This window comes from Salvelinus namaycush, chromosome 25 (assembly GCF_016432855.1).
Source record: "Salvelinus namaycush isolate Seneca chromosome 25, SaNama_1.0, whole genome shotgun sequence".
NCBI lineage: Eukaryota > Metazoa > Chordata > Actinopteri > Salmoniformes > Salmonidae > Salvelinus > Salvelinus namaycush.
The window spans coordinates 5,111,354-5,183,442 of record NC_052331.1 but is presented as its reverse complement, the minus strand read 5'-3'; the positions used below and the strand labels follow the sequence as shown (position 1 = coordinate 5,183,442).

At 44.1% G+C, this 72,089-nt stretch overlaps 2 protein-coding genes across 2 annotated transcripts in view; one reads left to right on the top strand and one right to left on the bottom strand.

Annotated features, from left to right (window-relative positions):
* LOC120020144 (spermatogenesis-associated protein 2-like) overlaps positions 1-3,861 on the top strand; it is a 6,685-nt gene extending 2,824 nt beyond the window's left edge. The window contains exons 2-3 of the mRNA XM_038963616.1: positions 42-885; positions 1,064-3,861. Coding sequence (XP_038819544.1) covers positions 550-885; positions 1,064-2,425 — 1,698 coding nt within the window. The 5' untranslated portion in view covers positions 42-549 and the 3' untranslated portion in view covers positions 2,426-3,861. The remainder of the gene's footprint in view (positions 1-41; positions 886-1,063) is intronic.
* A 28,566-nt stretch (positions 3,862-32,427) lies between these two features.
* On the bottom strand, positions 32,428-66,184 carry LOC120020556 (EMILIN-3-like). The gene is made up of 6 exons (XM_038964263.1): positions 65,985-66,184; positions 36,552-36,674; positions 34,840-35,150; positions 34,396-34,727; positions 33,847-34,197; positions 32,428-33,558 (listed from the first exon to the last, which is right to left on the bottom strand). The coding sequence occupies exons 1-6, from the start codon at positions 66,182-66,184 to the stop codon at positions 32,428-32,430; spliced, it is 2,448 nt and encodes an 815-aa protein (XP_038820191.1).
* Between the last annotated feature and the right edge of the window lie 5,905 nt (positions 66,185-72,089).

The following is a 72,089-nucleotide window of genomic DNA, read 5'->3' as shown; positions in this document are numbered from 1 at the left end:
TGTTCAATATCCTACCGCATATCCCTCTTTTGTCGTTGCAGCTTGGAGTTTGTTCAAAAAAAATGCACAGCATCATGATCGTGACCTTCTCTGCCTGGTGACCTTGAATTCACTACTTTTGACAGGGCAGAGGCTAGAGCTCCGGATGCAACTCAGGACCCCCAAACTGTGAACCACCAGCCCCCTCTGGCCTTATTTTATTTCCCACATTTGCCCTGCAGAGCACACATAGACTGCCAGCTAATAAAATATCCAGAGATGCCCAAAAGCAGAGGGTGGTCTTAACAGGCAAAAGCCTAACCACCCCAATTACCCTAAACCAGGAAGCAGTTAAGTTCAATACTACTACCGATCCCCTTTCGTCTTTAGAATGGTGACGGCTTCCTGATTGAGGCCAGAGGCGTGTTCTTGTGCATTTCTCAAATCCTCAGCGGAGTCTATTTGTGTGCGTGTCCTGGGATGGCGGCAGAGAGGGGCTGCTGAGTTTCGTCCCGGTCCTTGGCATGAGAGAGGAGTGTCACGGCTGAGCAGTTCACTGCTGCGCCGCCAATGGATGCTAAACTGCAAGAGGACCTGTTCCGGAGGTACGTGGCATGCCTGGAGAGGCGGCTGGAGGACGGAGGGGGGAATGCGGGCCCTGGGAGAGGCACCTCACAGAGGGGCAGCGAGGCCCTACTCTCCACGGCCACGGCCCTGCTGGGGGCCTACCAGCCAGACCCTGGCCAGAGGTTCCGCATGGTGCGCTTCTATGAGGTGGTGGAGAATGCCATGCGCTGCCTGAGAGGCTGCAGTCTGCGTGGCCTGGAGAGAGCCTTCCTCACCCTGGAGACGGTCTGCACCAACCTGCTGCTCTTCCCCTGGAAGAAAGAGTTCCGCTGCATCAAGGTACCATCATCTAAAGCTTCTGGAATGGACGTGTTTCTCTCATCTGACTGTTCTGATGGCAGGATTGTTGTAGTATATTCATTTGATGCCTGAGGTTAAACATTGTATTGTATGCATTTCAATGAATTTGCTGGAACAGTCCTTAATAATTGTGTCCTCCTTTGTCTTTCCCTTCTAGACCTTCACGGGCCCGTATGTCTACCACCTTCAGGCTGTCATGTGCGACGCCGATCTCCATTCCCTCCTGCGTTCCATGGGCTACTCCCATGACCACGAGCTCCAGTTCCACGTCCGGGACCACCCTGGTGGCCCGGCCCACCTCCGGCAGCTAGCCTTTGAGCTCTTCCTGGCCCAGGCAGAGTGTCGTCTCCTTGGGGAGGTGGTGGCTCTGGCCCGGGGCTCAGCCTCTGAGCTGGAGGCCCTGGAGCAACGGAGGGGCTGCCGGGACGACGCAGCCGGCTGTGCCGAGGTCCTTCGGCGGCGGGACAGCCTCGGGGCTGACATGGCCCGGCTCTCTGTGCGACCAGTGGACATAGGTCACCCTCACCATCTGAGGAGAGGGGGAAGGCCGTCCAAGTCAGTGGATGTGACGGATGGAGCTGGGCATTGGCACGCAGCCAGTAAGCCTATCCTGAAAGCCTCTCTGAGCCTGAGGAAGGAACCTCTGTTTGTGGATGCAGAGGAGGACATGAAGGATGAGATCATCAGGCCCAGCACCTCCACATCCATGTTTTCTGTGGCTGCCCCGCCTTCTTACAGCCCCTTGGCTGACTTCTTCCCTATTCAATCACCGCCCTCGGTTGATGCCTACTCCTCCTACCACCTCTCCTCATTGGATGAGATTGATCTGTACACAGAGAGAGGTGGGCCTGGGGTTGGAGGTCGACAGACACCTTCCAGACCTTCATCCAGGGAGCCCTGGGATGCCAGGGATGGCTGGGCGCTCAAAGCCCACGGCGGGTTCTCTTCTCTGGGGGTGAAGTGTCAGGGTTGTGGCCTGGGCTGCTCCAGCCTGGCCTCCTGCCCTAGGTGTGAAATGATCCTGTGCCCGGCCTGTCGCGACATCGACCCCTCCCCCTGTTGTGGCCTGCAGGAGTACCCAACCCCCAAATCACCCCGCCCCATGGATGGCTACCTCCCCGTCAAGGAGAAGCTGTCAGTATACTCCAACACCCACTCTCCTCACCCCCACATGCACCCTCATCCCCTCACCCTCACCCACCAGCACACCCACCCCCACCCCCAGATGGTGGAGAAACCCCTCATGGCCACCAAGCTGTTTCCCAGCAAGTCGGTTACCATGGCGTCAGCCATGGTAGCCAATGCTGACCGAGCAAGTCTGGGGGGGTCGCGGTGCGGGTTCTGTAACAAGCCGGGCGCATCTCACACCTGTGTGAACTGCTCCAAGGTATCGTGTGACTCGTGCATAAGCCTGTACGGCAAAGACTTGTGCACACGTAAAAACCCCCAGCACAGCTTTGTCCCCAACCATCAGCTCAACTTTAAGTCTGGAACCATATCACACCTGGTGTACCGATGAGCCAGGAACAGGGAGTGAACTCTCTCACTTTCCTCTCACCCTTCCCTTGTACTCTTGCACTCTCCCCTGCCCTTTCTTTCCTCCCTTCCCTCGTCTCTATCAGATGTATGGATAACATACATTACACATGTTCATAGGGAGTCCTATCTCTCTCTGCCTTGTAGAAGATCATGCTTTTTTTAACTGGTTCCTCTTCTTCCTTACTGCTCCACCCACTCTAGCTTAGTCATGTGACGTCGTAGGGCTTCCCAATCCCTTAAATCTATTCCTTCTTCAAACGAAACTCGCCGGACGGCTCGAAGGAAACCCGTCCAAACAAAACACAAACTCTGACATAACTTGTCAGCCGAGGAGACTCCGGTAGATGTGTGTCGTACAGAACACTTCTGAAACTGGATTGTGTGCGCTGATTAACTTTTTAACCTTGAAAACCAATAGGAAAGAACACTGAACTTACACTGGAATTAAATAGTATATATTTTCAATGGTTCATTCCGTAGATCAATGTGAGCCTGTTAGTTGGGTGGTGAAAGAGGCGGGAGTGAACATTTGGTGTGGGGTTTGATGCTTTAAAGGGATATTTTGAGACCGACTATTATGGCAACTGACCACTATTTAAAGAACAATCACTTGTACATTTACCCATAAATATTTAAAGTGTATGGCTGAGGTTTACATGCTGCTGTGGAAATTGGAGATAACCTGTTTTGTTGTATCAGTTTCTCTATCATATCACTCACATATTCACAACACACCTAAATCCTCAATCTCTTTGCTCTCATGCTGATATGTCACGCAGCTTCTTGGAGGTGGCTGTTGTTTTGAGTAATCCAATAAACTGGAGGACCCTAAGAAATTAAGTCTAAAGCCAGTGACCGTCCTAAAAGTATATAAGAACTTCACTCTTTGCTACACTGGCATTTAAACACTACAGGTAGACGTTTCTGTTCTATGACAGGTAGACGTTTCTGTTCTATGACAGGTAGACGTTTCTGTTCTATGACAGGTAGACGTTTCTGTTCTATGACAGGTAGACGTTTCTGTTCTATGACAGGTAGACGTTTCTGTTCTATGACAGGTAGACGTTTCTGTTCTATGACAGGTAGACGTTTCTGTTCTATGACAGGTAGACGTTTCTGTTCTATGACAGGTAGACGTTTCTGTTCTATGACAGGTAGACGTTTCTGTTCTATGACAGGTAGACGTTTCTGTTCTATGACAGGTAGACGTTTCTGTTCTATGACAGGTAGACGTTTCTGTTCTATGACAGCTTACCCAGATGGTAATTTTCCCAACTGATCTTCGGTTAGTGTTTGACAACTTGTTCCTTCTCCTATTTACAGTGGGGTTTGAAATTATTGACACCCTTGATAAAGAAAAGCAAAAAAATATATAAAATAAATCAAATACTGAGCTATATTGTATGCTGAAAAGAATGTGCATACCTATTTTCATGTCAATGAGCTAATGTAAACACTTGGAGTTTACTAAATGACATTGGCATTTGGATTGTACCTGCTGCTTTGGTCAGAGGTGAAAATAAATATCTTTGGCCACGCACACCAGTGGTGGGTTTGGCATTGGAATGCAGAAAATAACCCCATACCTACTGTAAAATATGGTGGGGGATCTTTGATGTTATGGGGCTATTTTGCTTCCACTGGTCCTGGGGCCCTTAAGGTGGGGGCGGCAGGTAGCCTAGTGGTTAGAGCGTTGGACTAGTAGCCAGAAGCATTTCGCTACACTCGCATTAACATCTGCTAACCATGTGTATGTGACCAATAAAATTTGATTCGGAAGGTTGCAAGATCGAATCCCCGAGCTGACAAGGTAAAAATCTGTCGTTCTGCCCCTGACCAAGGCAGTTAACCCACTGTTCCTAGGCCGTCATTGTAAATAAGAAATTGTTCTGAACTGACTTGCCTAGTTAAATAAAAAGGTCAACAGCATCATGAACTCAGGACATTTTAGCCCCAAAATTTTCTGAACGTGAATCTTTCAGCAAGACAATAATCCCAAGTACACATCAAAATTCACAAAGAAATTGCCAATGCAAAATGTTGATTTTTGTCAATTAACAATCTGTCTCAGGACTTGAATCCCAATGAAAACCTGTGGTTTGAATTGAAGAGGACAGTCCATAAGCAGAGACAAACGATTTCAAGGATCTCGAAGGGTTCTGTATAGAGGAATGGTCTATCATCCCTTTGAACGTGTTCTCCGACTCATGAAACATTTTTGGGATTTTTATTTCTCTAAACAGTTATTAGTATAATATAATTTCCCAAATTTTTTTGTACATACAATATAGCTCAGTATTTCAATTTATTTAATACAGTCATTTTTGCTAATATTTATAAAGGGTGTACATTTTTTTTACCCCACTGTATAACCTGACCCACAGTTCAGTCCATTTACTTAATATGGGCAAGCAGGAGCTGCAGGGGTGATTTAGACTCTGCTAAAGATAGATCTACCTCTGGGCAATGGCACTTCACACTTACAAAGTTAAACGTTCTGGCCATGCTGAAATCCTTATGTGGCGAGTGATGAAGTCACAAAGTCTTTGCAAGGAACACAGGACTGTAAAATTCACAGTTTAATAAAGAGACTTGTGGATAAGGTTATGGGTTAGAAAAATACACAACACAGCACGAAAAGGGAAGTGTTTTGTTTCTGACTGATGAACCCAATTGGCCACTGCTGCCTTACATTAATCTTTCAACAACAGCTCTAGCTAGAGAAGGGTGATTTTTGTCCGTCTATGCACTATTGGGGCGGCAGGTAGCCTAGTGGTTAGAGCGTTGGGCCAGTAACCCGAAAGGTTGCTAGATTGAATCCCAGAGCTGACAAGGTAAAAGTCTGTAGTTCTGCCCCTGAACAAGGCAGTTAACCCACTGTTCCCAGGCCGTCATCGTAAATAAGGATTAGTTAAATAAAGGTGAAATTCCAAGTCAACCTCTAGGTGCTTAGCCTTGTCTCAGCTCTCTGCTTTAGGGATGTCCAATGAATATCATTGCCATGCCATACGCAAAACGAAAGTCAGAGAAGTTGGAAATAAGACATTGGCTGTGTTTAGAAAATCTGGCTTGTCTACTACTTACTTAAACTGCATACTGTGCACTAATTGTACTACATACTATTAATAATGTACTGTGTTGTAAAAACAAATGCAGTAAGCAACATATCAGGATACTAGGCTCATCCTACTGTGAATGCGTCATCTAATGTGCAATTGTGTTATTTGCCGCCATCCGTTCATTTTGGTGAAGTGATGATTATCAGATGATTATCAGCTTCCGTAAGACACGTGGATCTCAAAAGACGATTCTCTTCCTCGCGCGCAGCGAATTCTACAAGATAAAAAGAAATGAGTATGACATCCTGTATACAAAAAATTTCAGCTTTACGGATCCCCAATGGAGTCCGTTTTAAAAAGGCCAACTGAAATCCTTTCCTCATTGTTGTACTGTAATTGCTTGTTCTATTACTTGGTGAAAGCTATATAGAGGAATGCATTACATTCGTCATTACCTCAAGGAAGGGTGCTACATCATGTTTTAAAACTTGGTTTGAAATGTCTTTCCAGAGTGGCCTTAAGGAGCAGTGCAATTCACTTTTGACCTCTTCTCCTCGTTCATCTAGTGATGTTTCCGAAAGGGCCAAAGAGATGGCCTAATGGATATGTTCCAATACTTATAAATGTTCTTCTTTCCAGGAGCACTTTCACCAGTGCTCTGAGAAGGCCAGGTGAGGTGATGTTCATTTGGCTCTCACCTCCCGCTGAGTGTGTTTCTGTCAGACACAGCTTCTGTGCAGAGTATCATATCTTTACAATGTCTGGCTAGAAACATGTTAACATCTCAGGAACCAATAGGACACAATTAAAATCTCTGCAGAATCTGTACTGAATATGCATGAAAGAAACACCCATTGTCTTCACAGACCGAAAGGAACATAGAGAGAAGAGGCCATTGGGCATAACCTACTCTATATTCTAGCCAGTAGAGAAATAGAAACAAATGACGAACTAGTAGTCACAGTGAGCCCATGACAAAATGTCATTGAGCTGCTTTGATGCCGCCAATTTGATTCGCTGCCATTTGTATATATTCTTTCACACATGAAACTTCCTATGTAACAGAGAAACTTCCTATGTAACAGAGAAATCAATCATCCCTCTTCTGTCTTTGTGGTTATCTTACCAGTATGAAAAGTGGTGTTGCCCCGACCCACAAACCCTCTCCTCACCTGGCATGCTATGTAGATCCAGCCCGGAACCTTATCTTTACCCCCTCTCCCCCTCCACCCGTTGACACTGAGGAGCATCGCAGAATGTCTGTGTAGAGGGGTTCAACTCCCACTATCACTACACGGCCATACAGGGGGAGAGGGGGAAAATAGCCAACATTGTAAATTGGTGAAAAGTATGTACAGTTGAAGTCGGAAGTTTACATACACCTTAGCCCAATACATTTAAACTCAGTTTTTCACAATTCCTGACATTTAATCGGAGTAAAAAATTCCCTGTCTTAGGTCAGTTAGGATCACAACTTTATTTTAAGAATGTGAAATGTCAGAATAATAGTAGAGTGATTTTTATTTCAGCTTTTATTTCTTTCATCACATTCTCAGTGGGTCAGAAGTTTACATACACTCAATTACTATTTGGTAGCATTGCCTTTTAAATTGTTTATTTTGGGTCAAATGTTTCGGATAGCCTTCCACAAGCTTCCCACAATAAGTTGGGTAACTTTTGTCCCATTCCTCCTGACACAGCTGGTGTAACTGAGTCAGGTTTGTAGGCCTCCTTGCTCGCACATGCTTTTTCAGTTCTGCCCACAAATTTTCTATAGGATTGAGGTCAGGGCTTTGATGGCCACTCCAATACCTTGACTTTGTGGTCCTTAAGCCATTTTGCCACAACTTTGGAAGTATGCTTGGGGTCATTGTCCATTTGGAAGACCCATTTGCAACCAAGCTTTAACTTCTTGACTGACGTCTTGAGATGTTGCTTCAATATATCCACATAATTGTCCTTCCTTGTGATGCCATCTATTTTGTGAAGTGCACCAGTCCCTCCTGCAGCAAAGCACCGCCACAACATGAGGCTGCCACCCCCGTGCTTCACGGTTTGGATGGTCTTTTTTGGCTTGCAAGCCTCCCCCTTTTTCCTCCAAACAGAACGATGGTCATTATGGCCAAACAGTTCTATCTTTGTTTCATCAGACCAGAGGACATTTATCCAAAAAGTACGATCTTTGTCCCCATGTGCAGTTGCAAACCGTAGTCTGGCGTTTTTGATGACAGTTTTGGAGCAGTGGCTTCTTCCTTGCTGAGCGGCCTTTCAGGTTATGTCGATATAGGACTCGTTTTACTGTGGATATAGATACTTTTGTACTTGTTTCCTCCAACATCTTCACAAGGTCCCTTGCTGCTGTTCTGGGATTGATTTGCACTTTTCGCATCGAATTATGTTAATCTCTAGGAGACAGAACGTGTCTCCTTCCTGAGCGGTTTGATGGCTGCGTGGTCCCATGGTGTTTATACTTGCGTACTATTGATTGTACAGATGAACGTGATACCTTCAGGCGTTTGGTAATTGCTCCCAAGGATGAACCAGACTTTTGGAGGTCTACAATCTGTTTTTCTGAGGTCTTGGCTGATTTTCTTTTGATTTTCCCATGATGTCAAGCAAAGAGACACTGAGTTTGAAGGTAGGCCTTGAAATACATCCACAATACACCTCCAAATGACTCAAATAATGTCAATTAGCCTATCAGAAACTTCTGAAGTCATTTTCTGGAATTTTCCTATTTTTTTAAAGGCACAGTCAACTTACTGTATGTAAACTTCTGCCCCACTGATACAGTGAAAAAATCTGTCTGTAAACAATTGTTGGAAAAATTACTTGTGTCATGAACAAAGTAGATCTCCTAACCGACTTGCCAAAACTATAGTTTGTTAACAAGAAAGTTGTGGAGTGGTTGAAAAACAAGTTTTAATGGCTCCAACCTAAGTGTATGTAAACTTCCGACTTCAACTTGATTTTGTGTGTGAACTCAGCAAAAAAAGAAACGTCCCTTTTTCAGGCCCGTCTCTTTCAAAGATAATTAGTAAAAATCCAAATAACTTCACAGATCTTCATTGTAAAGGGTTTGAACACTGTTTCCCATGCTTGTTCAATGAACCATAAACAATTAATGAACATGCACCTGTGGAACGGTCGTTAAGACATTAACAGCTTACAGACGGTAGGAAATTAAGGTCACAGTTATGAAAGCTCAGGACACAAAAGAGGCCTTTCTATTGACTCTGTAAAGCACCAAAAGAAAGATGCCCAGGGTCCCTGCTCATATGCGTGAACTTGCCTTAGGCATGCTGCAAGGAGGCATGAGGACTGCAGATGTGGCCAGGGCAATAAATTGCAATGTCTGTACTGTGAGACTTCTAAGACGGCGCTACAGGGAAACAGGAAGGACAGCTGATCGTCCTCTCAGTGGCAGACCACGTGTAACAACACCACCACAGGATCGGTACATCCGAACATCACACCTGCGGGACAGGTACAGGATGGCAACAACTGCCCTAGTTAGACCAGGAACGCACAATCCCTCCATCAGTGCTCAGACTGTTCGCAATAGGCTGAGAGAGGCTGGACTGAGGGCTTGTAGGCCTGTTGTGAGGCAGGTCCTCACCAGACATCACCGGCAACAACGTCGCCAATGGGCACAAATCCACCATCGCTGGACCAGACAGGACTGGCAAAAACTGCTCTTCTCTGACGAGTCGCGGTTGTGTCTCACCAGGGGTGATGGCCGGATTCGGGTTTATCGTTGAAGGAATGAGTGTTAGACCGAGGCCTGTACTCTGGAGCGGGATCGATTTGGAAGTGGAGGGTCCATCATGGTCTGGGGCGGTGTGTCACAGCATCATTGGACTAAGCTTGTTGTCATTGCAGGTAATCTCAACGCTGTACATTACAGGGAAGACATCCTCCTCCCTCATGTGGTACCCTTCCTGCAGGCTCATCCTGACATGACCCTCCAGCATGACAATGACACCAGCCATGGCTGTGCGTGATTTCCTGCAAGACAGGAATGTCAGTGTTCTGCCATGGCCAGCGACGAGCACGGATCTCAATCCCTTTGAGCACATCTGGGACCTGTTGGATCGGAGGGTGAGGGCTAGGGCCATTCCCACTAGAAATGTCCAGGACCTTGCAGGTGCCTTGGTGGAAGAGTGGGGTAACATCGCACAGCAAGAACTGGCAAATCTGGTGCAGTCCACGAGGTGGAGATGCACTTAATGCAGCTGGTGGCCACACCAGATACTTACTGTTACTTTTGATTTTGACCCCCCCTTTGTTCAGGGACACATTATTCCATTTCTGTTAGTCACATGTCTGTGGAACTTGTTCAGTTTGTCGCTGTTGTTGAATCTTGTTATGTTCATACAAATATTTACACATGTTAATTTGCAGAAAATAAACACAGTTGACAGTGAGAGGACGTTTCTTTTTTGCTGAGTTTATTTATATATATATATATATATATATATATATATATATATATATACTCCCGTTCAAAAGTTTGGGGTCACTTAGAAATGTCCTTGTTTTTGAAAGAAAAACACATTTTTGGTCAATTAAAATAACATCAAATTTATCATAAATACAGTGTAGACTTTTTTAATTTTGTAAATTACCTTTGTAGCTGGACACGGCAGATTTTTTATGGAATATCTACATAGGCGTACAGAGGCCCATTTTCAGCAACCATCACTCCTGTCTTCCAATGGCATGTTGTGTTAGCCAATTCAAGCTTATCATTTTAAAAGGCTAGTTGATCATTCGAAAACCCTTTTGCAATATGTTAGCACAGCTGAAAACAGTTGCGCTGATGTAAAGAAGCAATAAAGCTGGCCTTTAGACTAGTTGAGTATCTGCATCATCAGCATTTGTTGGTTCGATTACAGGCTCAAAATGGCCAGAAACAAATATCTTTCTTCTGAAACTCGTCAGTCTATTTTTGTTCTGAGAAATGAAGGCAATTCCATGCGAGAAATTGCCAAGAAACTGAAGATCTCGTACAACGCTGTGTACTACTCCCTTCACAGAACAGCGCAAACTGCCTCTAAACAGAATAGAAAGAGGAGTGGGAGGCCCCGGTGCACAAATGAGCAAGAAGACAAGTACATTAGAGTGTCTAGTATGAGAAACAGACGCCTCACAAGTCCTCATTCATTAAATAGTACCCGCAAAACACCAGTCTCAACATCAACAGTGAAGAGGCGACTCCGGGATGCTGGCCTTCTAGACAGTTTCAAAGCCATATCTCAGACTGGCTAATAAAAAGAAAAGATCAAGATGGGCAAAAGAACGCAGACACTGGACAGAGGAAGATTGGAAAAAAGTGTTATGGACAGACGAATCTAAGTTTGAGGTGTTCGGATAACAAAGAAAAACATTTGTGAGAATCGGAAAAAATGGAAAGATGCTGGAGGAGTGCTTGACGCCATCTGTCAAGCATGGTGGAGGCAATGTGATGGTCTGGGGGTGCTTTGGTAGTGGTAAAGAGGGAGATTTGTACAGGGTAAAAGGGATCTTGAAGAAGGAAGGCTGTCACTCCATTTTGCAACGCCATGCCATACCCTGTGGACGGCGCTTCATTGGAGCCAATTTCCTCCTACAACAGAACAATGACCCAAGCACAGCTCCAAACTATGCAATAACTATTTAGGGAAGAAGCAGTCAGCTGGTATTCTGTCTCTAATGGAGTGACCAGCACAGTATTAGGATCTCAATGCTATTGAGCTGTTGTGGGGGCAGTTTGACCGTATGGTGCATACGATGTGCCCATCAAGCCAATCAAACTTCTGGGAGGTGCTTCAGGAAGCATGGGGTGAAATCTCTTCAGATTACCTCAACAAATTGACAACTAGAATGCCAAAGGTCTGCAAGGGTGTAATTGCTGCAAATGGAAGATTATTTGATGAAAGCAAAGTTTGAAGGACACAATTATTTAAATAAAAAATCATTATTTATAACCTTGTCAACGTCTTGACTATATTTGCTATTCATTTTGCAACTCATTTCATGTACAGTTGAAGTCGGAAGTTTACATACCCCTTAGCCAAATACATTTAAACTCAGTTTTTCACCATTCCTAACATTTAATCCTCGTAAAAATTCCTTGTCTTAGGTCAGTTAGGATCCCCACTTTATTTTAAGAATGTGAAATGTCAGAATAATAGTACAGTCGTGGCCAAGAGTTTTGAGAATGACAGAAATATTAATTTTCAAAGTCTGCTGCCTCAGTTTGTTTGATGGCAATTTGCAGAATGTTATGAAGAGTGATCAGATGAATTGCAATTCATTGCAAAGTCCCTCTTTGCCATGCAAATGATCAAAAAACATTTCCACTGCATTTCAGCCCTGCCACAAAAGGACTAGCTGACATCATGTTAGTGATTCTTTCGTTAACACAGGTGTGAGTGTTGACGAGGACAAGGCTGGAAATCACTCTGACATGCTGATTGAGTTCGAATAACAGACTAGAAGCTTCAAAAGGAGGGTGGTGCTTGAAATCATTGTTCTTCCTCTGTCAATCATGGTTATCTGCAAGGAAACAAATGCCGTCATCATTGCTTTGCACAAAAAGGGCTTCACAGGCAAGGATATTGCTGCCAGTAAGATTGCACCTAAATCAACCATTTATCGGATCATCAAGAACTTCAAGGAGAGCGTTTCAATTGTTGTGAAGAAGGCTTCAGGACGCCCAAGAAAGTCCAGCAAGCGCCAGGACCGTCTCCTAAAATTGATTTGGCTGCGGGATCGGGGCACCACCAGTACAGAGCTTGCTCAGGAATGGCAGCAGGCAGGTGTGAGTGCATCTGTACGCACAGTGAGGCAAAGACTTTTGGAGGATGGTCTGGTGTCAAGAAGAGCAGCAAAACATCAGGGACAGACTGATATTCTGCAAAAGGTACAGAGATCGGACTGCTGAGGACTGGGGTAAAGTCATTTTCTCTGATGAATCCCCTTTCCGATTGTTTGGGGTATCCGGAAAAAAGCTTGTCCGGAGAAGACAAGGTGAGCGCTACCATCAGTCCTGTGTCATGCCAACAGTAAAGCATCCTGAAACCATTAATGTGTGGGGTTGCTTCTCAGCCAAGGGAGTGGGCTCACTCACAATTTTGCCTAAGAACACAGCCATGAATAAAGAATGGTACCAACACATCCTCCGAGAGCAACTACTCACAACCATCCAGGAACAGTTTGGTGATGAACAATGCCTTTTCCAGCATGATGGAGCACCTTGCCTTAAGGCAAAAGTGATAAATAAGTGGCTTAGGGAACAAAACTTCAATATTTTGGGTCCATGGCCAGGAAACTCCCCAGAATTTAATCCCATTGAGAACTTGTGGTCAATCCTCAAGAGGCGGGTGGACAAAAAAAAACACATTCTGACAAACTCCAAGCATTGATTATGCAAGAATGGGCAGCCATCAGTCAGGATGTGGCCCAGAAGTTAATTGACAGCATGCCAGGGCGGATTGCAGAGGTCTTGAAAAAGAAGGGTCAACACTGCAAATAGTGACTCTTTGCACCATCTTCATGTAATTGTCAATAAAAGCCTTTGACACTTATGAAATGCTTATAATTATACTTCAGTATTCCATAGTAACATCTGACAAAAATATCTAAAGAAACTGAAGCAGCAAACTTTGTGAAAATGTATATTTGTCATTCTCAACTTTTGGCCACGACTGTAGAGAGAGTGATTTATTTGAGCTTTTATTTCTTTCAACACATTCCCAGTGGGTCAGAAGTTTACATACACTCAATTAGTATTTGGTTGCATTGCCTTTAAATTGTTTTACGTGGGTCAAACATTTTCGGTAGCCTTCCACAACCTTCCCAGAATATGTTGGGTGAATTTTGGCCCAATCCTCCTGACAGAGCTAGTGTAACTGAGTCAGGTTTGTAGGCCTCCTTGCTCGCACACACTTTCAGTTCTGCCCAGAACTTTTCTATGGGATTGAGGTCAGGGCTTTGTGATGGCCACTCCAATACCTTGACTTTGTTGTCCTTAAGCCATTTTTCCGCAACTTTGGAAGTATGCTTGGGGTCATTGTCCATTTGGAAGACCCATTTGCGACCAAGCTTTAACTTCCTGACTGATGTTGCTTCAATATATCCACATAATTGTCCTTCCTCGTGATGCCATCTATTTTGTGAAGTGCACCAGTCCCTCCTGCAGCAAAGCACCGCCACAACATGACGCTGCCACCCCCGTGCTTCACGGTTTGGATGGTGTTTTTCGGCTTGCAAGCCTCCCCCTTTTTCCTCTAAACATAACTATGGTCATTATGGCCAAGCAGTTCTATCTTTGTTTCATCAGACCAGAGAACATTTATCCAAAAAGTACGATCTTTGTCCCCATGTGCAATTGCAAACCGTAGTCTGGTTTTTTGATGGCGGTTTTGAAGCAGTGGCTTCTTCCTTCCCGATTGGCCTTTCAGGTTATGTCGATATAGGACTCGTTTTACTGTGGATATAGATACTTTTGTACCTGTTTCCTCCAGCATCTTCAAAAGGCCATTTGCTGTTGTTCTGGGACTGATTTGCACTTTTCGCACCAAATTACGTTCATCTCTAGGAGACAGAATGCGTCTCCTTCCTGAGCAGTATGACGGCTGCGTGGTCCCATGGTGTTTATAGTTGCGTACTATTGTTTGTACAGATGAATGTGGTACCTTCAGGCGTTTGGAAATTGCTCCCAAGAATGAACCAGACTTGTATACAATTTTTTTTCTGAGGTCTTGGCTAATTTCTTTTGATTTTCCCATGATGCTAAGCAAAAAGGCACTGAGATTTGAAGGTAGGCCTTGAAATACATCCACAGGTACACCTCCAATTGACTCAAATAATGTCAATTAGCCTATCAGAAGCTTCTAAAGCCATGACATCATTTTCTGGAATTTAAAAGCTGTTCAAAGGCACAGTCAACTTAGTGCATGTAAACTTCTGACCCACTGGAGTTGTGATACAGTGAAAAATAAGTGAAATAATCTGTCTGTAAATAATTGTTGATAAAATTACGTGTCATGCACAAAGTAGATGTCCTGACCGACTTGCCAAAACTTTAGTTTGTTAACAAGAAATTTGTGGAGTGTTTGAAAAATGAGTTTTAATGACACCAACCTAAGTGTATGTAAACTTCCGACTTCAACTGTATGTTTTTATGGAAAAGTACATTTCTAAGTGGCTCCAAACTTTTGAACGGTAGTGTGTGTGTGTGTGTGTGGTGTGTGTGGTGTGTGTGGTGTGTGTGTGTGTGTATGTATGTATGTATGTATGTATGTATATATATATATATATATATATATATATATATACGCGCACACAGTACCAGTAAAAATGTTGGACACACCTACTCATTCAAGGGTTTTTCTTTATTTGTACTATTTTCTACATTGTAGAGTAATAGTGAAGACAACAAAACTATGAAATTACACATAGAATCATGAAGTAACGAAAATCGTTTTAAACAAATCAAAATATATCTTATTCAGAGTAGCCACCCTTTGCCTTTGACATCTTTGCACACTTGGCATTCTCTCAACCAGCTTCATGAGGTCACCTGGAATGCATTTCAATGAACAGGTGTGCCTTGTTAAAAGTTAATTTGTGGAATTTCTTTCCTTCTTAATGTGTTTGAGGCAATCAGTTGTGTTGTGTTGTGACAAGGTAGGGTGGTTTACAGAAGATAATATGGACTTGGTATTTTACCAAATATGGCTATGTCAAAAAACGCTCAAATAAGCAAAATGAAACGACAGTCCATTACTTTAAGACATGAAGTTCAGTCAATCCGGAGAATTTCAAGAACTTTTAAAGTTTCTTCAAGTGCAGTCGCAAATACCATGAAGCGCTATGATGAAACTGGCCTCTCATGAGGACCGTCACAGGAAAGGAGGACCCAGAGTTACCTCTGGTGCAGAGGATAAGTTCATTAGAGTTACCAGCCTCAGAAATTGCAGCCCATTTTAAATGCTCACAGAGTTCAAGTAACAGACACATCTCAACATCAACTGTTCAGAGGAGACTGTGAATCAGGCCTTCATGGTCGAATTGCTGCAAAGAAACCACTACTAAAGGACACCAATTAGAAGAAGAGACTTGCTTGGGCCAAGAAACATGAGCAATGGACATTAGACTGGTGGAAATCTGTCCTTTGGTCTGATGAGGTAAATTTTTTGATTTTTGGTTCCAACCGCTGTGTCTTTGTGAGACGCAAAATAGGTGAACAGATGATCTCTGCATGTGTTGTTCCCACCGTGAAGCATGGAGGAGGTGTGATGGTGTGGGGTGCTTTGCTGGTGACACTGTCTGTAATTTATTTAGAATTGAAGGCACACTTAACCAGCATGGCTACCACAGCATTCTGCAGCGATACGCAAACCTATCTTGTTTGTGCTTAGTGGTACTATCATTTTTTTTTCAACAGGACAATGACCCAAAACACACCTCCAGGCTGTGTAAGGGCTATTTGACCAAGAAGAAGAGTGATGGAGTGCTGCATCAGATGACCTGGCCTCCACAATCCCCTGACCTCAACCCAATTGAGATGGTAAAACTTGTAAGAATAATGAAAAATACAACACTAATATATCTTGATTACATAAGTATTCAACCCACTGAGTCAATACATGTTAGAATGACATTTGGAAATGATTACAGCTGTGAGTTTTTATGGGTAAATCCTGCAAGAGCGTTCCAGACCTGGAATGTGCAACGTTTGCCCATTTAATTATTTTCAAAAATCTTCAAACTCTTGTCAATTTGGTTGTTGATTATTGCTAGGCAACCATTTTATGGGCTTGCCATATATTTTCAAGCAGATTTAAGTTAAAACTGTAACTCAGCCACTCAGGGACATTAGCTTTCTTCTCGTTAAGAAACTCCAGTGTAGATTTGGACTTGTGTTTTAGGTTATTGTCCTGCTGAAAGGTGAATTAATCTCCCAGTGTCTGGTGGAAAGCAGACAGATTTTCCTTTAGGATTTTGCCTGTGCTTAGCTCCATTCTATTTATTTTCCATGCTTAAACTCCCCAGTCCTTAAGAATTACAAGCATACCCACAACATGATGCAGCCACCACTATGCTTGAAAATACACAGAATTGTTAAAAATCACTGAGAATAAAAAAAAAATGGATTTGCCCCAAACATTACTTTGTGTTCAGGTCAACAAAACAAAAAAATTCTCGCAGTATTACTTTAGTGCCTTGTTGCAAACAGGATGCATGTTTTGGATTATTTTTTATTCTGTACAGTCTTCCTTCTTTTAACTCTGTCAGCTAGGTCAGTATTGTGGAGTTAACTGCAATGTTGTTGACCCATCCTCAGTTGTCTCCTATCACAGCCATTAAACTCAAACTGCTTTAAATTCACAGTTGGCCTCATGGTGAAATCCCTTAGTGGTTGCCTTCCAACTAATGAGTTAGGAAGGACGCCTGTGTCTTTGTAGTGACTGGGTGTATTGATGCATCCTCCAAAGTGTAATTAATAACTTCACCATGCTCAAAGGGATATTCTGTCTGCTTTTCTAATTTGTACCCATCCACCAATAGGTGCCCTTCTTTGTGAGGCATTGGGAAAACCTCCCTGGTCTTTGTGGTTGAATCTGTGTTTGAAATTCACTGCTCAACTGAGGGACCTTACATGTATGTGTGGGGTACAGAGATGATCATGTTAAACACAATTATTGCACACAGGGTGAATATATCCAACATGTTAAGTGACTTGTTATGCAAATGTTTACTCCTGAATTTATTTAGTTTTGCCATAACAACGGGGTTGAATACTTACTGAAGACATTTCAGCTTTACATTTTTTATACATTTGTAGAAATTGCATGTAGGCCTGTGACAAAGAAAAATCTAAATGTAATACATCTTAAATTCAGGCTGTAGCACAAAATGTGGACAAAGTCAAGGGGTCTGAATATTTTCTGAAGGCACTGTGTGTATATATATGAAAACGTAAAAGAAATTGGATTTTATAAAATAACTTAATAAAAATAAATAACACTTGTGTCCCAATGTTGTGTACATTTTGTTCATACTGCACTGTGAAGTAACGTGTCTCACAGCCTTCATTGCTAAAAGTTTTGTGGTGCATAACATTTTGCTACAGTTTGCACTAATACATACAGTGCCTTGCAAAAGTATTCATCCCCCTTGGCATTTTTCCTATTATGTTGCATTACTACCTCCTAATTTAAATAGATTTTTGGGGGGGATTTCATGTAATGGACATACACAAAGTAGTCCAAATTGGTGAAATGAAATGAAAAAAATGACTTTAAAAAGATATATATATATATGGAAAAGTTGTATTCAGTTGCATATGTATTCAACCCCTTTGCTATGAATCCCCTAAATAAGATCTGGTGCAACCAATTACCTTCAGAAGTCACATAATTAGTTAGATTGCACACAGACAACGCTATGTCTGACGCATACCCAACCCCTCTCCTCTTCCCGAGAACACCATCCCCACAGTGAAGTATGGTGGTGGCAGCATCATGCTGTGGGGATGTTTTTCATCGGCAGAGACTTGGAAACTGGTCAGAATTGAAGGAATGGTGGATGGCGCTAAATACAGGGAAATTCTTGAGGGAAACCTGTTTCAGTCTTCCAGAGATTTGAGACTGGGACGGAGGTTCATCTTCCAGCAGGACAATGACCCTAAGCATACTGCTAAAGCAACACTGCAGTGGTTTAAGGGGAAACATGTAAATGTCTTGGAATGGCCTAGTCAAAGCTCAGAGCTCAATCCAATTGAGAATCTGTTGTATAACTTAAAGATTGCTGTACACCAGCGGAACCCATCCCACTTGAAGGAGCTGGAGCAGTTTTGCCTTGAAGAATGGGAAAAAATCCCAGTGGCTAGATGTGCCAAGCTTATGGAGACATACCCCAAGAGACTTGCAGCTGTAATTGCTGAAAAAGGTGGCTCTACAAAGTATTGACTTTGGGGGGGTGAATAGTTATGCAAGCTCAAGTTTTCTGTTTTTTTGTCGTATTTCTTGTTTGTTTCACAATAAAAAATATTTTGCATCTTCAAAGTGGTAGGCATGTTGTGTAAATCAAATGATACAAATGCCCCAAAAATGTATTTTAATTCCAGGTTGTAAGGCAACAAATTAGGAAAAATGCCAAGGGGGATGAATACCCCTTTTGGTAACTCTCCTACCTGGATTGGGTCATACAAGCTCAATTAGCCAGAAAGGCGACATTATCTCTCTAAACTAAATCACAGTAGTTGCTTGCATAATAAATGGAATCATATTCCTAAATTAATTAGAATAGAGGAAATTACCCATTATAATTCATCACCTCAAAATAATTTCACTCACGTTTATATTATTAAATAACAAACAGGGAGAGACTACACCTCCACAGGAAGCGGCCGAAGTGCACGTGACGTCAGAAGCGCAGAAAGTTTGAAACTATGAGCTGCCGATTTCTAAAGTAAGTAATAAATTACAGCAAAAATGTTACCGGACCTTACAAATTAAATACTGAATAAAGTTGAATCAACGAAATGCTTGTTTAAATGGGAATTGCCGGTGAAATCAACAAACAGTAGCAAGGTAAACGAAGCAAATATCTCAAAACACCATAAAGACTGATATTTGTTCTGAAATGATGATAGTAATGTTAAAAATACTAGTATAATCCTACAGCATAATAGGTAGGCTAGGTTTGGGCATACATTTGGCAGCAGGTAGGGTAACGTGGTGTAACTAGACCCCCTAAGAAATATGTACAAATGATGATGCAAAAAAGCTAAGTTTGGTAAAAATGTGATATGTGGATGATGGTTATCCTTAAGGAAAACAAACTATGAAGGCAAATAAGTGGCTAGTTTTAAACAAGGACATTTCTAAGTGACCCAAAACTTTTGAACGGTAGTGTATGTATATATATATATATATATATATATATATATATATATATATATATATAACACAATGTGTGGACACCCCTTCAAATTAGTGGATTAGGCTATTTCAGCCACACCCGTTGCGGACAGGTGTATAAAATTGAGCACACAGCCATGCAATCTCCATAGGTAACATTGGCAGTGCAATGGCCTTACTGAAGAGCTCAGTGACATAGAATTCCACCTTTCCAACAGTTTGTCAAATGTTTGCCCTGCTAGTGCTGCCCCGGTCAACTGTAAGTGCTGTTATTGTGAAGTGGAAATGTCTAGGAGCAACAATGGCTCAGCTGTGAAGTGGTAGGCCACACAAGCTCACAGAATGGGACCGTGGAGTGCTGAAGCGTGTAAAACTCAGCACAGTAACTGTTCATCGGGAGTTTCATGAAATGTGTTTCCATGGCCGAGTGCGCAATGCCAAGCGTCGGCTGGAGTGGTGTAAAGTTTACCATAAGGGTAGGATAGTTACCCCATCAAATGAATGTTTTGGTGGGAGAAAAAGGGGGATTGTGAATTAAGTTAATTAAATGTTTTCACAATTCTGTGCTGGCGCAACACTTAATCATCACATTGTAGTTTTTCCTTAATTTATGGCAAGTAGGAATACATTTACTTTTTAGTTTTTCTAATTTCAGACGAGTAGGCCATAGTGCTACGGCTATGTAGCCTACCTGTGATATCTACGCTCACCTTGAATGGAACTGCAATCTGTCCTTGTGACCAGCAGAGGGTGGTAGGTACCTACAGACCACAGCTTGTTGGACTTAACCTCTGACAAAATAAGTACTAAATATAAGGCATCCTATTTGTCTTTAAATAATATTGCATTTTAAATTATAGTAGCGTATGGGTGATTAATACATAATATACATACAGTATTGTCAGCATGGCAACCAAATATTTGATAAATCAAATAATTTGTCATAATATGATCGGATTTAGTCTGAACAATAAAGTACAGCAGTCTGGTTGGTTATTGAGACATGGATGATACAGGGTTGCCATAACAATACACAGGCATACAATACAGCAGTCTGGTTGGTTATTGACACATGGATGTGCATTGATACAGGGTTGCCATAACAATACACAGGCATACAATACAGCAGTTGAGTATAAATTGATGTAACCTTTAGGGGTAGATTTGGGATGGAACATTACTCTACCATAGGGCTAGGTGGAGCTTTCATCCTATTAATTACACCAATTAATTATTTTGTAATCTAAGAAGTGCAGCTAGGTGACTGCTCTGTGTGCAGAGTGTTTTGTGTGCAGCAAATGGGTGTGCGTGTGCAATGGGTGTGTGCCTTTGCAGCGTGTGTATGCATTTGTGGTGTGTGTATGTGTGCCTTTGCAGCAGTGTGTGCCTTTGCAGCATGTGTGTGTGCCTGTGCAGTGTGTGTGTCCGTGCAGTATGTGTATGTGCCGGTGATGCGTGCTGCACCTTGTGCCGTTGGTTTCCCTCAGAGACAGTGGACTCACAGCACCCCTCATCACCCAGCATCACCAGGACATTCTGGGCTATATTTAGACTGGGATAACAGCTAGACCCAAATTTGGACCTGGTTCAAAGTGAACACCATAGCAGCCTAAATTAAACACCATATGTGACCGACTGCCTCGATTCGGTCTTATGTTGCAACATTTGAATATATATATATTTTTTTACATTGGATAAAAGTAAAGACTCAGAGCTAGAAATGGTATATAATACCCTGCAATTGAGGAACAATGTCAAAGTAATTTTGCTTTGAAAGTTGATCAACTTGTAAACCCCACTTTTGAGAAAATGGCCTGTGAATATTTTGGTACACCTGTTGGAGAGCTCTTCCTTCTCTACACCCATTTAGCATCGTTAACACCCTCTTAAGCTTTAGCCCCACCAGCTTTAGCCCTAAACTGTTTCACCGAGTCGTGGCTGAACGATGACATGAATAACATAGAGCTGGCGGGTTTTATGCTTTTTTGGCAGGATAGAACTGCCTCTGGAAAGACAAGGGGTGGCGGTCTGTGTATATTTGTAAACAACAGCTGGTGCACGAAATCTAAGGAAGTCTTGAGGTTTTAATCACCTGAGGTAGAGTATCTCATGATAAGCTGTAGACCACACTATTTACCAAGAGAGTTTTCATCTATATTCTTCTTAGCTGTCTATTTACCACCACAAACCGACGCTGGCAGTAGGGCCACATTCAATGAGCTGTATACGGCCATAAGGAAACAGGAAAACGCTCATCCAGAGGCGGCGCTCCTAGTGGCTGGGGACTTTAATGCAGGGAAACTGAAAAACGTTTTACCGCATTTCTATCAGCATGTTAAATGTGCAACCAGAGGGAAAAAAAACTCTGGACCACCTTTACTCCACACACAGAGACGTGTACAAAGCTCTCCCTCCATTTGACAAATCTGACCATAATTATATCCTCCTGATTCCTGCTTACAAGCAAAAATACAGCAGGAAGCACCAGTGACTCGGTTAATAAAAAAAAGTGGCCAGATGAAGCAGATGCTAAACTACAGGACTGTTTTGCTAGCACAGACTAAAATATGTTCCGGGATTCTTCCGATGTACACCACATCAGTCACTGGCTTCATCAATAAGTGCATCAATGACGTCGTCCCCACAGTGATACCCCACAGACATACCCCAACCAGAAGCCATGGATTACAGGCAACATCCGCACTGAGATAAGGGGTAGAGCTGCCGCTTTCAAGGAGCGGGACTCTAACCCGGAAGCTTAAAATATGCCCTCTGACGAACCATCAAACAGGCAAAGCATCAATACAGGACTAAGATTGAATCGTACTACACCGGCTCTGATGCTTGTCGGATGTGGCAGGGCTTGCAAACTATTACAGACTACAAAGGGAAGCACAGCCACGAGCTGCTCAGTGACAATAGTCTACCAGACGAGCTAATTTACTTCTATGCTCACTTCGAGGCAAGTAACACTGGCAAGTGACTTCACTGACATTTTCAACCTCTCCCTGACTGAGTCTGTAATACCAACATGTTTCAAGCAGACCACCACAGTCCCTGTGCCCAAGACCACTAAGGTAACCTGCCAAAATGACAACCGACCCATAGCACACACATATGTAGCCATGATGTGCTTTGAAAGGCTGGTCATGGCTCACATCAACACCATTATCCCAGAAACCCAAGACCCACTCCAATTTGCATACCGCCCCAACAGATCCATAAATGATGCAATCTCTATTTTACTCCACACTGCCCTTTCCCACCTGGACAAAATGAAGCCCTATGTTAGAATGCTATTCATTGGCTACAGCGAGGGCGTTCAACAACACAGTGCCCTCAAAGCTCATCACTAAGCTAAGAACCCCGGGACAAAACACCTCCCTCTGCAACTGTATTCTGGACTTCCTTGAAGGGCCACCCCCAGGTGGTAAGGGTAGGTAACAACACATCCGCCACACTGATCCTCAACACGGGGGCCCCTCTGGGGTGAGTGCTCAGTCCCCTCCTGTACTCCCTGTTCACTCATGACTGCATGGTCAGGCACAACTCCAACACCATCATTAAGTTTGCCAATGACACAACAATGGTAGGCATGATCACCGACAACGATGAGACAGCCTATAGGGAGGAGGTCAGAGATCTGGCCGTGTGGTGCCAGGACAACAACCTCTCCCTTTCAGGAAAAGGAGGACTGAGCACACCCCCATTCTCATTGACGGGGCTGTAGTGACAGCTTAAGTTCCTTGGTGTCCACATCTCCAAAAAACTATCATGGTCCAAACACACCAAGACAGTCATGAAGAGAGCACGGGAAAGCCTATTCCCCCTCAAGAGACTGAAAAGATTTGGCATGGGTATCCAGATCTCAAAAGGTTCTACAGCTGCACCATCGAGAGCATTCTGACTGGTTGCATCACTGCCTGGTATGGCTACTGCTCGGCCTCAGACCGCGAGGGTAGTGCGAACGGCCCAGTACATCACTGGGGCCAAGCTTCCTGCCATCCAGGACTTCTATACCAGGCGGTGTCAGAGGAAGGCCCTAAAAATTGCAAAGACCGCAGCCACCCTAGTCATAGGGTCACTTATGTGGAGGACTTAATTCTTCCGGCTGCCACAGATATGGCTGGGACAATGCTGGGGGAAAAGGTCAAAAAAACTATACAAACAATGTCTTCATCAAACAACACGGTTTCACAACGCATCAGTGGCATGGCAGGAGATGTTTTGAAACAATTACTACTTTGCATACAAGCCAGTGAATTATATGCGTTACAGCTGGATGAGTCAACAGACGTGGCGGGCCTGGCACAGCTCCTGGTATAAGTCTGTTACGTTTATGGGGGGTCAATTAAGGAAGACATCTGACAAACCACTGGAAACCAGGACATGAGAGGATATTTTAAAGTACTGGACAGCTTTGTGACATCAAATGGATTTTGGTGGTCAAGACGGGGCGGCAGCGTAGCCTAGTGGTTAGAGCGTTGGACTAGTAACCGAAAGGTTGCAAGATCGAATCCCTGAGCTGACAAGGTACAAATCTGCCGTTCTGCCCCTGAACAAGGCAGTTAACCACTGTTCCTAGGCCGTCATTGAAAATAAGAATTTGTTCTTAACTGACTTGCCTAGTAAAATAAAAATTTGTTGGTATTTGTACTGATGGCGCAAAAGCCATGACAGGGAGACATAGTGGAGTGGTAACTCGCGTGAAAGCCGTTGCTCCCGACGCCACTTGGGTACACTGCAGCATCCACGGAGAGGCTCTTGCTGCCAAGGGAATGCCTGACAGCTTGAAAGACGTTTTGGACACTACAGTGAAAATGGCTAACTTTGTTAAAGCAAGGCCCCTGAACTCTTGTGTATTTTCTGCAATATGCAGTGATATGGGCAGCGACCATGTAACGCTTTTACAACATACAGAAGTGTGCTGGTTATCAAGGGACAAAGTATTGACACATTTTAAAGTTAAAGTTTTCTTTACTGACCATCATTTTCACTTGTCTGACCACTTGCATGATGACGAGTTTCTCACACAACTGGCCTATCTGGGTGATGTTTTTTCTAGCCTGAATGATCTGAATCTAGGATTACATTGACTCTCCGCAACTATTTTCAATGTGCGGGACAAGCTGAGGCTAAGACCAAGAAGATGTATCTCTTTTCTGTCTGCATTAAGAAGGACAACACACAGGTGTTTCCATCATTGTATGATTGTTTGTGTGCAAATGAACTCAAGTTTACAGACAATGTCAAATGTGATTTAGCGAAGCAGCTGAGTGAGCTGGGTGCTCAATTACACAGGTACTTTCACGAAACGGACGACACAAACAACTGGATTCGTTATCCCTTTCATGCCCTGCCTCCAGTCCACTTACCGATATCTGAACAGAGAGCCTCATCGAAATAAGCGGTTCTGTGAAAATTGTATTTAATCAGAAGCCACTGCCAGATTTTTGGATAGTGCTGCACTCAGAGTTTCTAGCCTTGGCAAATCGCGCTGTTAAGACACTGATGCTATTGGCAACCATGTACCTATGTGAGAGTGGATTCTCGGCCCTCACTAGCATGAAATTTAAATACAGGCACGGTGTGTGTGGAAAATGATTTAAGACTGAGACTCTCTCCAATACAACCCAACAATGCAGAGTTATGTGCATCCTTTCAAGCACACCCTTCTCATTAACCTGTGGTGAGCTATTCATAATGTTTGATGAACAAATAATGTTTTATATGTAAGATGGCTAAATAAAGAGCAAAATGATTGATGATTATTATTTGTGCCCTGGTCCTATAAGAGCTCTTTGTCACTTCCCACGAGCCGGTTTCTGACAAAATCTCACACTCATTCTTATGTTTAATAAATGTATCATATAGTGTGTGTGGCAGGCTTACAATGATGGCAACAACAAAAAACATTTGAGAGTGCGCTGACCCTGGTGCTAGAGGGGGTATGCAGCTGGAGGTTGAATGTTTGAAGGGGTACGGGACTATAAAAAGTTTGGGAACCACTGGTTTAGCTGGTAGTGGTAAATATAAGGATTGCGGCCACAGATTAAGTCATTAGCGAGTGGCACATTTTTAGCCTTTGTGTGTATGTCTGTGTGTGGGAACAGTCTGAATACTGGCTTTTGTTTTTGGGTGGTATGCTGCTACATAATACCTCACACACTAACATAAGCTGAAAGTGCATTCACCGCACAAAATATCTTGAGCAATTCAAGCTCCTCGTCGTCTTCTCAGATGCGTGTGTGCTCGTGCACATTTGTTTTTGTGCCTGTGTGTGTTTGGCAGTGTTTATTTGAGTGATTTGTTCTGTAACACAGTACTGTAGTAATATCATATGTAGTCTTATTGTTGTCTCTTAAAAGCCCTATATTCCAACCCACCATGTCTCTGTGTTCCCTTAGCCTCCATATACAGCTACCTCATTTCACACACATCACCATGTCTCTCTGTGTTCCCTTAGCCTCCATATACAGCTACTTCATGTCACACATATCACCATGTCTCTCTGTGTTCCCTTAGCCTCCATATACAGCTACTACATTTCACACACATCACCATGTCTCTCTGTGTTCCCTTAGCCTCCATATACAGCTACTACATTTCACACACATCACCATGTCTCTCTGTGTTCCCTTAGCCTCCATATACAGCTACTTCATGTCACACATCACCATGTCTCTGTGTTCCCTTAGCCTCCATATACAGCTACCTCATTTCACACACATCACCATGTCTCTGTGTTCCCTTAGCCTCCATATACAGCTACTACATTTCACACACATCACCATGTCTCTCTGTGTTCCCTTAGCCTCCATATACAGCTACTTCATGTCACACATCACCATGTCTCTGTGTTCCCTTAGCCTCCATATACAGCTACTACATTTCACACACATCACCATGTCTCTCTGTGTTCCCTTAGCCTCCATATACAGCTACTTCATGTCACACATCACCATGTCTCTGTGTTCCCTTAGCCTCCATATACAGCTACCTCATTTCACACACATCACCATGTATCTCTGTGTTCCCTTAGCCTCCATATACAGCTACTACATTTCACACACATCACCATGTGGAAACATTGACTTTCTTCAGATGTATCGTTTGGGAAAAAGACAACAGTTGAAATAACTGTTCATTTTCAGTTCCCATGGTAATATGACTGAGGCGGGACCTCCTTTTATTTATTTACTATTTTATGGATTACTTCCTGTGATGGATTTTGTTGTGGTTGATATTGTGATGAGGAGGAGAGTTGCTGTGAGACAGGCTGTGTTAGAAGCACTGAAACGTAGTGTTAGTGTGAGACTATGAGAGTCCAGACTGTATGGAAGGATGTTCCAAATCCCAAATCAACTGCTAGCACCTAAACTCTATACACTTAGATCTGAAAGAATTGTATAAGTATAACCAAAATGGTTATATAAATTTGCTAGTTGGATTGTCTGCCATATTGCTTAAACCTTTCCAATCCTGTCAGATCTACGGACGTCCATAGAGATTAGGGTCTATGGGTTGATTTGGGATTTGACAGGTTTATTAATCTGCTGAACAGACATTGTGGAAGGAGATGCCTAATCAGAAAGTGCTTGATGTCACTTCCTCCCACTAAGCACCTTCAATTTCCTGATCTGTAATCAGTGGTGCTGATCTGCTAGACCTCTGATTGGGGGAGTCACTAATTACGTGCGACATGGAAACCAATCTGCACTTAGATAGCTACAGGAAGTACCCCTCTTATTGGTTCATCAAACCTTCCTCTTTTTAACATCACCCAACCTGAAGCACGTGTTTACCTATTGTAGCCAATTTGGAGGTGCTAGTTTCTAAAGTCTTCCTCTCTGAGTGTGTTTGATTGAAATGGCGGAGCCTGTCAATGCCAGGGGCCATCCACAAGAGACTGTTGTTTTTGCATGAAAAGATGGTTTGTTTTCAAGCACTGATATGAGACCTGCTCAGAATGGCTTAGGCTGAGTTTGTAGGCCAGAATGTTCCAATACAAGTCGAAAGGTTTACAAGCCTGATGGAAGAGGTGGAATAAAACGCAGCAGTGGTACTGACCTGAAGGCCTGGGTTTGAATCCCCCTGGTGTCAGCTCTAGGTAAACCCCACCCCAGCTCTTGAGGTCTGTAGCCACTGGTTCTCTTCCTTTGCCTTGAACCAGAGAGTGACTTAGACCTGGGAAACAAAGTGAACATGCAGTATTCTCTGGCCTGTCAGTGACATTGGTTGGTCTTTACAGTGCTGCAGCCCTCGAGGACGAGGACTGGGGACACCTGGGTTTAGGTTGTTGTTCTTACTGATCTTGTGTTAGTATTATGTAAACCCAGAGCTTAGCCAGGTGAGTAGCTGTGCTCCAAGGCCCCTGTCTTGTCAGGCTCCACTCTGTCCTAGCAGAGCCATGATCTGACTCATCTGACCCATTCGTATCCATTCTGTGCCAGTCCAAATGAAGGGCCCAGTGCTGCTCAGCCTTGTTATAGCTAACCTCTGTTATTACACATGTGCTATATTGGATAATCTGGTAGGTGACCTGTTGCAGAGGTCAGCACTGACTAACTGGCAAGCCTTAAAAACCTCTTTCATTTATTTCTGTGTTTTCAAACAAGTTTAAATGGTTCATAAAGCGAATCTATTTAAATGAAATACAAAAATGTGCATATCATATAAATGTCTATATTGTATTGTCCAATATTATTGTGTCTTGTGTTTTAGAAAAGATAAACAAAAAGGTCTTAAATCACTAAAGATGCTACCTTAACAAACAAGAGTTTAGAATGGTTTCGCTGAGGATTATCTGGTGTCATGGAACTACTAAACCTCATCCAGCTACCTACTGTAGGCACTTTCACATGATTAGTTCCTCACTCATTTTAAATAAGGACTAATGTGAAGGGTTAGTCCATCAGCTTTAGAGCCTATCAGAATTCTTGAATAGTTTGGTATTACAAATGCTTTCCCCTTGTCATGCAGTAGAAGATATTGCATGGAATCTAAATAAGTGGGTCAACTCAGCAGGCTAAAGGGTTAAGGTGTAGCTTAAAGTCGGTACTACATCAGCTTAAAACACGACCAACTCCAGATCCCACATCCCCAATAGGTGTTTCTATTAAAGCAAATTAAAAGATGAATACAACTACATTATAAAGATGTCTTTCTCTGACAATTGGATCAGCGTGGTCCGGGTTAGGGGATAACTTAGTTAAATAAGTTAAAGTTAAATAAAGTTAAATAGTTAAATAAAGTTTTTTTTAAATAATAGAAGAAAAAATAAATCATTGTATGGCGTTTATTTCTCCTTGAATTGAAGCCAACTTCATGTCAGCCTCACTAATGCAGATACACAAACAGATTAACGTATCTTTTGATTATAGTCCATTTCTGATGGAGATGTATTTTTTACCATCGTTGTTATTGTCAAAGTAAGCTAATAAAATTCATCCATGTTGCCCTGAAATTATTGTACACACGTAGAAAAAAAGGTTCGCTAGGCTGTTCCCATAGCATAATCCTTTTGGTTTCGGGTAGAACCCTTTTTGGTTCCTTGTAGAACTCTCTGTGGACAGGGTTCTACATGGAACCCAAAAGGGTTCTTCAAAGGGTTCTTCTATGGGAACAGCTGAAGAACTCTTTTAGGTTCTAGATTATACACTAGGACATTTTTTTCTAAGAGTGTAGTTTGGGGGGGGGGGGGGCATTGGTTCAGAAAAGGGCTAGAAAGAGGGGAGGAGGAAGGAGAAGAGGAAGAGAGAGTGTTCAGAGCTGTAGCCTGCCCATCCTTTCTCTGACTGCATCCTTAAATAAAGGTCACATAAAAAAATGTAAATTCTCTCACCCCACCAAAATAAGGACTCACAGTTAATCTTTGGTTCTCATTGTAATATCTTGGCAACTTCCAACCATTCTTTAAAACAAGGATTGACAGTTCATCTTTGGCGACTTCTAACCAGTGGTCTGTGATACGTGCTGATGCAGTAAACCTGCTGACAGTGCAGCTCTCGTGCGCTGAGTCAAATCCTATCCCTCTGTTTACTCTCTAGTCCACCCGACATGTTAAAATGGTCTTCTTCTGTGAAGTGGGGGAGATTAGTCCCTGACTGTCCCTTTGTGTTGGAAATACCACTGAAATACTAAAGAACAAACCATAAAATCTCTGTTATCAGAGGATTTGATGCCTCCTGCTGGTTAATCAGAACATGAGAAATGAGAAATATATTTCTTTCTTTCTTTCTTTTACAAGTGCCAGTCTGTTTTTGCTATTATGTCAACTCCCTGGAAAGAGCACAAACAGATCCGGACCAGGCTACTAACAAAACACTTCAGCATACTAATATTATGTCTTAGACATCAGAATGACCAGACAATAAACCACAACACTTTAAAAGTAAAAATAGCCTTTGAACGACCAAAACATCACCCAGAATATTTTCACGCTATTAAAATCTCAGAATTGAAGAAATGACATCCATTTTCTCTCATCTCTAACTATCAGGAAGCCTGAAAGAACAGTCTGAGTGGGCAGAGAGATTCTATATACTCATATGACCTCTCCTTGATTGACAGCTCTTTGAAATGCCCTTGTGGTCACTGCCAGGTAACAAGGTAAACAATGGGACAAGTCATTCCAAGCCTAAATAGTATGCCTCAACCCATAGACATAAGGGAATGTACATGAGAACAGCATACAATAAGTGGACTGGACAATTTATTGGTGCCTCTGCATTAGCATTATAAATGACAATATGGTCAGGATTGTATGTAATGATCAGACATTTATTTTATATTCTATGATAGGCCAGCATAGCAAAAAGATCAACAAGAACACTCATGAGAAATAATGGTGAGACATAATTTGACATAAGATACATCATTAGATAAGTGCCTGATATAGGCACCCGGCCACCCTACAGTGTGCATGACCCATTGATTTGTGTAATTTGTAACACTCATCTCTTGTCCGAATGCTTTTTGTTGTTGTTTTTATACCAAATGTGATATCATATCATGTGAAAGTTAATTACTTATGATTCAGGAAATACAACTACAGAGATTGATGGGGAGGCGAGAGGAACCCATATACCCCACTTCAATCAAGCAGGCTTCAGTCACCCACTTGTCTTCAGTCACCCTAAAGATTGAAGCGGGAGACAACAGCTGACACTGGGCAGACAGGTGTCCTGCGATGGACAGCTCGCATAGCTTCCTCACCTATGGAGCTGGATCAAAGGCGATCTCATTGAAGAGGAGACCCAGGAGCCCGTCTACACAGCCTGTCATGTTTTTGAAAAGGGAAATGTTTGTTAAATGGGTAGTGAATTTAATTGTATTTTATGATTCTATCAATTCGTTAATGTAGCAATCTACTCATTCTACAATGTGTTTTCTGGTGTGTTTTTTTTAAATATGCAATATTTGGTTGTGCAGTTTTTGTGAAACTTTTCTATGTTTGTATTGTGAATTGCTCAATTGAGATTTGAAATGAATAACTATAATCCCCCCCCCAAATCATCATGACTTGCCCCAATGACAAGATACATCAACTGTAAGACAACAACCGCACAATGAAATGGCAAAATATTAAATTCCTTTTGTGGACAACATTCCTTTGGGGCAGCTGTGTGTTCTAAGAGTAAATGTAGGGGGCTTAGGGATGAAAGATAAAAACCATATACTGTAGTGACTCAGCTGTGTTATGGAAAATATACTGTTTGCAAGTCAAAACAGCCACAGTTGCATTATTTGACGTTAGCCCTACGATCCCCAAAAATGTTGGCTACCGTGTCAGACACATCAAACTCGGATACTTACATTACGGTCAGCGCTTGCAATGATGGTACAGCATCCGTATTCAGGACTAGCTTCGTGGCACGACTCATCGACTGTTCTCCCCAATTGGTAAAGCTCCAGCCTGTCCACCCGAAATGAAAAGCAGCCACTGCTATCTTGATGTCTTCATTCTTCGGGAAAATAGCGGAAGGTTCATTGTACACTATGGCATCCAGTCAAAACATAGTGTGCTTTTGCCGACATGCTAGTAAGTAGCTTGCTAGCTAACAGTCACACAACAGATGAAAGGTTATCACCATCTGTGGTCGTACGTTCTGTTTGAGCTAGATACTAGCTTATGGTTTGTTAACAAAATCAAGGCGTTGGCGCACGTTATAATATGTTAATATGATAAGACGCTACCGTTGGTGTTTTACACTTCTTGCTTTATGTGACGTTGCCTAAAGCCGGAAGTACATCCTTGGTTATGCCTGTCCAGAGATATTAGAGAAAGGAGTATCTGGCTTGCCTACTGAATCCAAGTGTTTGACACCGGTGGAAGGGACCAGTAACTTTATGATCAAACTTTATCAATGTAGAAGCTACAGTCATTTTGATGCTGTTCGGGACCTTTAAGGAGAAATACTAAAAAATGAATGTTAACAAAATGTATAGCACCTTTCATATTGACATACAGTATTTTTAAAGGACAGTCCACACAGAGAGTAGCGTGTGCTTGCAGGGTAGAAACCCATAGTCCCAACCCACTGGGCACACACACTGGTTGAATCGACGTCGTTTCCACGTCACTTCAATCAAATTACGTTGAACAAATGTGGAATAGACGTCTGTGCCCAGTGGGATATCATTTGCTTTGTTTTTGTTATTAATTTTTCACAAATATTTCTAATACAGTATAACAATGCAGTCATCTTTTCTTCATATAAGTTAAAAAGTCAGTTAATATCAATATAAAATGTGAAAACAAAACTATAAGAACAAAACTAAATGCCCCTTTAGAAGAAAAACTTGAGGGAAAATATTGCCCAACTATACAACCAAGGGTGCATTTCAATAGCTTCAAATGGCCTATTCTACTCATCTCCTCTCCTTCACTGATCTGAAAATGCAGGATAGGTGAAGTAAATCTGTTCTCAAGTTTCCCATTTGAGCAGATGAAGGAGAGCAGAAGATGAGAGGACATACACACGTCTTTCTCCGTAGCACAAGTGTTACTGGTCTCCCCTCTGATTGGCTGAGCCCTTTCCGACACAGTCTTTAATTTCTCCCTTCAGTTCGGCCAGCTGTGTAGTGTGACTGGCCATCCTTCCTTTGACCTGTGACAGGTGCAAGTCTGAGTGTCTCTCCAGCTCTGTCCTGATCCTCTCTAGGTTGTCTGCCAGCTCCCCCAGGCTACCACACTGTCCCTCCACCTGGGCCACTCGACTATCCACCTCCTCCACCTCCCTCTGCACCCCCAGGGCCGTACTCCGGCAGCCCTGCAGCTCCCCAGCCAGTCTCCTCCTCAGGCTCACCAGCTCCCCCTTCAGCTGGGCTAGTCTGTGCTCCCCGGCCCCCAGGAGGTAGGCCTGGCGCCCCACCAGCTGGGTGATACCCTGGACCTGGGTGGCTAGCTGATTCTCCTTGTGTGTCCACGTGGCGTTAGCATGGCCCACTTCCTTAGTGAACAGGCTAACAGAGTTCCTCAGGCCCTTCAGGGTGCGGTTGACTGAGTTGACTTTGATCTTGAGGAGGGTGATCTCTCCCTGGACAGAGCCTTCCTCGTCCTCCTGGGCAATGCGGTTCAGTAGGGTCTGCAGGGTGGTATTGAGACGGTCCAGCTGGTCAGCATGGGAGTCCAGACGGCTTGACACCTTCTTCTCCACCGCCTCACACTCCTCCACTAGGCCTGTCCGTGCGCCTCCTCCAGGGGGAGTGGCGTAGGAGCAGGAGGAGGTGCAGAGGAGCTCCAGGTCTGTGAGTTTCCTCTGGATGCAATCCAGGTCTCCTTCCACCCTCCTCCTGACTGTCTCCAGGGCGGGCATCACCTGACCCTCCAGCAGAGCTGGGGCGGTGGTGTTACTCAGCTCCTCCAAAGCCACAAACACCCTCTCCTCCAGGGACTTGAGCTTGTCCTTCAGCAGGGTCTTGAAGCCGTCCAGACCCCCAGGCACCTTGCCAACCCCTACGTCCCCAGACTCGGTGACATTGAGCCTGGCGTCTATGTCTTCCAGACGGACCTCTGTCAGGGTCTCAATGTGGATGGTCTGGTCAGTGAGAGCAGCCTGAAGCTCCCGCTGGGACTCTGTTAAGCCCTTCACTGACTCCTCTAGCATCAACATCCTCTGCGATAGGCTGTTCACCTGCTGGGACAGTCACATGTCAGGCATATAGTGTAGCAATAAGACATTTTGCAAATATTTTAGTAATACACGTAATACAAGTTTTAGCCATTCAGCAGATAATATTTACCTGAATATTTCCTATTTTTCATTGAATAACTGTAACCCAATTTTCATACTGCATTTTTCAAGGTGTGTATGCCCATAACATTTGATGTGGTAGCTAAGGTTTTGAAGTATTGATGCATTTTTGTTTCCTCAATAAAAACATGTCCAGTAGCATTGAGAAACACCAAAGTTCATTGGTACCTGTCCACAGCAGCTCTCAGTGAGGGTGAGTCCCTGTATCTGTGCCTGCAGAGTACCCAGCTCCTCTCTCAGTCCAGTTTCTCTGCCGTCCAGAGACTGCTGTATGTGCTCCTGGCCGTTCATGTGTTCATTATGGCACTGCCTCTGGACCTCTCCTATCCTCTCCTCACAGCGGCTCTCCAGGCCAGACAGACGCCTCTCGAAGCCGTCCAGGATGTCAGCGCGGACACCTGCTAGTTTAGCATCCAGCAGCTCCTCCAGGATGGAGGGAGAGACTGACCCAGTGATGGGCCTGCCAGTCGCAGCTTCCAACAGCTTTTTCAGCTGCCCTTCATGACCCAGAACCATGCCCTGAGGAAAGACAATGGTTTGGCTTCAGGAACACCTCAAATTCTTTCAGCTATAGATATACAGAATCTCAGTGTGAGATTCAGAATGTTACCAATCAGCAAAAGTTATATTATTGATTTAGACATCTGCTTGTTTCTCTACATTTCCATAAGCTAGCATAAACCAGTCTAATATCATTAAGAAAACCGTAGCACCCACCTGTATCTCCTCAAGCACATGTCCTTTGGCTTTGAGCTCATCCTTCACCTCTGTCACCCTCCCAGCCAGGTCTCCAAACCCAGGGAGTCCCTCTCCTCCCTCCAGGCCATCTGGGGTGCCGTCTGGGATCACCCCAAAGCCAACAGAGGAGTCTGAAAGACGGGGGACGGTGGAGAGCAGGGAGCCCAGCATATTCTTTGTGTCCTCCTGGAGAGAGAGGCGCAGGCGGTCTTCTAGGCTGACCATCAACCCGTTCAGGATGTCCAGATCCTGGGTCAGACGACGCAGCTCCTCCTCCATACGATCTAGACGGTCTCCACCAACTTTATTACCTAGAGAGAAAGAGAAAACTTTATTACATAGGGCAAGGGAGGGAGAGGGGAAAAGTGAATCACAGTTTGAAAATATAAATTGGCAAATATTTCACCCACTGTCTGGACTCACCATAGTTGGGTTTGCCGGTCCCGGTGGGCAGTTGTCCAGTGGGGATGGGTCTGCTATCCGGCTGATTTGGGAAGGGGCTCCCTGGCTCCAGATTAGCCCCACCAGGGACAGGTTTGTGGATCAGGGGAGGTTGGGGGTGCCCATGGGGGTACTTGATCCCTGGTCGGTGTGGGGCACCCCCTTTGAAGGGGGGCAGAGAGGTGGGTCCATCGTAGCAGTTCTCCCCAGAGTAGCCAGGACAACACCTCCACTGCAGCTCAGTAATTCTCTTATAGCCCACCTTATACTTAGGCTTGTAGAAGGTCCGGTACCTGGAGTGGATGGAGAGGAGAGAGAAGATAACACGAGGTCAGTGACTATCTTAGAAAGTCAGATGGGAGGAGAGAAGAGGATAGATCAAAGGATCAATGTTTGTATAATGAGATTGGGGAGGGTATGAACAGTAGATTAGGAGATAAAGAGACGCTTTAGTGTGACGATGATGCATGCTCAGATGAAGGATTGTTACAAGGGTCATTGACCTCACTGAGACTGTTATGTCTTAAGGTGTCTACTCTTCTGAAGAATAGTGATCTCTTCTATCTCTTTGCTCTCTCTCTTCTATCTCTTTCCCTACATTTGTTAAAAGTAGAAGTCCTTTCTCTCTGTAATATCACTACAGAAGACCTTTGAGAGGCTCCGGTCACATCAGAGAGAATCCGACATCCCAGCTCACACACTCATCACAGAGATGAGCTATAGACACACAAACACACGCACTCATGCATGCACACAAACGGACACAGCACAATTTCACTGACAGATTACTGTAAACTTATACTGAAAAGGTGGCCTCTGTAATAACCATAATATGAGTTTGTTTATAATCCACTGAGATGGAAATAAATTGTCAAATTTGATAAGAATCCAATTATTATGAAAACTAGCAGACCATTAACACTTTCCAACCTTTGAGGCCTGAGCAGAGTCACAGAGCCACTGACCACAAACACAGCTGGAAGTGCAGCTGGAGGGACAGTGTGGAGTTAACTTGTAATACAAACTGACACCACCAGAGGGCAGCACATATACATGAGTCCCAATGCTTTAGTACACTACCTACTTTGTTGTGCCTGTCAAAACTATATGGAAAGTGTACAGCAGTGGGGTGAGTCTCATATTATGCACAAATATTGATATAATAATTATCATATCGAAGTAAATTTGGAGTCATGGTGTGTGGTCCTCCTACTACGACTAAGGATTGGCCTACCATGCAGTTTATTAGGCTACAGATGAAATAAGTTATGATGAACTTCACAGGGTGGTGAAAGTGCAAGGGGATGAGCCTGATGCTCCTTTCCAATAAATATTGAGGGTCTTATTCAAGTGACATGAGGATCGATGCTTGGCTCCTGTTTTTACAAATAAAAACATGCTGGCTCTTATCCATAATATCATCATCTAGACTAGCCTACCAACAGTAACTATCAGGGTTGGGGTCAATTCCAATTGAATTTGAAATTCCAATTAAATTATTGAATTCACTCATGAAGTAAAGAATTTACATAGCATTACATTCTAATTAAAGAAATCTTCAACTCTTGGAATTGGAATTGAATTGGAATTAAACTGTTTGGACTTTTTGAATGGGAATTGAATTGTAAAAACAAAACATCTTTGGAATTGAATTAAATTGGAATTGAATATCTTTTCGACGAGTGTAGACTTACATGACGACAGGACACTTCTGCCCCCAGATGCACTTGGTGGTGTACTCTGCCTTCACGTAGGTGGCCATGCCGTCCTCAATCGTACACGTGATGTTCTTCTGGACCACATGTGCACAGTGGTTTCTGTTAGAGATAGAACGAGAGAAGAGAACAACAACAAAATACAACACCATCAAGTCCTCAATCCGACGTTGTGTCTCCTGTGGGACTTTGTGTATTAAAGCTGTCTATAACAACGTTAGAGACCGTTGCTAATCCAACACACACACAGCTGCTTTTCATAACGACCAAAGTCGAAATTCAATCATTTTGTACCACACTTTCTGAAAGTATAGTGATGAAATGTCCAATGACACTTGATTCCCACATTCAGTGCACTATACTTTAGGCCAAAATCAAATGTGAGACATGTACGTGTCATTGAGATTTCCCTTATGAAAATAAAACATACTAATCGAGTGATTTAATGTGAAGTTAATATGTTAACATAAAACTATACACGTGACAACATGTTAGCACGTGTGAGAACATGATCTCATGTGAAATAAATGTGACAACATGGGGATGCAAAATCTCAACATCTGATAACATGAAACTTCACGTGACAATCACACAATTATTGACTTGATTCCGGGCAACTTGCAAAATGAGGAAAAGTATTCTTGCCAATAAATCTGTGGTTGATCTCTGTCATGGCCACATACCTGCTGGCAATGCAGGAAATTCCTCTTAATGGCATCCTAGAGGTTATGAGTTCAAATCCCAGGTGTGGTTGCGTCCAAGTGTGCTAACCAATGTTGAGGTCAGTTCCATTTACGTTCCAGTCAATTCAGAAAGTAAACCAAAATCCTCTTTGACATTCTACGGGAATTAGAATTGGAATTTCTGTGTACTTCCTGAATACAGTTCGTTGTATATTTTGAGTACCAGGATGTGTACTCAAAGCATGTGCGTACCAATTGGCATGTGTCGTCACTGACATTTTCAACCTCTCCCTGACCGAGTCTGTAATACCTACAGTACATGTTTCAAGCAGACCACCTTAGTCCCTGTGCCAAAGGAAGCGAACGTAACCTGCCTAAATGATTACCACCCCGTAGCACTCACGTCGGTAGCCATTGAACACTGAACACTGTATGCTGGAAAAACTCGGTTTGTTATTTTTAACTAAAACATAACCAATCTTTGTTAATCATAAATACCGAACGTGTTTTTGCATGGATTCCGCATCGCGGTTAACTTTTACCAGCTAGGACCACTCTCTCTTGTCCCGGAATCTCGCTCCACGGTGGATGGAAAGTGTTTTTTCTCTCTGGAAAAGTTCGGCAAAAAGCTGGCTTTAGGCTAAAAACAAACTGCTAACTGCTAGCCTCCGGGCCCAAACCCACCTGTCTCTCATGGCTTCGCTCACCCCTGGATGTACCACCTGCCAGTACCTGAGCCAGAGAGTCGCTGAGCTGGAGGGGAGAGTATCTGTCTTGCGCCAGATCAAGGAGGACGAAGAACTCCTGGACTCCATGGTTATACAAACCACCTCCAAAATCGACGACGTCACCTGCCCCTGGCTCGGCACCTCCACTTCTGGGGAGCCTGTAACTGTGAAACTCCATTCGGTTCCCTTAAATGAGCCATGGCCCAGACTAGGAGCTAAACCGAAGGGCCTGGTCTGTTCCACCCCTTCTACTCCGCCTCAGGATGCCTGGATTGCTGTCCGGGGAGGAAAGCACTCCAGGAAACGGAATCCATCAAATGTTTCGGAGGTGCTACAATTGGGGAGGAGATTCAAGGTCCTGGAAGACCTGGAAGTGCATTCCAATCATACTGTACAGGGTCCCTCCGCTTCATCTCTACTGCTGCCATCTCACTCTCAGGTGGAAGTGCCCAAGCACACTCATCTGCGCTCCTTGCCTGCCACTAGGTCGTCAGTCTCAGCTGCTAGCCCCCCTCAACCTGCTAGGAGGCAGATCACCCGGGAGAGGCCCCGTCATTTACCCAATAAACCCATCTGTAGTCCTTCCGTTCTCGTGGTGGGTTCATCCATGGTCCGAAACGTTTCAATCCGGAAAGCTGAGACCTTCTGCTACCCTGGCGCTAGGATCTCTGACCTAGATTCCATGCTACCGCTACTTATTAGCAAGCACTCCGCCGCTTCAACTGTCATTGTCCATGTTGGGTCAAATGACATTAAACTCCAGCAGTCAGAGAAATTGAGAGACGATTTTAAAATATTGATAAATACGCTGCTGGAATCTGGGAAGCAGTGTGTTGTTTCCGGTCCATTTCCATCCCCACGCTACACGGATATGGTTTTTAGTCGTATACGCCAATTACACACCTGGCTTAAGGGATACTGCTGCACGATGGGAATTCCTTTTGTGGATAACTTTGCAGCTTTTACAGACCGACCAGGTCTATTTCTTCGGGACAATTTACATCTTAACAGGTATGGCTCCAGCATCCTCTCCACCAACATGTCTCTTACTCTTGCCTCATGTAGAGCCTTTGATACCTGACGTTGTGTATTCTCGGGGGTTGACTTTTGGGATTGTACGCTCCCCTATCAGACTATGTTCAATGCTCCTCTCCCAGTTTCATTAATTAGTTCCTCAATTGCAAATATGGAACAAACTACAGTTAACAACCTTTCTGCAATTCCTAGATTATTGTCCAATCACCGTATTGCGAATACTACTCACATGCAGAGAGGTATTGTTAGTAGTAATCTTGTCCCCATAAAATTGAGCTCTGTCAATAGCTCGAAAATGGTTTATTGCTCATCCAGTGCAGCTTCAGGTGCTACCTTGGATACTCCATCTGATATGAATTCCCGTAGCAATGGTATTGGAATAATTCATTTGAATGCTAGAAGCCTGATCCAAAAGTTGGACTTTATTGAAATTTTGGTCTCACAATCAAATGTTGACGTTCTGATTGTATCTGAATCGTGGCTGTGTGATTCTGTGCCAGATTCAGATGTTCAGTTGATTGGATACAATATTTATAGAACTGATAGAGTTGGTAGAGGTGGTGGTATTGCGATTTATGTTAAATGCTGCTTAAATGTTTCTGTGTCCATATCAACCTCTGTCTCAAAGCAATATGAATGTCTAGTTTTAAACGTGGTACTTGGTAATAATGCTCATTTAACTCTAGCAGGGGTATATCGCCCCCCCTCAGCTCCTCCTTGTACTCTATGCAAATTATCTGATATACTGTCTAATTATGCAAACTCTGAATTACTGATTTTGGGAGATTTTAACCTGGATTGGCTCTCACCAGTATCCGATAAATTAAAAGGCATTTGTACTGAGCTAAATCTAACTCAGCTGATAACTAAACCAACCCGTCCCAACTTTAAGAACCCAGTAAAATCCACTCTATTAGACATTATTCTAACAAATACCCCCCATAAATACACAGCCAGTGGGGTTTTTGCAAATGATATCAGTGACCACTGCCCTATTGCTTGTATTAGAGATACCAGGCTGAAACACTCTGATCCCTGTATAATCTCTAAGAGAAATTATAAACATTTCTCACAGCAAGCTTTTATCCTTGACTTATATCACTCTGAGCTTTTATCCACTTGCTGCTTTCTGGACCCGGTTTTAGCCCTTGCTTTTTTCTCTTCTATTGTTACCTCTATGTCTGATAAACATGCCCCGCTTAAGAATCACAGAGTAAGAAACCGAACCAGTTCTTGGTTCTCTCCTGAATTGTCAGGTCTTTTCCTGCAAAAGAATCGGGCCTGGGCCTTGGCGAGGAAAACAGGTACTCCAGCTGATTGGCTGTTTTTTAGGCAATTGAGAAATAAATGTACTGCAGCTGTCAAAAAGGCAAAATCAAATTACTTCCTTAATGCTATGACAGATTCTGCAGGAGATCCTGCAAAATTCTGGAAAACCGTTAATTCACTGAAACGGGGGAATTCTGCTGTTTCTCTTCCTAAGCAAATTACCTCAGACTTCTGTATTCTAACTGAAAAAAATGATATTTGTGATGCTTTTAATAAGCATTTCATCTCTGCTGGTTTTTTATTTGAAAGGAAAAGTGGACTTTGTGGTACTGGCCAGTTAGTTGATTTTTCGTCTTGCTTTTCAACCGTTACTCTGAAAAATGGTAACCCTGTTTTTAGTTTCCAGAAAATAACTGAAGCAGAGGTTCTAATTGCCCTGTGTGCCATTGATACTAAGAAATCCTTAGGCGCTGACAATTTAGACCCGTACTTACTTAAGTGTGCTGCACCTATTTTTGCTGGTTCAGTAACACACATTTTTAATCTAACATTAAGCACAGGAAATATCCCTAAGGTGTGGAAAGCAGCTTTTGTTCTGCCATTACATAAGGGAGGTGACGGTAGTGATTTGGATAACTATCGACCCATCTCTAGGCTCCCTTGTCTGGTAAAGATTCTAGAATCTATAGTCAACAAACAGTTACAATCTTTTCTTTCTGCTAACAGTATTCTTAGTACCAATCAATCTGGTTTTAGATCTAAACACAGTACCACATCGGCCACTATGCTTGTTGTAAATGATATTGCAAATGCCTTAGACGATAGAAAGCACTGTGCTGCGTTGTTTGTAGATTTGTCAAAAGCTTTTGACACTGTAGACCATGCTATCCTTTTGAGTAAGCTGTCATCTATAGGACTGGGCACTGATGCCTGCCGATGGTTTTATGACTATCTTAAAGATAGAACTCAAGCCGTCATGGTCGATGGGGTCAAGTCTGACCCCTTACAGTTACTTAAAGGGGTCCCTCAGGGTTCAATAATTGGCCCACTATTGTTCTCACTTTATATAAACAACATTGGTGATGATGTCAGATATTGTAAATTCCATTTATATGCAGATGACACAGTGATGTACTCTATTGCTCCAACAGCGGACCAAGCTTTAATGCAGTTGGAGTCTGATTTTAGGATACTACAGGGGTCTCTTTTACAGCTTAAACTTGTTTTAAACGCTAAGAAAACAAATGTCATGTTTTTTTCTAGGTCTAAACTCTCAGTTAGAAACACGTTTGTAATCACTAGCTTGGATGGTACTCAAATCAATAAGGTCTCTGCATATAAATACTTAGGGGTATGGTTAGATGATAGGCTTTCTTTTAAGAAACATGTTACTGAATTGGGAAAAAAGCTCAAATTCAAGATAGGATTCCTTTACAGAAACAGGGCTTGTCTGTCCTCTGTAAATAGGAAAAAAATTGTGCAGGCTACTTTTATGTCCGTTTTAGATTATGGTGATATTATCTATATGCATGCATCGGCAAACACATTAAAACCACTGGATGCTATTTACCATTGTGCACTCAGGTTTATCACGGGTGATAGTTACAGAACTCATCACTGTATCCTATATCAACATGTGGGTTGGGTCTCTCTATCTGTGAGGCGAGAGCAACATGCTCTCTTGTTTATTTATAAAGCACTTCTTTTAAAACTACCTCCATATATATCATCATTAATTTCCACAAGATGTACTAATTTTAAAACCAGATCACAGATGTGGATTACATTAGAGACTCCTGCGGTCTCCACAGAGTTGGGTAGGACTGCCTTCAGTTCCTTTGCACCTTATTTATGGAACAAACTGCAGATCCAACTTAAGTTAGACACTCTGGTGTCCCTTGCCCATTTTAAAATGTTTATGGAGGATCAATATGATGTTGTCTGTGATTGTTTCTGTTGAATTGTGTATGTTTTGAAATGTTCTTGTCTGTATGTCTAAAACTGTACATGTCAACATGTTTACACAGGGCACAGCCGTAAAAGAGATCCAGGTCTCAGTCTGTTTTCCCTGTTAAAATAAAGATTTAAAAAATTGTCGTGTCTTGACTATCATTAATGTGATTGACTGTTATTTTATAAAATAATTACATACCATGTAAAATTATTATTCAATTAAATTACTCATGTAACAATTAATTAAGTAGTAATCTGGGGCACCATGGAAAAAGTTATTTAACGAGTTACTATCTCCCAACTAAACTATAAAGACATAAATATCTCTTACATCAGTCACAGTCAATTCATTAATTCTTATTTACCTTCAGTCTCATTCTGAAGGGCACAAAATCCTTGGTTATCTGCACGAACCCTAGCATAAATGATGAATCAGCGATATACAAATTGACTTATTTATTTATTTACTAACTAACTAAATAATCACATAGAATTACATAAACACACAAACAGAATAGCGTACACCTTGATTACTACATAATGCAATGAAAAGTCCCTAGTGGACTAAACCCGTTATGACGGCTTGGAACACAATGGAAACGGGTGGGGACAGATAAAGAGCGGGAAAGACAGAATGGACCCACTACATACAGTTGATAACTATGCTCATGGAAATGCTAGTACTTTGCACATGAACTGACGCTCATTCCAAATAATTGCAAAGTGCACTACCGTTCAAAAGTTTGGGGCCACATAGAAATGTCCTTGTTTTTGAAAGAAAAGTAATTTTTTGGTCCATTAAATAAGATCGAATTGATCAGAAATACGGTGTAGACATTGTTGATGTTGTAAATTACTATTGTAGCTGGAAATAGCAGATTTTTTAATGGAATATCTACATAGGCGTACAGAGGCCCATTATCAGCAACGTTGTGTTAGCTAATCCAAGCTTATCATTTTAAAAGGCTAATTGATCATTAGAAAACCCTTCTGCAATTATGTTAGCACAACTGAAAACTGTTGTACTGATTAAAGAAGCAATTAAACTGGCCTTCTTTAGACTAGTTTAGTTTTTTTAAGCATCAGCATTTGTGGGTTTGATTACAGGCTCAAAATGGCCAGAAACAAAGACCTTCCTTCTGAAACTCATCAGTCTATTCTTGTTCTGAGAAATGAAGGCTATTCCATGCGAGAAATTGCCAAGAAACGGAAGATCTCGTACAACGCTGAGTACTACTCCATTCACAGAACAGCGCAAACTGGCTCTAACCAGAATAGAAAGAGGAGTGAGAGGCCCCGGTGCACAACTGAGCAAGAGGACACGTACATTAGAGTGTCTAGTTTGAGAAACAGACGCCTCACAAGTCCTCAACTGGCAGCTTCATTAAATAGTACTAGCAAAACACCAGTCTCAACGTCAACAGTGAAGAGGCGACTCCGGGATGCTGGCCTTCTAGGCAGCATCTAGACATCGGCATTGACCCTTTTTGCACTAACTCTTTTGAGTCATCATATACGTGTTAATACTGTTTATTATCTATCCTCTTGCCTTGTCACTTTACACCTACCTATATGTACATACACTATACATAGTATTTGGGCACCCCTTCAAATTTGTGGATTCGGCTATTTCAGCCACACTCGTTGCTGAAAGGTGTACAAAATTGAGCATACAGCCATGCAATCTCCATAGACAAACATGGGCAGTAGAATGGCCTTACTGAAGACCTCAGTGACTTTCAACATGGCACCGTCCAACAAGTCAGGTCATCAAATTTCTGCCATGCTAGAGCTGTCTTGGTCAACTGTAGGTGCTTTTATTCTGAAGTGGAAACGTCTTGGAGAAACAACGGCTCAGCTGCGAAGTGGTGGGCCACACAAGCTTAAAGAACGGGACCGCCGAGTGCTGAACCGCTTAGTGTGTAAAAGTCATCTGTATTCAGTTGCAACACTCACTAACAAGTTCCAAACAGCCTCTGGAAGCAACATCAGCACAATAACTGTTCGTCGGGAGCTTCATGAAATGGGTTTACATGGCCGAGCAGCCACATACAAGCCTAAGATCACAATATGCAATGCCAAGCGTCAGCTGGACTGGTGTAAAGCTCCCCACCATTGGACTCTGGAGCAGTGGAAATGCGTTCTCTTGAGTGTTGAATCACACTTCACCATCTGGCAGTACGACGGACGAATCTGGATTTGGCGGATGCCATGAGAACGCTACCTGCCCGAATGCGTAGTACATTCAATTACATTTTAGATGATTCTGTGCTTCCAACTTTGTAGCAACAGTTTGGAGAAGGCCCTTTCCTGTTTTTGCATAACAATGCCCTAGTGCACAAAGTGAGGTTCGTACAAAAATGGTTTGTCGAGATTGGTGTGGAAGAACTTGACTGGCATGCACAGAGCCCTGACCTCAACGCCATCGAACACCTTTGTGATGAATTGGAACGGCGACTGCGAGCCAGGCCTAATCGCCCAACATCAGTGCCTGACCTCACTAATGCTCTTGTGACTGAATGGAAGCAAGTCCCCGCTGCAATGTTCCAACATCTAGTGGAAAGCCTTCCTATATGAGTGGAGGCTGTTATAGCAGCAAAGGGGGAACCAACTCCATATTAATGCCCATGATTTCTGAATGAGATGTTTGACGAGCACGTGTCCACATACTTTGGTCATGTAATGTACAAACCTAAAAAGTAACTTCTATTGTTATTACCAACGATGTAAAAATAGCCTACATAAAGCCTTCAAATAAAAACATTTCAGCCTGCAGGTAGAAAATATCCTGATAAAAATAAATGCCCTATAAATCACATTGGCCTGTCTGCAACGAACTTGAATTAATTTGGGTCTGGCCTGAAGCTTGCTCTAGCAAACTTGCAACATTGTATAAAATAATCTGGGCCCTCAGAGTTTCCCTTGCCAATGAGCTCGGGACAGACAGCTCTAGGCTATTTGCGCAAGGGATAAGAAGTAATCAGGTAGGCCTATTTTATGAAACTGGATCAGAGCATGACATTTTCCCCTTTCACGCTGAGTGGTTATCAAAAGGGAGAGCGCTGGAAAGATTTTTCAAACACATTGAGGAACGATTGTCATTCTCAATGGATGTAAAATAGACTTTGTTTGCTTGCTATTTGAGAAGCTCCACAGCTCATTAGTGGTGGTGCGTTAAGCCAATCAGAAATTCTATCAGATCCCCGAATGGGCCAATAGGCCTACTTCTATGCGAAATCAGGTGAGCGTAATCAACATTGACAGGAGCGCTGCAAACAAAAGACAATGAATAAATTGACAAAATGTGAAAAAACTGCAAAAAGAATAAAATAAACCAAAACGTGTTTCTCACAAGCGTAACATAGGTTCTGCGGTCTGCAAACAACGTGTCCACTCCGACAATGAGAACAACAATAACACATTGAATGCATTAACAGATATTACCTTAACCAAACAAGCATGGTAGATTATTCATTTTGTAGAAATTACAGGAATTCACGGCAAATGTACTACTGCTAATATACAGTACCAGTCAAAAGTTTGGACACAACTACTCATTCAAGAGTTTTTCTTTATTTTTACTGTTTTCTTCATTGCATGATAATAGTGAAGACATCAAAACTATGAAATAACACATATGGAATCATATAGTAACCAAAAAAGTGTAAAACAAATCAAATTATATTTTAAATTTGAGATTCTTCAAATAGCCACCTTTTGCCTTGATGACAGCTTTGCACACTCTTGGCATTCTCTCAACCAGCTTCACCTGGAATGCTTTTGAAGGAGTTCCCACATACGATGAGCACTTGTTGGCTGCTTTTCCTTCACTCTGCGGTCCGACTCATTACAAACCATCTCAATTTGGTTGAGGTCGGGGGATTGTGGAGGCCAGGTCATCTGATGCAGCACTCCATCGCCCTCCTTGGTAAAATAGCTCTTACACAGCCTGTAGATGTTTTGTGTCATTGTCCTGTTGAAAAACAAATGCTAGTCCCACTAAGCGCAAACCAGATGGGATGGCGTATTGCTGCAGAATGCTTCGGTAGCCGTGCTGGTTAAGTGTGCCTTGAATTCTAAATAATCACTGACAGTGTCACCAGCAAGCGCCTCCACACCATAGCATCTCCTCCTCCATGCTTTACGGTGGGAAATACACGTGGAGATCATCCGTTCACCTACTCTGTGTCTCACAAAGACACGGCGGTTGGAACCAAAAATTTCCAATTTGGACTCGAGACCAAAGGACAAATTTCCACCGGTCTAATGTCCATTTCTTTGCAGCAATTTGACCATGAAGGCCTGATTCAAACAGTCTCCTTTGAACAGTTGATTTTGAGATGTGTCTGTTATTTGAACTCTGTGAAGCATTTATTTGGGCTGCAATTTCTGAGGCTGGTAACTCCAATGAACTAATCCTCTGCAGCAGAGGTAACTCTGGGTCTTCCATTCCTGTGGCGTTCCTCATGAGAGCCAGTTTCATCACAGAGCTTGATGGTATTTGCGACTGCACCTGGAGAAACTTTGAAAGTTCTTGAAATGTTCAATATTGACTGACCTTCATGTCTTAAAGTAATGATGGACTGCCATTTCTCTTTGCTTATTTGAGTGATTCTTGCCTTCATATGGACTTGGTATTTTACATAACAGCAAACCAGACAGGGCTGTCTTCTGTATACCCCCCCCCCTCCCCCCACCTTGTCACAACGCAACTGATTGGCTCAAATGTATTAAGAAGGATAGAAATTCCACAAATTTAACACAACTCAGGATATGACCCAGATGCAGACAAAGTAGGTGGATAGTACAGTTCTCAGATGATTTATTTAAAACACGGGGCAGGCAAAGGGCAGGTCAAGGACAGTCAGGGGTTCGTGATCAGGTCAGAGTCAGACAGGTACAGGACGGCAGACAGGCTCGGGGTCAGGGCAGGCAGAATACTCAGAACCCGGGAAAACTAAGAAAACAGACTTGAGAAAAAGGAAGACAGGAAAGCATGCTGGTAAGACCTGACAACACAAGATGAACTGGCAAGAGACAAATAGAGAACACAGGAATAAATATACAGGGGATAATGGGAAGATGGGCGACACCTGGAGGGGGGTGGAGACAAGCACAAAGACAGGTGAAATATATCAGGGTGTGACAAAATTAACTTTTAAGAAGGCATACCTGTTAATTGAAATGCATGTGACTACCTCATGAAGCTGGTTGAGAGAACGTCAAGAGTGTGCAAAACTGTCTTTAAGGCAAAGGGTGGCTATTTGAAGGATCTCACATATAAAATATATTTTGATCTGTTTAACACTTTTTTTGGTTACTACATGATTCCATATGTGTTATTTCATAGTTTGGATGTCTTCACTATTATTCTACAATGTAGAATAATGTTATCTGCTTTTCCTTCGCTCTGCAGTCCATCTCCTCCCAAACCATCTCAATTGGGTTGAGGTCGGGGGATTGTGGAGGCCAGGTCATTTGATGCAGCACTCCATCACTCTCCTTCTTGGTCAAATAGCCACTACACAGCCTGGAGGTGTGTTGGGTCATTGTCCTGTTAAAAACAAATGATGGTCACTGTGTGGGCCCCGTGTGGCTCAGTTGGTAGAGCATGGCGCTTGCAACGCCAGGGTTGTGGGTTTGATTCCCACGGGGGGCCAGTACAAAAAAAAAAAAAAAAAGTATGAATGTATGTACTTGTAAGTCGCTCTGGATAAGAGCGTCTGCTAAATGACTTAAATGTAATGTAAATGTCACTCCAAGCGCAAACCAGATGGGATGGTGTTTCACAGCAGAATGCTGTGATAACCATGCTGGTTAAGTGTGCCTTGAATTGTAAATATATCACAGACAGTGTCACCAGCAAAGCACCCTCACACGATCACACCTCGTCCTCCATGCTTCACGGTGGGAAGCACACATGCAGAGATAATCAATCACTGACTCTTCCTCTCACCAAGACATGGCCAAAAATCTCAAAATTGGACTCATCAGACCAAAGGACAGATTCCACCTTTTTAATGTCCATTGCTCATGTTTCTTGGCCCAATGCAAGTCTCTTCTTCTCATTGGTTTCCTTTAGTAGTTGATGTTGAGATGTGTCTGTTACTTGAACTCTATGAAGCATTTATTTGGGCTGCAATCTGAGGTGCATTTAACTCTAATTAACTAATTCTCTGTAGCAGAGGTAACTCTGGGTCCTCCTTTCCTGTGGCGGTCCTCATGAGAGCCAGTTTCATCATAGCGCTTGATGGTTTTTGTGACTGCACCTGAAGAAACTTACAAAGTTCTTGACATTTTCCGGATTGACTGACCTTCATGTCTTAAAGTAGTGATGGACTGTCGTTTCTCTTTGCTTATTTCTTGCCATAATATTGACTTTACCAAATAGGGCTATCTTATGTATACCACCCTTACCTTGTCACAACACAACTGATCAAACTCATTAAATAGGAAAGAAATTCCACAAATTATCTGTGCAAAGCTGTCTTCAAGGCAAAGGGTGACTACTTTGAAGAATCTCAAATAAAAAATATATTCTGATTTGTTTAAAACTTTTTTGCTTACTATATGAATCCATATGTGTTTTTTCATAGTTTTGATGTCTTCACTAATATTCTACAATGTAAAAAAAATGGTAAAAATAAAGAAAAACCCTGGAATGACTAGATGTGTCCAAACTTTTGACTGGCACTGTATGTAATGTGGAATTGATAGACACTAACAATCAAACGCAAACAATTCACACAATAAAGTTATGAAACAATGAATGTGCACAAATTGACAGGAGAGAGCACATTCTGGAGAGAGATGTGCATTTTAGCCACACTCCCCTTCTTCTTGGACTGTGCCATTCCCGCGGCCTCCGCAATATATTAGTCTGGGCCTCTTCAATGGATTTGTTCACTGAGATCGGCACAAATAAGACCGGTGTCTCATGCGCCTGTAAAATATATAGAAATATATTTGCTACTGCTCGAATAACAAAAACAGCCTATCGACCAAATAATTGACCAGTCAACTAATTGGGGTCAGCCCTACTTTGCCGCAAGTGGATCTTTCAGCAAGAAAATAACCCCTACCACACATCAAAATTCACAAAATCAACCGTTTGAAATGGCCATCTCAGTCTCCCGACTTGAATCCCGTTGAAAATGTGTGGTTTGAATTGAAGAGGACAGTCCATAAGCAGAGGCAAAGGATTTCAAGGATCTGTACGGAGGAATGATTCATCTCAATGTGTTCTCATCTCACAAAACATTTTAGAAAAAGGATCAGTGCCGTTATCTTTGCAAGGTAAGGTACTGAAAGGAATTGAAAACGGGAGTCAATAACCTTTACCCCTACCTTTTTGAGAAAAAAAATATTACTCGTTAAACAAAATCTCTATCTCTGACCAATTGTATTAGTATAAAATTATATAATTTCCCCCAATCATTTCGGACCCCACTGTATAACATTAATTTAAATGTCCCAAAATGTATTTAACAATCGCAGATTGCCCCTTTAAGCTACACTCTGTGATATTTGTTAATGTGAGAGAATTGTATTCCCTTTAACTAAGTCATTGGCCCGCCCCCGTGAGCACAGACATGATCAGGCGTCATAGAACCGCCTTTTCTATTGTTACGAATAAAACCCCCACCTGAGGAAATCCTCTTCAGACCACGCATACCTCGGGGTGAGCTGAGGTGGCACAGGTTTGAGAACCAAGACTGAGCAAACCCACAGCGTGAGCTGTGATTGCGAATAGTTATTGAATTCCTAACCATACCACATGGAGAATTGGCTACACGGCTGGAAATTATTCAACTCTGAGACTATCGATCCCTACAGAATAAGAGAAAATCTTAGATACTAATTACTAGTCTGCAGCTAGAAATTATGTAAACTTGGGATGCGAATACCAACAACCGCCGAAACCTCTGCTCTATGAGAACATTTCTGAATGGTACTCTGAAGTATCCATACTAACCACGAAAGACTTTGATCTTCAGGGAAACAGAAAGAGATACAGAGAGACTTGGATGAACTTTCCAGCAGACAGACCGGATTCCAACAGAAAAGATCACGACACATGAGCGTAAATATATATTGATTGCAATTATTCTCTAATGACCGGCCGTTCATGTGCGAAGGATTAGCATCTCAATGTATCTAATTATAGACTGTGTAATGAATCCATTTTGTCTTTCCCACTCTTTCTCAGTCCACACCCACTTCCCTTTGTCCACCAAGCCCTCATATCGGCATAGCCCACTAGGGAATATTCCCTATCATTTCCCTGTAACCATATCTACTGTTTGTTTATGCATTTCTGTGATTGTTTAGTTAGTTAGTAAATAAGTAATTAAGCCAATTGGTGTATGGCTGATTTATAGTAAATGCTGGGTTCGTGCAGATAACCAACAATTTACAACGTTTGGAAGGAGACTGATATGAGGTAAAGAATAATTCATTAATAGAAGACTAATTGATAAAATATTAAAATATCTGAAGAGTTATATTCAGAAAATTATAACTTTGAAACCTGAAGATTTTCCATGGTGCCCCGACTTCCTAGTTAATTACATTTAAATGATTCGTTTAATCACGTAATAATAATTACAGAGAATTGATTTGATGAAATAAGTCTTCACTTTTAATGATGCCAAAGACACGACATCCCCATGGGGAAATGTTGTTGCAGTGTCATGTACATGTTTAAAGTGGTGTTTAAATACAAAACAAGTTGACAATACCACTTTCATAACAGTTACAGCTGAAGTCGGAAGTTTACATACACTTAGGTTGGAGTCATTAAAACTCATTTTTCAACCACTCCACAAATTTCTTGATAACAAACTATAGTTTTGGCAAATTGGTTAGGACATCTACTTTGTGGATGACACAAGTAATTTTTCCAACAATTGTTTACAGACAGATTATTTCAGTTATAATTCACTGTATCACAATTACAGTGGGTCAGAAGTTTACATACATTAAGTTGACTATGCCTTAAAACAGCTTGGAAAATTGACTCACATGACTTTAGAAGCTTCTGATAGGCTAATTGACATAATTTGAGTCAATTGGAGGTGTACCTGTGGATGTATTTCAAAGCCTACCTTCGAACTCAGTGCCTCTTTGCTTGACATCATGGGAAATCAAAAGAAATCAGCAAAGACCTCAGCAAAACAATTGTACTCCTCCACAGTCTGGTTCATCCTTGGGAGCAATTTCCAAACGCCTGAAGGTACCACGTTCATCTGTACAAACAATAGTACGCAAGTATGAACACCATGGGATCACGCAGCCGTCATACCACTCAGGAAGGAGACGCGTTCTGTCTCCTGGAGAAGAAAGTACTTTGGTGCAAAAAGTGCAAATGAGTCCCAGAACAACAGCAAATCGCCTTATGAAGATGCTGGAGGAAACAGCTACAAAAGTATATATATCCACAGTAAAACGAGTCCTATATCGACATAACCTGAACGGCCAATCAGGAAGGAAGAAGCCACTGCTCCAAAACCGCCATAAAAAAGCCAGACTACGGTTTGCAACTGCACATGGGGACAAAAATCGTACTTTTTAAAGAAATGTCCTCTGGTCTGATGAAACAAAAATAGAACTGTTTGGCCATAATGACCATCGTTATGTTTGGAGGAAATGGGGGAGGCTTGCAAGCCAAAAGAACACCATCCCAACCGTGAAGCACGGGGGTGGCTGCATCATGTTGTGTGTGCTTTGCTGCAGGAGGGACTGGTGCACTTCACAAAATAGATGGCATCATGAGGGAGGAATATTATGTGGATATATTGAAGCAACATCTCAAGGCATCAGTCTAGAAGTTAAAGCTTGGTCACAAAATGGTCTTCCAAATGGACAATGACCCCAAGCATACTTCCAAAGTTGTTGCAAAATGGCTTAAGGACAACAAAGTCAAGGTATTGGAGTGGCCATCACAAAGCCCTGACCTCAATCCTTTAGAAAATTTGTGGGCAGAACTGAAAAAGCGTAGGCGAGCAAGGAGGCCTACACACCTGACTCAGTTACACCAGCTCTGTCAGGAGGAATGGGACAAAATTCACCCAACTTATTGTGGGAAGCTTGTGTAAGGCTACCCGAAACGTTTGGCCCATGTTAAACAATTTAAAGGCAATAATACCAAATACTAATTGAGTGAATGTAAACTTCTGACCCACTGAGAGTGGGATGATAGAAATAAACTCTGAAATAAATAATTCTCTCTACTATTATTCTGACATTTCACATTCTTAAAATAAAGTGGTTATCCTAACTGACCTACGACAGGGAATTTTTACTAGGATTAAATGTCAGGAATTGTGAAAAACTGAGTTCAAATGTATTTGTCTGAGGTGTATGTAAACTTCCGACTTCAACTGCAAATACCAATAAAAAGAGACTAGCCTGGGTCGATAGGAACAATAGCCTGAGCTATTTAGGAGGGATATCACACCTGGCACAAATTAATGTCTAGTTCTGTTTTTCCTAAAATCTAGGGGTGCCTAAAATCTGCGCCCAGAGGGGAGTAGTTCAAAGTGAGTACAGGGGGTGGCTTGGATCTAAAATTATTTTGTGAGATCTCACCCAGGCCTGTCTGTTTGACTCCGACAACATCCAAATGAGCAGGATTGTAGTGAAAAATACAACCTTTCACCAATACTCCCCCCTGTAGCCCTCTGTGGTTCGTGCAAGTCACATGCAGTTGAGTTGTAGCCATTGTGATCATTGTCTGCCTTGTCACTAACAATGAGGAGCGGGCACATTCCCTCCCACCACGAAATAGTCTGCATGAATGGGGCTGAACGTCTGTTGAATCACATGTTCCATTGCAACAATAATGAAAAAAGCAAACAAGAAAAGAACACCAACAAACCCACAGCTGAAGACTTGACAGAGAATGCTGTGATCTGTTAATTCTATGTGGTGATTATTAGGCTACATATTTTGTTACCTAGCTTTGTACATGTGTGTTGTGTTCTTGGTTGTGTTTGTATGTGTTAGAAATTCTAGATAATCACACATGTTTTGTTCTATCCTTGTGTGGACCTAAAATTGATTTCCATTCAAAATTCTAACCATACCTAACCATAATCTTAACCCTATCCCTAACTCCTAACCCTAAACCTAACCACTAACCCTTTACCCTAACCCTAATTGTAACCTAACACTAATTGTAACCCTAACCCTAACCCCTTAGCTTATAGCCTTTGTCCCATAAGCTTAGGGGTTATGGTTTTCCTTGTTTTACTATCTTTGTGGGGACATTAGGGGATTTTAAGTCCCCACAAGGATAGAAGAACCCCCCCCCCCCTATATTTCCACTGCCCTGGAAACAGCTAACACAAGTCATATATCTGCTGTGGTTGTCTGCCTGTGACATATCCCCAGGGTCCTGTGTGACCTGGGTAAGTTAGGAGGCCTATTATTACCTGGAGAATAGATGTCTCTGTCTGCGTACCTTGAACTCTGTCAGGCTCCACTGCTGCTAAAGGCATAGCAGAATTAAAGATTGCCATGCTCAACTCTGTATAGACTCATTGGATGCAGGGGTTCACGTGCCTTTTATACTTCTATGCCACCATGAACTGTGTGTGTGTGTATAAACAAAATGGTGTCAGTGCCACTGTAATAAACCAAACAATCTGGCACTATAAATGGGCACTAGGCAGTGTGTTGGTAAGCCCAGTCTCATGACAGTGTAGTAAACCATTCACAATAAATCCTACTATCTCTATGGAGATGTAAGGCAAGGGTGAGAGCAAGGGCTAGGAATGAAGAGGGAGGTAGAGGGTGAAATGGAGGGATAGGGAGGAAGGGGGAAGTTGAGATGGAGGAGGAGATTAAGGGTGAGATGAAGGTGGAGGTTGAGGTTGAAATGGAGGGATAGGGAGGAAGGGGGTGGTTGAGGGTGAAATGGAGGGATAGGGAGGAAGGGGAAGGTTGAGATAGAGGGGGAGATTAAGGGTGAGATGAAGGGGGAGGTTGAGGTTGGAATGGAGGGATAGGGAGAAAGGGGGAGGTTGAGGGTGAAATGGATGGATAGGGTGGAAGGGGGAGGTTGAGGGTGAGATGGAGGGATAGGGAGGAAGGGGGAGGTTGGGGGTGAGCGGAGAGCGTGACTGAGGAAGGGGAGAGAGAGTGAGTGAGAAATAGTGAGGTGTGGTGAGTATATAGGTGAAGTAGGTTAAAAGGGATAGGGAGGAAGGGGGAGGTTGAGGGTGAGACGGATGGATATGGAGGAAGGGGTAGGTTGAGGGTGAGACGGACTGATATGGAGGAAGTGGGAGTTTGAGATGGAGGGATATGGAGGTTGAGGGTGAGACGACAGGATATGGAGGAAGTGGGAGTTTGAGACAGAGGGATATGGAGGAAGGGGGAGGTTGAGGGTGAGACGGAGGGATATGGAGGAAGTGGGAGGTTGAGGGTGAGACGGAGGGATATGGAGGAAGTGGGAGGTTGAGGGTGAGACGGAGGGATATGGAGGAAGTGGGAGGTTGAGGGTGAGACGGAGGGATGTGGAGGAAGTGGGAGGTTGAGGGTGAGACGGAGGGATGTGGAGGAAGTGGGAGGTTGAGGAGTTTTTAAAAAGGTAAAACCCATTGAGGTTAAAAACCTATTTTGCGAGGGCAACCTGGCAAGAATGCCAAACAGGGAAATAGCAGCGTGTCCATAAAATATTACCAAAAAATACAAAATACACACAAAAGACAAAGTGTCACAAGTTATAGATAGATATAACTGAAGATTAGAAACAACTGCAGCTGTCACAAACAGTGTTGTCGATCAGAGTCTTAAAAACAGGCAAGGACACTAACTCTCCTAACTTAATTTTTTTTAAGCATGTTCCAGAATGAAGGGGCATTATGGGAAAAATATTGTTTCCCCATCTCAGTTCTTGCCTTAGGAACAGACAAGGACAGCAGCGACTGTGAACGAAGACTGTATTGAGTGACTGATCTGGTCAGTAAAGAACAGAGATACAAAGGGACCCCTCCCTGTGCAACTGAGTCCTGGACTTTCTGACGGGCCGCCCCCAGGTGACGGGCCACCCCTCTGATCCTCAACACTGGGGTCCCACAAGGGTGCGTTCTCAGCCCTCTCCTGTACTCCCTGTTCACCCATGACTGTGTGGCCATGCACGCCTCCAACTCAATCATCAAGTTTGCAGACGACACTACAATGGTAGACTTGATTACCAAAGAATGACGAGACGGCCTACAGGGAGGAGGTGAGGGCCCTCTGAGTGTGGTGTCAGGAAAATAACCTCACACTCAATGTCAACAAAACAAAGGAGATGATCGTGGACTATAGGAAACAGCAGAGGGAGCACCCCCTTATCCACATCGACGGGACAGTAGTGGAGATGGTGGAAAGTTTTAAGTTCCTTGGCGTACACATCACGGACAAACTGAAATGGTCCACCCACACAGACAGCGTGGTGAAGAAGGGGCACTAGCGCCTCTTCAACCTTAGGAGGCTGAAGAAATTTGGCTTGTCACCGAAAACACTCACAAACTTTTACAGATGCACAATCGAGAGCAACCTGTCGGGCTGTATCATCGCCTGGTACGGCAACTGCTCCGCCCACAACCAAAGGGCTCTCCAGAGGATAGTGAGGTCTGCACAACGCATCACCGGGGAAAAACTACCTGCCCTCCAGGACATCTACACCACCCAATGTCACAGGAAGGCCAAAAAGATCATCAAGGACAACAACCACCCAAGCCACTGCCTGTTCACCCCGCTATCATCCAGAAGGCGAGGTCAGTACAGGTGCATCAAAGCTGGGACCGAGAGACTGAAAAACAGCTTATATCTCAAGGCCATCAGACTTTTAAACAGCCATCACTAACACAGAGAGGCTGCTGCCAACATACTGACTCAAATCTCTAGCCACTAATAATTCAAAATTGGATGTAATAAATGTATCACTAGTCACTTTAATAAACAATATCACTTTATATAATGTTTACATACCCTACGTTACTCATCTCATATGTATATACTGTATTTTATACCATCTACTGCATCTTGCCTATGCCGTTCGGCAATCTCTCATTCATATATCTTTATGTACATATTCTTATTCATTCCTTTACACGTGTGTGTATAAGGTAGTTGTTGTGAAATTGTTAGATTACTTGTTAGATATTACTGCACGGTCGAAACCAGAAGCACAAGCATGGATCTGGAAGGGGCGGTGCGCTGGGAGACCGGAGGGCGTTCTATCTGTGGCCGTAGAGGTCACACTGCCGGTCGGTGCCGGGTTGGTTCCTCTGGGGATTGAAGCAGCAGGCAGGGCGCTCTGGCATCACCCCAGGTGAGCCGGCACCATTCTCACCCAGAGCCCTCTGTTGCACATATGTTTGTGTATATCACTTTCCCTGAGTTTTCCCCGCATTCCTAGCATAAGGCGCTCGTCAATTCAGGCACGGCTGGGATTTTTATTGATAGAGCGTTAGCCTATAGTTTAGGGATCCCCATTGTTCCCGTGGCTGTGCCTTTCCCCGGTCACGCCTTACATAGTCGACCATTAGGGTCAGGGTTGATTAGGGAGGTCACCGCTCCTTTGGGCATGGTGACGCATGGGGGTCACAAGGAGAGAATTTGTCTCTTCCTTATTGACTCTCCTGCGTTTCCCGTGGTGCTGGGCCTACCCTGGTTAGCTTGTCATAACCCCACTGTTTCTTGGCCACAGAGGGCTCTCACGGGGTGGTCGCGAGAGTGCTCAGGTAGGTGTTTAGGGGTTTCCGTTGGTGCTACTACATTGCAGAGTCCAGACCAGGTCTCCACCGTGCGCATTCCCCCTGAATATGCTGATTTGGCTCTCGCCTTCTATAAAAAGAATTACCACCTCATCGACGGGGCGATTGTGCTTTAAATCTCCTGGTAGACGCTGCACTTCCCAGGATTCACGTGTATCCCCTCTCACAGGCGGAGACGGAGGCTATGGAAACCGAATCCCTGCGTCAGGGGTACATTCGGTCCTCCACTTCACCCGCCTCCTCGAGTTTATTTTTTGTTAAGAAGAAGGAGGGAGGTCTGCACCCGTGTATTGACTAACGGGGTCTGAATCAGATCACTGTGAGGTATAGTTACCTGCTACCGCTCATAGCCACAGTGATTGTGTCAATGCACGGGTGCGCTTCTTCACCAAACTAGATCTCAGGAGCGCTACCAACCTGGTGCGTATCCGGGAGGGAGACGAGTGGAAGATGGCTTTCAGTACCACCTCAGGGCACTATGAGTACCTCGTCATACCGTACGGGTTGATGAATGCGCCATCGGTCTTCCAAGCCTTTGTAGACAAGATTTTCAGGGACCTGTACAGGCAGGGTGTGGTGTTGTATATTGATGACATTTTGATATACTCCGCTACATGCGCCGAGCATGTGTCCCTGGTGCGCAGGGTGCTTGGTCGCCTGTTGGAGCATGACCTGTACGTCAAGGCTGAGAAGTGCCTGTTCTTCCAACAGTCCGTCTCCTTCCTGGGTATCGCATTTCCACCTGGAGATGTAGAGTGACCGCATTTCAGCCGTGTGTAATTTGCAGACTCCCACCACGGTAAATGAGGTGCAGCGGTTCTTAGGGTTTGCCATCTACTACCGGAGGTTTATCTGGGGTTTTGGTCAGGTAGCAGCTCCCATTACCTCACTGCTGAAGGAGGGCCCGGTACGCTTGCAGTGGTCAGCTGAGGCAGACAGGGCCTTTAGTCACCTGAGGGCTCTGTTTACCTCGGCTCCCGTGTTGGCCCATCCGGATCCCTCTTTGAAGTTCAAAGTGGAGGTGGATGCGTCCGAGGCTGGGAAAGGAGCTGTGCTCTCTCAGGAGCGGAACTATGATGTGGGGGACCGGAGGCTGTTGGTTGTTGGCTGTCGTCAAGGCCTTGAAGGCGTGGAGACATTGGTTTGAGGGGGCTAGACACCCTTTTCTCATCTGGACTGACAACCGCAATCTGGAGTACATCCGGGCAGCGAGGAGACTGAACCCTCGCCAGGGAAGGTGGGCCATGTTTTTCACCCGTTTTGTGTTTACCCTTTCCTACAGACCAGGCTCCCAGAACGTTAAGGCATAATCATTGTCCCGGCTGTATGACACAGAGGAGCGGTCCATGGATCCCACTCCCATACTCCCCGCCTCCTGCCTGGTGGTGCCGGTAGTGTGGGAGCTGGATACGAACATTGAGCAGGCGTTACGTGCAAAGCCCGCTCCCGTCCAGTGTCCCGCTGGGCATCTGTATGTCCTGTCTGCTGTTCGTGAACGGTTGATCTATTGGGCCCACACATCACCCTCCTCGGGTCATCCTGGGATCGATCGGACAGTGCGCTGTTTGAGCGGGAGGTACTGGTGGCCTACCATGGCTAAGGACGTGAGGGTTTATGTTTCCTCCTGCTCGGTGTGCGCCCAGTGTAAGGTTCCGAGGCACCTACCCAGAGGTAAGCCCTTACCCGTTCCACAGCGGCCTTGGTCGCACCTGTCGGTGGATTTTCTGACTGATCTTCCACTCTCACAGGGTATTACCGCGATCCTGGTCGTTGTGGATCGTTTCTCTAAGTCCTGTCATCTCCTCCCTCTGCCCAGTCTCCCTATGGCCCTACAGACTGTGGAGGCCTTGTTTACACACGTCTTCTGGCACTACGGGGTGCCTGAGGATATAGTGTCTGATCGGGGTCCCCAGTTCACATCTAGGGTCTGGAAGGCGTTCATGGAACGTCTGAGGTCTCGATCAGTCTTACTTCAGGGTTTCACCCTGAGAGTAATGGGCAGGTGGAGAGAGTAAACCAGGATGTGGGTAGGTTTCTGCGGTCCTATTGCCAGGACCGGCTGCGGGAGTGGGCGGCGTTCGTGCCCTGGGCCGAGATGGCACAGAACTTGCTCCTCCACTCCTCCACTAACCTATCTCCCTTCCAGTGCGTACTGGGGTACCAGCCGGTTCTGGCGCCTTGGCATCAGGGTCAGACCGAGGTTCCTGCGCTGGGCGACTGGTTCAGGCACGCGGAGGAGACATGGGAAGGCGTCCGTGTCCACCTTCAGCAGGCCTTGACGCGCCAAAAGAGGAATACAGATCGCCACCGCAGTGAGTCACCGGGTCTGGCTCTCGACCCGAAACCTGCCCCTCTGCCTGCCCTGCCGGAAGCTGGGTCCGTGGTTTGTGGGGCCATTTAAAGTCCTGAGGAGAGTGAACAAGGTTTGTTATAGGTTAGAGCTTCCACCCAATTACCGTATTAACCCCTCGTTCCATGTGTCTCTCCTCAGGCCGGTGGTGGCTGGCCCGCTCCAGGAGTCTGAGGTGCGGGAGGTACCTCCGCCCCCTCTGGACATCGTGGGGGCCCCGGCGTACTCTGTTCGCTCAATACTGGATTCGAGGCGTCGGGCGTGGGGCCTTCCGTATCTCGTAGAGTGGGAGGGGTACGGCCCGGAGGAGAGGTGCTGGGTTCCGGTCGAGGACGTGTTGGACCCATCGATGCTGCAGGAGTTCCACCGTCTTCATCCGGATCGCTCTGCGCCTCTCCCCCCGGGTTGTCCCCGCTGGAGCCGCACGTCAGGTGGGGGGGGGGTACTGTCACAACTTCCGCCCAAGTTGGTCACTCTCCTTGTTCGGGCGGCGTTCGGCGGTTGAAGTCACTGACCTTATAGCCATCGCTGATCCTCTTTTCATTTTCCTTTGGTTTTGTCTTGTCTTCCATCACACCTGGTTCCAATCCCATGTTGTGTATTTAACCCTCTGTTCCCCCTCATGTCCTTGTCGGTGATTGTTTATTATAAGTGCTTGTGCATGTCTGTCCTGGTGTGCGTCGGGTTATGTATCCATTATTTGATTGTTCGGTTGTTCTGGTGTTTTTTTTGTTATTAAACTGAGATGAAGGGGGAGGTTAAGGGTGAGATGGATGTAGTGGGGGAGCTTAAGGGTGAGATAAAGGGGGAGGTTGAGTGTGAGATGGAGGGATAGGGAGGAAGGGGGAGGTTGAGGGTGAGATGGAGGGGGAGGTTGAGGGTGAGACCGAGGGATATAGAGGAAGGGCGAGGTTGAGGGTGAGATGAGGGGGTGGGGGAGCTTAAGGGTGAGATGAAGGGGGAGGATGAGGGTGAGACGGAGGGATAGGGAGGAAGGGGGAGGTTGAGACAGAGGGATAGGGAGGAAGGGCTTGTTTGAGGGTGAGATGGAGGGGATGGAGAACTTAAGGGTGAGATGAAGGGGGAGGTTGAGGGTGAGAAGGAGGGATATGCAGGAAGGGGGGGGAGATGGAGGGAGTGGGGGAGCTTAAGGGTGAGATGGAGGGGGAGGTTGAGGGTGAGACGGAGGGATAGGGAGGAAGGAGGAGGATGAGGGTGAGATGGAGGGGCTGGGGGAGCTTAAGGGTGAGATAAAGGGGGAGGTTGAGAGTGAGATGGAGGGATAGAGAGGAAGGGGGAGGTTGAGGTTGAGATGGAGGGAGTGGGGGAGCTTATGGGTGAGATGAAGGGGGAGGTTGAGGGTGAGATGGAGGGATAGAGAGGAAGGGGGAGGTTGAGGGTGAGATGGAGGTAGTGGGGGAGCTTAAGGGTGAGATGAAGGGGGAGGTTGAGGGTGAGATGGAGGGATAGAGAGGAAGGGGCGGTTGAGGGTGAGATGGAGGTAGTGGGGGAGCTTAAGGGTGAGATGAAGGGGGAGGTTGAGGGTGAGATGAAGGGATAGAGAGGAAGGGGGAGGTTGAGACGGAGGGATATGGAGGAAGGGGGAGGTTGAGGGTGAGATCGAGTGATGGGGGGAAGGAGAGGTTGAGGGGAGAGAGTGACTGAGGAAGGGGAGATTGGGTGTGTGAGATATAGTGAGCAATGGTATGGTGAGTATATAGTGTAGGTGAGGGTCGGGATGAAAACTGTTAAATCAGACCCTCTCTCTGAGTGAATTAAGATGAGGAGAAGTAAGGGTGAGGCGGGGTAAAGGCTACGTTGGGCCGGGTCAGGGTTCGTCTCCCTGGAGAATTAGGGTGATGAGGGGTGGGGAGGGAGGGGGAGGGTAAAGACTAAGTAGGGCCAGGTCAAGGTCTGTCTGCTGGGGCTGGTAGACGAAAGCAGCAGGTAGCTGGGCTGCTGTCCAGAGTGGTACAGCTCTCAGGGGAAGCCAAGCAACAGAACGGGGAAAATGACCGAACTGAAAACCCCCAGGACCAAACAACAACCTGCCATGTGGAACTCTCTTTCTCTACAATGCACAACATCGCGATGTTCTTCACAGTCCTTTCATCTTTCAGCATGTGTCACTCCTAACAATTCCTATATTCTTCTTGTGTGTAATAATTGATTTGCAATGACAATCCTTTTAAGTTTTATGATCAAATGAGGAAAAGGGAGAAAAAAACCCAGATCCAGCTACTGTATGTTATCACTTGAGTAAGTATTTGGTGGTGACAAGAAATATTAAAAGCGTTACTAGCATTAGAGCACAAAGAATGTATCCACATTCTGGCCCCTTGCCGTAGATCTACTGCACTGTTGAATTACTCTGAGGCTGGAATTCCAGTCAAATTGACCATAGTCATGTCTTCATTGACAAACTTAAGTCACACACACACTTCCCACTGGGCACAAACTCGTTTCAACGTATTGTGACGTGGAATCTACGTGGAAAATACATTGGAGTTGAAAAAAGTCATCAACATAATGTGCTGTTTTGAGGGTGACATTTCAACCACAGGATTATGTCATCATGGTAACCAAATGTCAACATAGACAAGCCTATAAAATACACTGAATATACAAAACATTAAGGACACCTGCTCTTTCCATGACATAGACTGACCAGGTGAATCCAGGTGAAAGCTATGGTCCGTTACTGATGTCACCTCTTAATTCCACTTCAATCAGTGCAGATGAAGGGGAGGAGACAGAATAAAGAAGGATTTTTAAAGCCTTGAGACAATTGAGACATGGATTGTGTATCTGTGCCATTCAGAGGGTCAATAGGCAAGAAAATACGATATAAAATCCTTTGAACGGGGTATGGTAGTAGGTGCCCTGTAAACCGGTTTGTGTAAAGAACTGCAATGCTGCTGGGTTTTTAACACTCAGTAGTTTCCCATGTGTGTCCTTTGGTCCACCACCCAATGGACATCCGGCCAACTTGACACAACTGTAGGAAGCAATGGAGTCAACATGGGCCAGCATCCCTGTGGAACGCTTTCGACACCTTGTAGAGTCCATGCCCCGACAAATTAAGACTGTTCTGAAGACAAGGGAGGGATATATCTAATGTTTGGTCAGATCTTCAGCGTTATATCCACTATTAGAAAAAAATACAATAGGCTGGGCAGCAATGCCTCGTGGAGAATTGATCTATCTACAGCTACCCTTTGGTCTCCCATGTTGTAATCTCATCGATCAATGTCTCAACCAAATATTACCCAATTATCCACGTTTGTAATGACATAGTTTGTCCAGTGGGTTGTCATTTTGTCACAAGCCTCACACCTGACATTGAGGAGATCCTGCCTGGTAGTATTAAGGTTTTAACGTACCCAAAATACAATCAGTGGTCAGTTTATTAGTTACACCCATCTAGTACCTGGTCAGACCCCTCTTTGCCTCCAGAACAGCGTAAATTCTTCTGGGCATGGAAACGTTGCTCAATTGGTATCAAGGGACCTAACGTGTGCCAGGAAAACATACCCCACACCACTACGCCACTGCCACCAGCCTATACTGTTGACACCAGACAGGACCATGGACTTATGTTGCTTACGCCAAATCCTGACTCTGCATGACGTAACAGGAACCGGCAATGTTTTTCCACTCCAAAATTGATCAGTGTTGGTGATGGCGTGCCCACTGGAGCCGCTTCTTGTTGTTTTTAGCTGATAGGAGTGGAACCCGGTGTGGTCGTCTGCTGCAATAGCCCATCCGTGAAAGGGAGCGACGAGTTGTGCGTTCCGAGATGCCGTTCTGCACACCACTGTTGTACTGCGCCGTTATATGCCTGTTGGTGGTCCGCCTGTTAGTTTGCACGATTCTTGCCATTCTCCTTTGACCTCTCATCAACGAGGTGTTTTCGACCCACAGGACTGCCGCTGAATGGATGTTTTTTGTTTGTCGCAGCATTCTCTGTAAACCGTATACACTGATCGGCGTGAAAAGCCCAAGAGTCCGGACGTTTCTGAGATACTGAAACCGGTGCACCTGGCACCGACGATCATACCAAGCTCAAAGTCGCTTAGGGCACTCGTTTTGCCCATTCTGACGTTCATTCGAACAGTAACTGAATCCCTCGATGCCTGTCTGCCTGCTTTACAGTGCATTCAGAAAATGTTCAGACCCCTTGACTTTTTGTTACGTTACAGCCTTATTCTAAAATTGATTAAATATATTGTTTTCCTCATCAATCTACACACAATACCCCATAATGACAAAGTGAAAACAGGTTTTTAGAAATTTTTGCAAATGAAATAAAAACAACAACAGAAATGCCTTATTTACATAAGTATTCAGACCCTTTGCTATGAGACTGCATGTCAGAATGCATGTCAGAGCAAAAACCAAGCCATGAGGTTGAAGCAATTGTCCATAGAGCTCCGAGACAGGCCTGTGTCGAGGCACAGATCTGGGGAAGGGTACCAAAATAGGTCTGCAGCATTGAAAGTCCCCAAGAACACAGTGGCCTCCATTATTCTTAAGTGGAAGAAGTTTTGAACCACAGAGCGTCTTCCTAGAGCTGGCCGCCCGGCCACACTGAGCAATCGGGGGAGAAGGGCCTTGGGCAGGGAGTTGACCATGAAAACGTCGGTCACTCTGACAGAGCACCAGAGTTTCACTGTGGAGATGGGAGAACCTTCCAGAAGGACAACCATCTCTGCAGCAGTCCACCAATCTGTCCTTATGGTAGAGAGGACAGACGGAAGCCACTCCTCAGTAAAAGGCACATGACAGCACACTTGGAGTTTGCCAAAAGGCACCTAAAGACTCTCAGACCATGCAAAACATGATTCTCTGATCTGATGAAACCAATATTGAACTCTTTGGCCTGAATGCCATTCGTCACATCTGGAGGAAACCTGGCACCATCCCTACGATGAAGCATGGTGATGGCAGTATCATGCTGTGGGGATATTTTTCAGCGACAGGGACTGGGAGACCAGTCAGGATCGAAGGAAAGATGAAAGGAGCAGAGTACAGAGAGATTCTGAAAACCTGCTCCAGAGCTCTCAGAACCTCAGACTGGGACTAAGGTTTACTTTCCAACAAACCAACGACCCTAAGCACAGAGCCAAGACAACGCAGGAGTGGCTTCAGGAGAGGTCTCTGAATGTCCTTGAGTGGCCCAGCCAGAGACAGGCCTGAACCCATTCGAAAATAGCTGTGCAGCGACGCTCCCCATCCAACCTGACAGAGCTTGAGAGGATATTCAGAGAAGAATGGGAGAAACTCCCCAAATACAGGTGTGCCAAGCTTGCAGCATCATACCCAAGAAGACTCAAGGCTGTAATCGCTGCCAAAGGTGCTTCAACAAAGTACTGAGTAAAGGTTCTGAAAACTTATGTAAATGTGATTTTTCAGTTGTTTATTTGTAATACATTGGCAATAATGTCTAAAAACCTGTTTTTGCTTTGTCATTATGGGGTATTGTGTGTAGATTGATCAGGTCAAAAAAACGACTACGTTTTTTTCCCTTCTCAACAACATTGATTCCCTGAATTTAGCATCTCTTCTTTTGTATTATCTTCATGTTTATTATTATTAAACTCGCCTTCTGCACCTGCTTCCTGACTCCCTGTGTGTATTTTATAGTTATAGCTTAATGTTAGCTTGCTAACGTTGAACCTAATTGGTTAGCGCTTTAGCTACCTGCAGATTAATACTAAAGCTATGACAATGTTTGTATTGGTAGTAGTATGAGTTGGGATTATGCCGGCTCATTGTTTAGCTACATGTCTAAACAAAAAACTCCACTTCGCCAGATGATTACATGACCCATCAAGTTAGCCAGGTGTGTCTGCGGGTTATTACAGCCATCTATTGTATTTCATGAACATGTGTACATGTCTAGACAATAGTGATCCATCCACTTAGCTAGATGTGCCTGTGGGGTGGTTATAGCATTTCCTACACGTGACCCATCAATTTAGACAAGTGACATCTAATTATGATAAAATATATATAAAATATTTTTACCTGGACACTTTATACCTTTGAAATTTCTACTACGCAAGTAACCATTTCATTGTACCGTGTACACCTTCTGTATCCTGTGTGTGAGTCAAATCAAGGTAGTTTTTTTTGATAGTGTGTGCTTACCAGCGACAGTAATGTGAAAAACAACCTGACTTGCACCATTGTCAGATTAGGATATAGGCCAAGGACTGGATAAAGTGTAGTTTTACCTGGAGTTATTTCTCCATGATGTTTATCCTCAGTCACAGACGGTTTTAAATGTGAACCGTAGAGAAAGGCTGACAGTGTATGATAGAGAGAGAGAAACCACAAGTCAATTCAGACAGTGTTATTGAAGCGATACGCTAACCATACTATTATTACCCATTCGTAATGTGTTGCTCAAGTGAAAATACAGCTGAAGGTGGGTTCACCTGTAGTATTGTAAATTGTTTTGGATAAGATCTATAAGTCCATATTTCTATTTGCAATGGAAATCCCTATTGCCATGTAAATCCCTTTGAGCACTTGGAGAGATGCTGTATTAATCCAAGTCATTACAAAGTATTCCCTGTACAGGTGAGGCTAGAGACAGTTTCAGCAGGTGCACTTACTTGTGGCGGCCCATGGGTTTGCCCGGGGTGTAGTGTGAGTTGACTCCAGACTTGTACAGGTTGTATCTGTTGCCATGGCCTCCTCCATAGAACGGGTTCCCATGGCCTGTTCCATAGAAGGTTCCTTTGGCGTCCACCAGTGACAGCAACAGTCCTAGAATGAAGGGCTGCAAAGCGGCTTGAGGCAACCTGGACCTCATTTTCTCTTCTGGGTGGCTTCCAAAATAGCACCCGTGGAAAAGCACCAAAAAGGAGGACAAAGATGAACAACTGATGGACAGATTGAGAACCAAAGCAAAAAAAAATAGAGAAGGAGAAGGGAAGAGGGAAAGAGGGAGGGAGAGAGCACAACCAAAGGTAAAGTAAAAGAGAGAGAGAGAGATAGAGATAGAGAGGGTGTCTAGGAATGCCACATATCCATATACACATGCGAGTGTGTGTGTGAAAGGGGCGACTTTTCTGATTCAGCTTCCTCCGTCTTCTGTGCTCTGTGTGTGTGTGAGGGTGTGTGTGTGGAGCAGCGTGCTGTACTACTGACTATGAGGGGGCAGGCTGACAGGCCTGCCCCCCAACCCCAGCCCCAGCCACTACCCCTGCCCTGCCCTGAAATGCTACCCAGCCCAGACACAGGGGAACAACCCCATACTTTCTCTCAGATTCAGATAAGCTTTATTAGCATGAATGACAAGGCCACTGTTGCTAAAGCTATATGACATCAACAATAACAGTAAAAAATGAATAATAAAATTGGTGTTTAGAGAAAGGGGAATATATATATATATATATATATATATATATATATATATATATATATATATATATATACACACGTATAAATACTACAATATACAGTACCAGTCCAAATTTTCGACCCACCTGCTCATTCAAGGGTTTTTCTTTATTTTTCAATTTTTGTACATTGTAGAACAATAGTGAAGACATCGAAACTATGAAATAACACATATGGAATCACCAAAGAAGTGTTAAACAAATCAAAATATATTTTATATTTGAGATTCTTCAAAGTAGCCAATCTTTGCATCAGGTTTCTGTCACGTCTGCTCCCGCTCTTCCCTTCCCCTGGCGCTTGAGGGCGCCAGAATGCCTTGCATCACTCACTCCTGCCATCCATCACGTACACCTGCCTTTCCTCGTCACGCGCATCAGCGTTATTGGACTCACCTGGACTCTCTTATTACGTGTTCATTTTCTCCCCTAGCATCGGGGAGTACTGGCGTTCTGGTTGGTATAGTGGCATCGGCTCTGGGTCACCACCGATGGAACCGGGGGTGCCTAGCCTGCTCGTCGGGCTTCCACGCCCTAGCAGGCTCGAGAGGTTTCCTTGCCCCGGTTGGCTCGGATGGCGCCCATCCCACGTCGGGCCTCAGCTGGATCGTCAGTTCTTGTCTGCCCAGCCGGTCCAGGAGTTTTTTGTTTGTTTGTTTTTTGTTTTGTCGGTGACGTCGGGGGTGGATTCTGCCGCCGATGGAACCGGGGGTGCCTAAGCCAGCCCGTCGAGCTTTCATGCCCTGGCTGGCTCGAGAGGTTTCATTGCCTCGGTTGGCTCGGTGGCTTCCCATCCCACGTCACACTCCACCGGATCATCGGGTTTCCTCAGCGGGATCGACAGGCGTCTTGACTCAGCCGGATCGTCAGGCTCCCATGCCTCAGCCGGCTCGCCAGGCTCTCACGCTCCTGCCGGTTCGTCGGGTTTCCACGCCTCAACCGGCTTGCCCAGCGCCCATGTCTCGGCCGGTTCGCCCAGGTGGGACGCCGGGTGGCGCCCCTAGAGGGGGGGTACTGTCACGTCTGCTCCCGCTCTTCCCTTCCCCTGGCGCTTGAGGGCGCCAGAATGCCTTGCATCACTCACTCCTGCCATCCATCACGTACACCTGCCTTTCCTCGTCACGCGCATCAGCGTTATTGGACTCACCTGGACTCTCTTATTACGTGTTCATTTTCTCCCCTATATGTGTCAGTTCCCCAGCTCTGTTCCCCGCTTCTGCATTGATTGTTTTCTGTTTGCTAACGCTGTTTATGTCTCGTTCCATGTCCGTTATTTATTAAATGTTACTCCCCGTACCTGCTTCGTCTCTCCAGCGTCATCCTTGTGACAGAATGCAGAAGCCATCACACGAAGCATCGGGGAGTACTGGCGTTCTGGTTGGTATAGTGGCATCGGCTCTGGGTCACCACCGATGGAACCGGGGGTGCCTAGCCTGCTCGTCGGGCTTCCACGCCCTAGCAGGCTCGAGAGGTTTCCTTGCCCCGGTTGGCTCGGATGGCGCCCATCCCACGTCGGGCCTCAGCTGGATCGTCAGTTCTTGTCTGCCCAGCCGGTCCAGGAGTTTTTTGTTTGTTTGTTTTTTGTTTTGTCGGTGACGTCGGGGGTGGATTCTGCCGCCGATGGAACCGGGGGTGCCTAAGCCAGCCCGTCGAGCTTTCATGCCCTGGCTGGCTCGAGAGGTTTCATTGCCTCGGTTGGCTCGGTGGCTTCCCATCCCACGTCACACTCCACCGGATCATCGGGTTTCCTCAGCGGGATCGACAGGCGTCTTGACTCAGCCGGATCGTCAGGCTCCCATGCCTCAGCCGGCTCGCCAGGCTCTCACGCTCCTGCCGGTTCGTCGGGTTTCCACGCCTCAACCGGCTTGCCCAGCGCCCATGTCTCGGCCGGTTCGCCCAGGTGGGACGCCGGGTGGCGCCCCTAGAGGGGGGGTACTGTCACGTCTGCTCCCGCTCTTCCCTTCCCCTGGCGCTTGAGGGCGCCAGAATGCCTTGCATCACTCACTCCTGCCATCCATCACGTACACCTGCCTTTCCTCGTCACGCGCATCAGCGTTATTGGACTCACCTGGACTCTCTTATTACGTGTTCATTTTCTCCCCTATATGTGTCAGTTCCCCAGCTCTGTTCCCCGCTTCTGCATTGATTGTTTTTTTTGTTTGCTAACGCTGTTTATGTCTCGTTCCATGTCCGTTATTTATTAAATGTTACTCCCCGTACCTGCTTCGTCTCTCCAGCGTCATCCTTGTGATAGATCGTGACAGTTTCAACAACAGGGGCAGGCAAACGACAGGTCAAGGCAGGCAGGGGTCGGTAATCCAGAGTAGGGGCAAAGGCACAGGACTGCAGGCAGGCTCAGAGTAAGGACAGGCAAGTGTCAAAACCAAGAGGACGAGAAAAAGAGAGACTGGGGAAAAGCCGTAGCTGAGACAAAATGCTGGTAGACTTGAACAAACAAGATGAAGTGGCACAGACAGACAGAAAACACAGGTATAAATACCCAGGGGATAAGTGGAGAAGATGGGCAACACCTGAAGGGTGGTGGAGACAAGCACAGATCAGGGTGTGACACTTTGCCTTGATGACAGCTTTGCACACTCTTGGCATTCTCTCAACCAGCTTCATGAGGTTGTCACCTGGAATGCATTTCAATTAACAGGTGTGGCATGTTAAAAGTGAATTTCTTGAAATTCTTTACTTCCTCATTTGCTTGAGCCAATCAGTTGTGTTGTGACAAGGTAGGGATGGTATACAGAAGATAGCCCTATTTAGTATTTCTGTATACCATCCCTACCTTGTACCTCAACTAACCTCAACTAACCGGTGCCCCCGCACATTGACTCTGTACCGTCATCTCCCTGTATATATTGTTATTTTTACTGCTGCTCTTTAATTACTTGTTACTTTTATCTCTTATTCTTATCTGTATTTTTTTTAACTGCACCGTCGGTTAGGGGCTCGAAAGTAAGCATTTCACTGCAAGGTCTACACCTCTTGTATTCGGCGCATGTGACTAATACAATTTGAATTGATTTGATTTGACACATTGGCTTTACTCAAAGCCAGTGGCATGTCATTAGTAAAGTTTGGAAAAAATAAGTGGCCAAGACAGCTGTCCTGGGGAATTCCTGAATCCACCTGGATTATGTTGGAGAGGCTTCCATTAAACACCCTCTGTGTTCTGTTAGACAGGTAACTCTTTATCCAGTTTTACAGCTTATCTATCTCGCCAAATAGTTTTCATACTGTACATCCAAGAGAACTGGGGAGAGAAAAAAACTAAACGATTGTATCCATGTATTGCCTTCTACTGTATTGTTAATGTGAAGATGTGAAATGCATTCCAGACTTAAGACTTCTCAGCCTAGAGAACTCCCTGAGCCCAACTGTCAACTATGGTCCCACAATACAGTAGGCTATGTGACCCACACTGCAGTCCTTTGCTGATAGAGCCACCAGAGACTGACTTAATGAAAGCACTTTAGCGAAACAGCATACCACTCAGTTAGTTTCATTACTTTAACCCTGTTGTGACCCATCACTGGCTCTTTCTAAGGCACTTTTACTGGACATTATCTTATTAGATGCAGCCATAAAGCTACTAGAGAGAGCGAGAGAGAGAGAGAGAGAGTTTAGATTCCTGGGTTGTGACATCAGCCACTTATCCCAGAGTTAAGACACCTGATCCATTCTCAAAGTAGTGACCTGGGAAATTACCCGCTCTCTATAAAGAGAGGGAGATGGAAAAGGAAGTATTTATTTAACTTATTGTGGATTTCATATGCATGTGGATTTCTTTCCAGTTTAGCAGCTGCTGCCAGAGGAAAGCAATTGGCCTGGGTTACGTGTGTACACAATCAGCTCTATTAGATGGAGACACAGTATGTTGAGTTACCTTCGCCATGCTTTTGCCAATGGACATGGGCCATTGACGCCTCATGGTGTGTAAGGGAGGAGAAGGAGGGTGTTTGCTCTTGCGTTCATACTGTATGCGTGTGTGTGCACATGTGATTGTTAGTTTTCATGTAGCCTAAAGTTAGTTTTCATTAATCTTGTATCAACGACCACAATAAATGCATTAAGGATCGGTGTCCTGAAATCAGGACAGTTGTTGCTCAATATGCGATAATGTGACTAGAATGACGTTGGAAACAAAAGCCAACTTTCCGGGACATAGACATGTCTTATATGGGCAGAAAGTTTAAATTATTCTTCATCTAATTGCAGTGTCCAATTTACAGTAGGTATTACAGCGGAAAAATGCCATGCTATTGTTTGAGGATAGTGCACAACAACAAAACATTTTTTATCATGGCAACTGGTATGATACATTCACCTCTGAAGGTAAATAATTTGCTTATATTCAGTAATCTTGCTCTGATTTGTCATCCAGAGGGTCCCAGAGATAAAATGTAGCATAGATTTGTTTAATAAAATACATTTTTATATCCTAACATGATCCATGTTGTATACAGCATTTCTCATGAATTCCATCACTTTCAACTTGCCACAAAACAATCGATGTAATATAAACCTTAAACCTTGTTTCCCCCAGTCAAGTTTGGTTTCTGTGCAATCCTTAGACACTCTAGAAGGCAACCAAAATTTGCTGCATCATTCTACATTATGTATTGGCTACACAACACCTTTTTTAGCCCACGAAGGACAGAAATCATTACGCACCAATGAGACGGGCGGTGTTCACTTTGTTGACTGTATCTTGGTCCAATGACTACCTATCATTTTGAAACATAGCTAGCTAGATAGCCAAAAGGGCTTTGCATGAGTATGTGATGGTCCTTTGTATAAGTAAAAGCCATTGTACTAAGCCCGCGCACAACATGATTAATTGTCCATTGAAAATTGAGAGAAAGAAGAAGAGTTTGCATTACACACAGCTTGATTAGTAATACAACGTTTTCTGCCAATGTAAGAAGTATAACATGTCTACTAAGAGTATAAATGCTAAATCGAACTTCAAGTATACACATTTGAATGAGATTAATGCAGAAATTAAGAGTGACACGAGGAGTCCTGCTCGCAAGAAAGGAGAAGATAGTAACGTGACTTTTTCAGATCAGTAAGTAAAATACGTTTTTGCTTCTCTTGCTAATCCAGTTGTTTACATGATTGCATATTAATTTATGATATTTGTCTTTGATTTCTATATATGTATATATAATATATAGACCTGTGGCATACAATATATTAGTATAGTCTATGCGTCTTATTGCCTATTGATCCACATATTTCATTATAGTGATTGTGTTCCCCATACTCTTTATCCTATATATATATATGTTTATAGATGTGTTGTGT

What these genes read in the sequence shown, in the direction of transcription:
- LOC120020556 (XM_038964263.1), bottom strand. Translation starts at nt 66,184, where the DNA reads ATGAGGTCCAGGTTGCCTCAAGCCGCTTTGCAGCCCTTCATTCTAGGA. An exon ending in GACCGGCAAACCCAACTATG is followed by an intron (nt 34,728 to 34,839) that starts GTGAGTCCAGAC and finishes CTTTCTCTCTAG; the next exon opens with GTAATAAAGTTGGTGGAGAC. An exon ending in CTGAGAGCTGCTGTGGACAG is followed by an intron (nt 33,559 to 33,846) that starts GTACCAATGAAC and finishes CTGTCCCAGCAG; the next exon opens with GTGAACAGCCTATCGCAGAG.